At 39.6% G+C, this 72,089-nt stretch overlaps 3 protein-coding genes across 4 annotated transcripts; 1 reads left to right on the forward strand and 2 right to left on the reverse strand.

Annotated features, from left to right (window-relative positions):
* Positions 1–8,104: 8,104 nt before the first annotated feature.
* On the reverse strand, positions 8,105–18,649 carry marchf4b (membrane associated ring-CH-type finger 4b). The gene is made up of 4 exons (XM_030758528.1): positions 17,686–18,649; positions 11,580–11,735; positions 10,415–10,607; positions 8,105–8,638 (listed from the first exon to the last, which is right to left on the reverse strand). The coding sequence occupies exons 1-4, from the start codon at positions 18,115–18,117 to the stop codon at positions 8,217–8,219; spliced, it is 1,203 nt and encodes a 400-aa protein (XP_030614388.1). The 5' UTR covers positions 18,118–18,649; the 3' UTR covers positions 8,105–8,216.
* Positions 18,650–25,526: 6,877 nt separating this feature from the next.
* Positions 25,527–36,675, forward strand: smarcal1 (SWI/SNF related, matrix associated, actin dependent regulator of chromatin, subfamily a-like 1). Of its 2 annotated transcripts, XM_030758338.1 has the most exons (18): positions 25,527–25,860; positions 25,938–26,258; positions 26,340–26,682; positions 27,549–27,599; positions 27,709–27,969; positions 28,061–28,111; positions 28,203–28,386; positions 28,531–28,681; positions 30,149–30,310; positions 30,401–30,466; positions 30,917–31,057; positions 31,976–32,194; positions 33,180–33,250; positions 33,468–33,570; positions 33,892–34,074; positions 35,865–35,965; positions 36,151–36,247; positions 36,350–36,675. In XM_030758338.1, exons 1-18 carry the CDS (start codon positions 25,855–25,857, stop codon positions 36,527–36,529), a joined length of 2,691 nt encoding a protein of 896 aa, XP_030614198.1. In that variant the 5' UTR covers positions 25,527–25,854; the 3' UTR covers positions 36,530–36,675. The 2 variants fall into 2 exon arrangements, with proteins under 2 accessions (XP_030614198.1, XP_030614197.1); XM_030758337.1 differs by having other exon boundaries at positions 25,527–26,258.
* A 1,076-nt stretch (positions 36,676–37,751) lies between these two features.
* Positions 37,752–51,255, reverse strand: LOC115800808 (thioredoxin domain-containing protein 3 homolog). Its single transcript, XM_030758340.1, has 17 exons — positions 50,950–51,255; positions 50,797–50,854; positions 50,462–50,565; positions 50,201–50,272; positions 47,240–47,356; positions 45,531–45,615; positions 45,319–45,401; positions 45,125–45,217; positions 44,438–44,592; positions 43,956–44,152; positions 43,583–43,727; positions 43,392–43,499; positions 41,262–41,413; positions 41,012–41,156; positions 39,755–40,005; positions 39,504–39,584; positions 37,752–38,828 (listed from the first exon to the last, which is right to left on the reverse strand). The coding sequence occupies exons 1-17, from the start codon at positions 50,980–50,982 to the stop codon at positions 38,782–38,784; spliced, it is 1,926 nt and encodes a 641-aa protein (XP_030614200.1). The 5' UTR covers positions 50,983–51,255; the 3' UTR covers positions 37,752–38,781.
* Between the last annotated feature and the right edge of the window lie 20,834 nt (positions 51,256–72,089).

The following is a 72,089-nucleotide window of genomic DNA, read 5'->3' on the forward strand; positions in this document are numbered from 1 at the left end:
TAGCTGAATACTTTGGTTTAGAGAAGAGTTCATGGTTGACTCAGTGACTGCAATGTGCCCAGGTCCTGTGGCTGCAAAACAAACCCAGATCATTAACCAGATATTTGTGCTGATTTGCTTTGTTTAGTTTTCACCACACGTGGCTCTGTGCTTTGGTCTCATCTATTCAAAAGGACAAGTCTTGTGGTTTGTCTTTGCAAACCATATTCTTTTTTAAAGAGAAGACACTTTCTCTTGGCAACCCTTCCAAATGAGCCATACTTGTTCAGTTTTTTTCTAATTGTACTGTCATGAACTTTAAAATTTAACATGCTGACTGAGGACTGTATAGTCTGAAATGTAGCTCTTGGGGTTTTTGCTGTTTCTCTGAGTATTGCATGGTCTGACCTTGCAGTGAATTTGCTGGAATGTCCACTCCTGGGAACATTGTGAAATTGTGTTAACACACCTAAATGCAGGTATATTAACACCTGCACTCAGGCAACATCTTGCCATTGCAATGGCAAGTTCTGGCAGCAAACAGCCTGAACTTCTGTTTTTATAGAGGTGCTCACACTTGTTGATGTTCAAATAATCAAGTACATTTGATTAGCATAAGCCTACTTAATTCATGTGGAAGTAATAAGTAATAATAAGAGGTCTCCAAGCATTCCAGTGAAAACCTTATTTTTGAGTTTTATTTACAAGTTGAATTTTGCATTTTTCTGAACAGCTGGTTAAAATATATTGTAAAAAAATGACAGGACTTAGAGTACCAAAATGAAGATACTTATATATAATTCCTTCATTACATACATGACTTTGGGAATGTATGCTGCTCAAATTGGGAAATCCTTGATAAAATGTCATTCTTTGATCTTCAAGTGGAGGGCATAATATCCTGCATTGGAAAAAAAAAATAAAAGAACAGCCTGACAAAGCATGGAAAAAAAGGGATACTGAATACTTGTGTGTAGGCCCCCCATCTTTCCCTGCACATCCAACACAAAGCAGCCATGTTAAAAAGGGGAGACTGGGAATACGCCACTTTGAGATCAGACATTTAGAGACATGTTGTGCCCTAGTTTTAGAGATGTCTTTTAATCAGGTCACACACTGTAGCCTGAAACTGTGACTATAAGTGGGGATGCTTCAGTGGACGGCTATCGACGTTCAAAGGCAGCAAGCTCAGGAAGTCCCTCATCTGGGACTCAATTAGAGACATGCAGTGATACTAGCATTGACCAGCACACAGAAATGTAGCTGCAGTTTTTGAAGCAGCTGTGTTTGTGTGTATGTGTATGTGTGTGTGTGTGTGTGTGTGTGTACGTGTGAGGGTGGGGGTGGGGGTGCATTTCTAAAGGAATGCTGAGTGAGCAAGTGAGCGATTAAGAGAGAGGCAGGCAATCTGAGAGTCTTTCTCCTGGGCAACACATTTTTTTGAACGGCTGCTGCATTTGTAGTTTATCGTAGAGCAGGTGAGCATCACGAGAAGGGAAACGGTATTAGAGATTATACACATACTAAGGAATTAAACATTACAACCACATTAAACATGTTGTGCACCTGCAAGCATATGCATATTGTATTTCACTGAATGTTTGTTTTACTTAATTAGTGCCAATAAACATTAAGTTATGGAATTCAGCCCAGGGCTTTGCTGTGTTATTTCCAAAAAAACAAAACAATATTTTGGATTATTAGCTCATCTGGCTAAAAGACTGATGAGCTCATTGCCATGGTGAGGTGTCCTCATCTGTCAGTCTGCGCACAATTCACAAGAATGGCAACTCCTCTTACAGTATTCCTCAGATTTTAGTGGAACTCAAACACAATGATTACCCAACTGGTCTTCACCCAAACTTTTCTCAAGGTCAAGGTCACGTTTGTCATTTAATGGGCATTTTTCCATTTTCAAAGTGTAACATTCATGCACATGCTAGACACCAAATTCTTGCTCCTGACCTGATCTGAACAATATTAAGTTCAAACCACTTAGTAAAAAAATTATTAACACAAGAATCTCAATGTCAATAAATTTTGCACAAAAGGGTAAAGAAAGAACAAGAAATACCAAATCATGTGATAGCTTGAAATATTGCATTGCTATACATGCTGTATCCTGTTAGACAGTGATGATCACAATCTTATTTGTCATAACTTTGGAGGGACTGTTCCTACTGGTTGACTCCCACATTAGGAAGGTGTGGTTGGAGCCTTTACCATCACCATTATGCTAACATGAATAATATGATCAGTGTTATGACAAGCTGATATTTTTCACATATTTTCACATGCTTCTTATGGATATTGACTTCTCTGTGGATTTCAGTTCTCATTAGTCTCAGCTAATGCAGTATAGCAGTACTTTACACATTACAATAACCTGTGAATTATGATGGATCGTGAGCTGGATGAGCTACAGTGTCACTGATGTTCTGGTTCCAATTATTAGAGTGTTAAAATCTCAGCATGCTCTATTACAAATGAAAGCACTGTAAGAAGATTTCATTTAGATTTTTTTTTAAGGTTTGTAGAAAAACTCAGCTTTCAGGTTGTAACACAGCACAATCGTTCTTGAAGCTAAAATAGATGGCACCAGAGAAAAAGATCATTCTTGTTACAAAGCACAGCCTACCTGAGTATTGTTGCTGACCATGTCCATCCCTCTATGACCACAGTGTATCCATCTTCTGATGGCTGCTTTTAGATCCCAATCCAATAGAGCACCTTAAAGATCTGGTGGAATGGGAAATCCCCATTATGGATGTGCAGCTGACAAATCTGCAGCAACTGTGTGATGCTATCATGTGAATATGAACCAAAATCTCTGAGGAATGTTTCCAGCACCTTGTTGAATCTATGCCAAGAATAATGAAGGCAGTTCTGAAGGGGAAAGGGGGTCCAAACCAGCACTAGCAGGTGTGCGTGTCTGATGTGTGTATGTGTGGTGGGTAATCTGTAAACTCATTCAGATTTGTATTAATCTATAGGGCAATATTAGGTAAATATCCAGCTTACCTGTGTATCTTAGGCTGGGCTGTTAATAGCTACACATTTCCAAAGACTTCTTTTTAATGTGCTCTGGGTTTAGACAGATATTAGGGAAAATGCTGTTTTTTATTTATCTTTTTTAATAATCTTGTGCATTAAATAATTTGCAGAAAGACTGAAACTTATACGCACTTCAATTGAAGGGCATGATTAAAAATATGATTTGTTTTTGAGAGATGACTGATTTTTGTCACGGATATTGTTTGTGTCATATGCAATACCAGTCAAATGTTTGGACACAGTGTGTCCAAACATTTGACTGGTATTGGTATGTGTTTTTTAACTTAGTTTAAGCTTTAACTCACCCAGCTTCTCATGGTTAAGGGTGAATCTTGAATAATTATGACCTTAATATTTCAATTTGACACTGTAAAAATATTGTAAAATATACTATATTACATCATTTAACTCTTAAAGTCTAGTGTGATTACACAAAAGGAAATAGTTGTTGTTTTGTGCAAATACTCAAGGGATTCAAATTAAAATGATACTTATGGAGAAAGTACTTGAGTAAACATATCGAGTCAGGAGCACTAGAGATTTCAGAAACGGTATACCCTCATCTCAACATGTGCTTCAGCTGGCAGCACTGATCGCAGTCATACACATCAATGTTGAAGGTTTAAATCTCTGCCCATAAATCATGCTTTGCCACTTTTGTAAAGACATCACAGTGGATGTTCTCTGAAAGGCTCTGCAAGTCGTCAAAAGCAGTCTGCGCATTAGCCACCGGGAAGAGAGGGGAACACGTCACTGACAATCGTTTATATTACAAGATAATGATTTTTGAGAAGTGAAATGGCTTTCATCTTTTCAATTGGTTCCACTCTTGTAAAAGTCTATTTAAACATAATGGACGATTGAAGATAAAGCAATGATCTCTCTGATTTTTACACACAATTTAAGTGCATGGTAGTGGCTCAGTGTTTCTGACATTTCAAAGCAACTATCCTGGGTGTGAATCTCTGCTCTTGATTTCCTGCTTAGAGTTTCTTCTTTTGTGTCTGTGCAAGTGTCCTATGAATCCTCCCACAGTGGAACTGTAACCTATGAAGTGCCTATATGTCTGGGTTTTTTTTTTTCTTTCTTTTTCTGAAAATCTGTGTGAATGCCTTATCAGCCTCCACCAGCCTCTAAATCTGAACAGGAATAAGCAGAAGAAGGACAAATGTAAAGTATATCATTGCATTCAAAAACAAGAAGAATGTGACTCGAAATCCAAAACTGCTCTCCTGCAATTTGTTGCTGACCACTGCTGCTTCTGGCTTCTCTATAATACCCATCATTTCGTCTCACCTTACAAAAAAAAAAAGAAAAAAACAGCTTTTCAAAATGGTTCTTTTCATTTTCAGGATCAGAAGAAGTTGCGGTAAATGCAGGGCTTTCTTCCCGAGTGATTCAGACTTCAGACAACTCGCATGAATAGCATATTAGCTGTATGCAATTTGTTCAGTTTCAAAAGGTTCATAGAACACAGAACCTTTGAGAGTGCACCAGAATATGTTTTTAAACACCCACAGTCTGCAAAAACTAGTTTTGGGTCAGTGCTCTGGAAATTAACACTATCACCAACCAGAAGAACAACAACCCTGCTGATATTTCTTACCTTCAAGGCTCTTCAAACAGCAGAAGTATTATAAATCCCGGGGGCTTTTAAATTAGATTGAAAATGTGATAGATGCAGCATAATTTTGATTTCCATGATTTCAGCAGTTCAGCCTTAGTTTCAGTTTGGACTCATTTGTACCATTCAAACAGCAAAATGCAGTTATGTCTGCTGGGAAAGCAGTGTGCAGGGTAAACAGGGACTAAATGGAACCTGAAAACCATAATGGAAAGGGGGCTTAAAGCAACCTCACAGGTATTTTGCATGTTTAAGTAGATGCTCTTAAGAGCAGAGATATTTATACTGAAAACAATCCATTAAAAGTAAGTGAGATGTCATATTCTCTGCCCCAGCAGCAAATGTATGAAGTGAATTTTAATATGCAGCATCTTTTATGTGCATGATACTGAAATGTGTGACATATGAGCACATTTAGGTCATGAAATAAAAAAAAAAAATCCTGTGCATCTGGTTGTTTTTCTTTTCACTTGCATTATATCAAAGCTAGGTATGTGCATCTGTGAATTCAAAGAGACAAGGTGTGAAGAGAACTGAGACAAGCAGAATCATGGTGAACTCTCTGCAACCTCCCAGCGCCTAGCAAGTTGATTCTATACAGCAGCTCCCACCCATTGATATCAGCGCTTCATGACTTAAATAATTCAGCAGAAAATCACGGCACTACCTGATTCTCTGCAGATACTACATTTCTGTATTTGATTATGAGGAGGGGATAGCAGTACTGTGAAACAGCAGACCCAGTACAGTACAGTGGAGGTTATTTAATACAATACTAAAGGCTAAACAGGAAGCAGAAAATAAGTTTTGTGAAGATGGAAATATCAAAACAAACAGGGGTATATTGATAAGATAGGCTTACATTATGGCACTGCTTCCCTGCAAAGACTTGCAAGAACAGAAAACGGCATGTCATTAAGCACCGGCATCATTTAAATATCTTTCCTATCAGATGCATTTTTAAGCTAATGACGTGTTTTAATGTAAGTCATGCTGGAAAATGCTCAAAGGCATCAAAGGCACAGCTCCTGAAAAATGCTTCACACTATGATCAGCTTTTGGGTTTTGCTTTTAATGGATAAAATTAGCATTATTTTTTATTTATTTATTATTTTTTAGAATGGGGGCTGCATCCAAATGTGAAATTGTACAATAATGCATAGCGCCTTCACTGTATAGTTTCTTGGTGTCTGTTTCTTTGTGGGGGAAAAGAAAAACGGTCCCCTCCCAATCTCCATCACCCCCTGCTATGAAGATGTTATTAACAGTGTTCTTCCCTCCCACAACATGCTTTAGCGATGCCCCCTGAGATAAAAACTGATCTTTCATGGACATGAAACAAGACCTGTAAAGAAATATCAAAGAGCACATCAGAATCCGAGAGCCATGAGACGGAGGAAATTACCGGTGAGCCAAATGTGAGCATGAATATGGGCCTAATGGACTATAAATGACACCACTGCTTTGGAGCAGAAATGCATTTCCATGAATACAAATACTGGCTGGAGCAATTAAACAAACTAGCTGATGACTTCCTTGAAAACAGATTTTCTTCATTGTTCAGCTACAAGCCCTCATTTTATGCATCTTGGCAAAATGTACTTCAAAAATACTCTTCCTACAATCAACAAAAATCACATTAAAAGGCAACAAACTGAATGCCCATCAAAGACATTACTAAGAAATAAGCCTTTAAACATTTTTTTTTTTATAAAAGCACATCAAACCTTCTTTCATGTACTGTGGAAAAATCCTTGAAAATAATGTTTACAAATGATTTTAGGCAGCTTGTTTACTGTTCTACATCTTGCCTGTGATTTGCATCAGGCTGCACAGTGATATCCATATCACACCTACTGTAATATTACTGTAATATTCCCTCTGATCACACGGCAGGGATGAAAAAGTCTAAATTCAACTCTAGCAACTCTCTGTAGTCTGATCATCATCAAGGTTCATGACATAAGTAGGTTAGACCTGCACATGAGATTTATAAATTTGATTTGCTCACTTTTATGAATGTTACAGATCATGGAGAATGCCTTTAATATTCTTGCACTGGATAACAACTAAGCTGTTACACAACATGGGAGGAAGTCTCAATCTAATGCGTGTTCTTCATAAACAGAATAAAGGGTCAAAACATTTGTTTTTCTTCATTAGTAAACTGAGTTCAGGGCGATATTTGGAAGAAAGGTACGTCATATGCTATATGAGATATCTATGTGATTATTGATGTACTGATTCCTATTCCATTTATGACTTTCAATACTTTAAGAGCTGGATGCAGAGTTAAACATTTCTTTTGGTTAAATAAAATCTAGAGGATTGTAAGAATTTGAGCTACAGTCACACTAGAGAAACCAGCTGATGAAGACCATGGCACCACAAAAATTGGAAATGGCTGCTTCAAAGATGGGGACTAGGTCTGCGACCAATCATAGGCAGTTCCTGTGCATACTGCTTGTGATAATACAGCAATTAAACGTGATAAATCAGTGAGAATCACAAATCGGAGGGCTGGTTTAGTTTACAGGTTAAGCAGGTGACCATGTGCTGCAAGGCTAAATGTAACAGACCGGCTTTGACTCCAACCAATAGGCCCTTTGTTGCATGTCTTCCCCCACTCTCTCTCCTCACTTTCCTGTCTCCTCTTCACTGCACTATCTAATAAAGAAAGGCAAATAATAATAATAATTAAAAAAAAGAAAATTGCACTTGTGTTGCCATCTGTTGCAAATCTATTGCTGTCTGCATATAAAGAAATTCATATTAACTACTTACAATCAGAGTCCAGTCAGAACCTCACAGATTTGAAACAGAAATAGTCAGATAGTTGCTGCAGGACAGTGATTTAATAACTGCAAAATGACACAGGTGCTCTGCAGCCTTTCTTTTATATAGGAATATAACCAGCTTGGACTGTGATTGCCCACAGGCCACCTGGTGGACAATAGTGCCCAAAGGTTGAGGGTGTTGTACACTCAATGTCTGGTCTCTGCAACTGCAGATTCACTGGGCAACCTGATTTTTCCTAGTCACAAAGAAGTTCCCAACCTAGTTTGACTCTAGCGTGACTGAGCCATTACAGGCATTGTAGAGAGTGTACAGCATGCTCAAAAAACCCACCCATTGTGAATACGCTAACTGTGTTGTTAAAAGCTCTAAATCATGAGGAAATTGTTAACTGGCTTTGTTTTTTCCTTTGGTTGCTGGTGTTTTGGAGATCCTTGACAGGTTGTCTATAAGAAATTATAGCTGCGCTTAAGAAAAAGCATAGTAAAAACTATACAGCATGTGGTTTCCTTAAAGATTAACAATGCAAGCACATATTATTGAATATCCACTCAAAATAACAATAATAATTTTCCAATCGATTCTGCAAATCAAACAACTTTGACTTTTATTCAATCAATGTAAGGACATCAGAGATGCATTTTGAAACAAACAAGATCATGTTGATATTAATCCAGTGCAGTTAAGACAGGATCTTTTCTTCAGCTGTCAGCTGGTTCAAAAATCTCTCCCCTTCATGTGAGATAAGGCCTCAACTGACTCTTCAGACTGTAGTGACTCTCATGACCAGCTCTCTTGTGCTATTGCTGGGTTGGCTGCGGGCCTCCGGCTGCCTCAGGTGGCTGAGCAGGTGGAGGATGTTGTACGGACAGTGTTGGTCTGGCACTGCGCTGCCGCTGTTGGGGTCCACATGTGTTCCCACTCCTCCAGCGGCCGTCACCACAGTTGTAGAGGTGGAGCCGGCGGCTGTGGAGGCCACCACCATCAGCGAGGAGGTGGAGGTGGATACTCCTATCCCAGTCTGGTAGCCCTGGGTGGGCTGAGACAGAGTCCTGTCTACTGTGGCATCTTTCAAGTCATCGCTGTCCATAGATTTATCATAGTTCAGAACCTTCCACTGCTGGTTCACGGCCTGCCAGCGATGGAAGATGCGAAACACAGAAGGTCCCTCGTGGACAATTAGTGCTGTGGAGATCAGAGTACCAGTTAGAGAATGTCACAGTCTGGCTGCAGTCTTGAGATACACTACATCCCAAAACAGTGGTAGATGCACTGTGTTAAAGCATGATTAGCTGAAGCAGCAACAGAGCAAAACAACTCACTGTTAAAGTGCTTTACCACAAACCAGTAATCAGATCTTTATTTCTTAGAAAAAGCAGAGACATGGAACAATGTATGACTCAGTGAGACTCAGTTTTCAGATTTAGGTTTAAAAAAATAATGCGTCCGTTCTCCAGGGTTGTTCAATAGCATCTTATCTCAGTTCAAAATTGCTTATTGATTCATGTTCACTGAACTCAGCATCTGGAAAATTGAAATCCATCTTTAGCAAAGTTGTTTGGATCCTGATATTTTACTGCATGTTTTCCATTTTGAAGACATGTAAAGGGAAATACACCATATATAGCTTAGTTCCCATTTGGAATTTATAAGCATGTTTATAATACTATAATATAGTTTGCAACATGAAATGTATACGGAAAGTATTTTTACGTTTTCAAGGTATTTGCTAACAACTTCTGGCTCCAGAACATGATGAATATATATTGATAATACAGATAGTAAAATAAAATATATCTTAATAGGACGGGCTGTAACCATTAAAAAGACTGTGCACTGAAACACTTAAAATGTTTTTAAATCTCCTTATAACTGCGTTATAATGCATTTTAATTGCATTACTTGTTTTAATGGAGTGAGTGGGGGATTGTAAAGTGTTACCACTACACATAGATCTTCAAGGAGCTTGACAATTGCTCACCAAGTATTTTATTACGGTAGTAATGTTGTTTAGAAAGGCAACAACTACAGTTGCAGCAGTCAGAGTCTATCGATAAAAACCTGCTACTTTTCCTCGACTCTGCTCCTCTCCCTCTCTAACTTTGTGGATAAGTGAAAGTCAGGTCTTTGCTCTTTAACATCCACCAGGTGACAAGTTAATCTCTGTAAAGTGCACCGTTAATGACTCCACAGTCAATCCTCCACAGCACCAAACCGGAGACAATCAATCACCTCTTCCTAACACCCTGCTGTCTGCTGCAGTGGCACTCCAAGTCTCCTTAATGTGAGATGCCATCACACAGTGGTCCAAAACACGTGGGCCCTTGAGCGCCACAGGAGGACAGCAGGTTTAAATGCTATAAGTTTCAATTTGGACACCCACACACAAATCCAGGCAACTGTTAAAAATCCTTCAGCGCACCTTTTCCCCTCTTGTGTTATGACAGCACATAATGGTCTTTAACATTTGCCTGAATTTGGCTCCGTAGCTTTTTATTATAGACTGAAATGCATTTTAATGTATGCAGTGAAAACCACTTTAGCTGAATTTTGAACATTCAGCATTCATGTTTAATTTATGATCAGAGTGTTGGTGCAGCATCTCACCATTGTGAATACAGAAACAGCAATAAAGACAATAACAAATATTCATAGAGACTGACCAAACAATGCAATCAAATATTGATATGACACACCTGACTGTGTGGTATAGATTAATTGCACCGAGACTGCTCATGGCATTCACAATTATTTGAAGCCAGCTGTTAGGTATAATTACCGACTCTCCTGAGTACTTCTGACATTTACTTTTGCCTGTTGAATGCACATGAATTAATGTAACCAGAGTGGAAACACTCAATATAATTTTCAGTAGTAAAATGCATAAACCCATTCAATGAAGGAGTATAAACATTACATTCAATTTAAAAAGGGATAAATCGTAACTGTTTAGCGCCTCACCGATGCAGACGACATCCATGAAGCCGTACATGCCGTAGCAGATCTGGAAAAGCAGATCTTGACGCTGCCAACGGGCTGACGGGCTAAAAGATGACCACACCAGCCAAGAGATACTGGCCATTAGGAAGAGGGAGCCCAAGATAGCTGCTGCTATCTGGACCTTCTCTATCACTGTCAGGGAGATAGCTTGCCACTGCAAGAAAAAGAAGAAGAAGAATTAGTAGTAGAGAAAATTGAGAAGCTAATGATAAACCAATTAATGTAAATATTTAGATTATAAGTTGATCAGGCTGAACTCAACAAAAAGAAGAAGTCACACATCACTCTCACCCTCAAAAACAAAATCTGTGGCCTCTCATAACCCTATCAAATCACAGTGTAAAATAGAAAAAGAAACTGCTTCTGCAATCTTTCTGTTCCAAAGATCAGAGGGGAAAGGCCTGCTTAATTCAGATGCTTTCATTTTTTCCCCTTGAATTCCTCAGTTTATATTCTTTTTCTTTGGGCTGCTCTCTTTAGGGGTCGCTACAGCAGATCATCTGTCTCCATCTCATCCTATCCCTAGCATCCTTTTCTGTCATACCAATCCTCTATATGTTTTACCTCTCTTCCTTCTGCTTGGCAGCTCCATATACAACACCCTTTATCCAGTATATCCACTATCCCTCCTCTGCACATGCCCAAACCATCCTGTGAACATGCCTTCCCCCTTTCTTCCTCCCCCACCTTCATCCAACAATGGCACAGTTTTCACTGGCACCCTGCTGGTCAACAGCACCAGTGGTGGTTGTTAATCTGGACCTGAACCAATCTGATGTGAAAATCTTATTTATGATCTGCATGTTTGATTTGGCACAGGTGGCATTCCTGATGCAACCCTGCCCATTTATCTGGCCTTGGAACTGGCACTAGGAGTACACTGGCTTGTGGCCGCCTGTGGCTGGTGATCAGAGACAAACTAGAGCTGCAATTAATGTTTGATTTCTAAAAAAAAAAGAAAAAAAGAAAATGTTGTAGCGCTAAATAAGAGGCGTCATTCTCTTAATGACATAACAAAGACTCAGTGATTTATGCTTGTCAGTGGACATTTAGACCGCCACAGTCATCAAAAACCAAAGAGCACAGTGATATTTTTGAATTGGTGGCCTTAATACCCACAACTCACCTGTAGGGGGTTCTTGGTGCTGATGGCAATGACCTGATATTTGTAGTAGCAGAGTTCACAGGCCCAGGAGCCTCTCTCACTAATCCATTTGATGAGGCAGGGCTGGTGGGTGCAGCGTACTGACCCACTGCACCGACACGGGCTCAGGAGCTCCCCCTGCAGGAAACATGCAGACCATGTCAGTTCCTGCTAAACCATCATAATTCAGTCAAAGTAAATGCATAAATGTTCTGTTGTGTTCTGACTTTAACTGGATATAATCTGCAGATTAACATGGTTTAAATGATCATTTTGTGGCCTTAAACTACCTTTGGTGAGGATTCTCTAAGAAGTAATTTACAATTCAGAAGAAATGACTGCCTGCAGCAATCACTGACCAGCTGACAGCACCCCCCCCTTCCCCCATCTTATTTACCTCTTGCAGTAACCTCTTTACATACAATAAACTGTATGTGACACTGTGTTTATATTTCTTTGCACTTCTTTGTGCTGGCCTATTGATTTTCTGAGGGCTCTTTGTGCACAGCTAGACACACACACACGCACACACATACGCACACAGCACTTTGCATGCCCGTTACAGCAGAACAACAGATCAGGTGTGAAATGAAAGCTTTGCCTTACACCTAGTTGACAGGCAAAATGCTTGATTACTAGTACCGCTGAAAGTGGAGGATTAGTCACCGAAGCATCTGTGAAAGAGCAAACCCGAGCAAAGCTGCAGAATACAGCACAAAAGGAGCAGACAAACCACAATATTTGACATCAGTGGAGCTGCTATAGACATGATCGGTTTTATACTTATAGAAATGCAAAAGAAACTCAAAATACTGTGTCTGGTAAACCTACATTTCTCTAGAATTCATGTAATAATTGAAAACTAGAACTAGATCTTGTCCAGCTATCAAATGATGGTTTCTTGACATCCTGTCTATCTTAAAGTGACATTTTTGAAGGCACTGTTAGTCACTGAGGTTGTTAAAGGACATTTCAAATCCCTTCTGTCAGCCCGATGACAGCCACATACTGTATGATTAATGTGGCCGGACAGCCGAATAAATGTTTGTGTTGTGGGTTTATTAAACTCTAGGTGGCACTAGACTGTATCTTAAAGAGCTGGTTCAGAGAGTTTAAAAAAATGACCTTCACTTTAACACCTTAAAGGAGTTGAAGTAAAGGTCTGCTTTTGCTCCCTGAAGGGCTGCTCAGTGGTCAGACGTGTGAACTCTTGAACCATGTGAAAACATCACTGCTGTCAGGTGAAGGAGCAGAGATCAAGCAGTCGTATTTTTAGTCTTTCCATCATGTTTTCAGTCCAGCTGGATGTGACAAGATTTCAGAAAACCAAAGCATTTAGTTTTTTTCCTCTCTCTGTCATATAGAAGGCTCATAAATACTTAAAATGCAGCGAAACCATGAAGTTCACTAAATTTGACATCTCGTGTTTTTTTTTTTCTTTTTTCATTTTGCAGCAAGATATGCTTAGCTATATTCTTCACCAGACATTCCTCTTAAGCTGTATTTAGCCTGAGGAACAGATGAGTTTTCTAATCTCTCACCTCAGGCCCTGAGCTCATTAAAATATATTACTAATCTTGTCATATTGGATATTGATGATGACCCATAAGATGTAGGCATGCCACCTTTTTAAGGTCCTGACCTGCACTTAAGAAACCTGGCTCTATAAAATTCAGAGCAGGACCTTCTTGTATAGATATTTTAATCTTAATGGGAATGAACAAAATGCCTGTAGTGAATGAATAAAAAGAAATTAGTCGACCGTCTGCTGAAAGAAATTCCCCTTCCTCTCCGAGCTGAGGCATTGCATTTCTAAGGTATTTTTAATTCAGTGTTTTCTCTCCATGTCTACCCTGAGTGCAGAAATCGTAAGAAGCATTGCTGAACAGAGTAAAAAATGCAGCAAGTTTCCAAATGATTTCTCCACGTTGTTATTTAGCTGACACCTCTGACAGACGGAGCAGCACCCTGGTTGAAGAGAAGAGAGGAAAAAGCAGGGAGTTAGGGGAGAAAAGGCCCATCTACAGATGGCCAGGGTGGGAGTGTATTGGCAGGAGCACCAGAACACTTCTGTCGTGTCCAGAGGGACTCAGGCCGCTCACTGTGACTGGCCTGATGGCAGCCAAGAGCTGAAACCTAGAACACTCCAATACAACTGAGGCTGGAGGGAGCGCAAAAGAGACCAATAACAAACGTGCCACCGCAACCCACGCATGGAGAAAGTGATAACTAAATGTCCTTTTGTTGATCAAACAGCAATAATCACTGAAAAAACACACACACACTCACACACACATAATAGAGCAATGTATTAAAAAGATATGGCTGTCTTATTCCACATCGCTGTGCTGCATTATCCCAAAACAACTCCATGCAAGTAATTTTCTCAGAAAATTGGGTTCCCTCCCAATGTATATAATGGCATGAAAATAAATTAGAGGTGGCTATTCACATTTCTTAAGGGTCTTGAATCAATGCAAGTGAACTCCATTAACTCTAAGCAAGGGGAAGCTGCGCTATGATAATCTAGCTCACACAGAAGCTGAATTAAGGAGGATTTTTACAATAATGCCCAATAATAATCAGTCCACAGGCTTTTGTTCTAAAAAGACCTGCAAAACTGCTGGGAAAAATCTTCATATATAAATGTAAGCAACATTAAACCAATTAGAGGGAAAATAAGATCAGTAAGTGAAAAATGAAACAGAAGGCCAATAAGTTTATTTAGTTATGATGACTGATTGTAAAATATATGCAGGGGGATGTTCCACTGAGTGCCGATTTTATGGGAACCATCAGGCCTACAGTGATGGTTAATGGCTTTTTAAAAGGTAATTGAATAAAAGAGAAACCAGGGTTTCTAATTTATGTTCATGAATTTACAGCTTCTGACAACAGAATTTAGCAAAGCCCAAAAAAAAATCAAATGTTTTGGCACGTTGTTTATATCCCATTTTCAACAAATGGGAGAGCACCATACGATGGAACAGGCACTGTAGAGCCACACAGAAAGAATGATGCTAACGTGACCCCTGAAGGTTTCTCATTGTACCTCAGACAAATACATTCTGCAAGTGCATTATCTGTGCTACGATTTAGGAGGGAACGCACACTCATTTCTATCCAAGCAACAGGCACTCACACAGATTCAGGATGCAGCTAAAGGGAAGACATTACAGTAGAAGGACCGCCTCAAAGGGTACTTCGGTAACCCTCACACATGTAAAATATTCCAAAACTTTTCCTTTGTATTACTTAAAAAAGAAAACTCCTTTTTATAAGTTTGTGCAAAAATCTAGGATCTGAAACTGCATATTCTTTGAGCGACAAGGTCGAGATTAAGTCTGAAAGCACAAGTCTGAATAAAGCAAGCTACAGAAAGCGCGCTGTAAAGCTTCTCACTGACCTTTAGCTAAAGGGAAGCAATAGTGGGTTGAAATATGCATGTCTCAAGTTAGCTGTTTAGAAAACAAAATAGATGAATAAACTGAGGTACAGAGGTGGACGACATGAATTTATGGAATTTTAATCTGATACTGACTTGGCTCTTTATAATACAGTATGCATTTTGTGTCTCAAACAGAAGATTTTATTTTTATGTCTGCTGAAATAAAATAAGTCAGATGCTGCCATATATATGCACTTAATGAGTTATTGGTCAATGTGGTGATTCTTCCTGTCCATACTGGTCATGATGGTTAGTATGATTCCAATGTAAGAGAGGGGGGAAAAAAAACCCCACATCTTGTAAAAATTGTGCCAGCAAAACTATGTGTCCAATGTTTCCTTACTGACCTGCAGAGGTGATACGGTAATATCAGAGAAAGGGATGTTCATTGCTTTGAGATTTTTTTTAAAGGGATTGTGTTATAGCATACATGAAAAGTAACCATTACAGTGACCAATATCTCTTAAAATCCATATTTTTTGCGATTCTGTACATTACTGGGATAAATTTAAAAAGGAACAGTACAGCAGTACTTTTGGTTGTGAATCTCACCTCAAAGAAAATGACACTTATAACATTGACAGGGATCCGATTACATGGACTTATTACATTGTTTGGTGTCATATTAAATCACAATACAATCATTTTTCAATGGCTGCCTCTCCCAGGCACTCAAGGCCCTTTTCTAGTGGGATGGGATGCTTGAGGAAAGCTATGTCTTTCACTCCCTTCTTTACTCTGTCTCGACTATCTCAGCCTTGGGGATGGAAGTGTTTTGGAGGTGGGTTGTCAGATCAGATACTGGCTGCTTTGGTCTATGTGACATCCTGGAGGCTAAGGAAGAAAAGAGGATAACTAATGTCCCCGCTGCCTGTATCACAGAGCGATACACAGAGTGTCCACTCATCCCTCTTTTCAAACGGAGCCTCATTCTCCTTCTACCCATTTACACCTCAGCAGATCCATATCTGGACTTCACCCAAGCCAACAACTCAGACGACAGGAAAAAGAAAGCTGGCAAAAGATAAAAACTTGCATAATGATAAGACAGCATGAAATCAAGTGCTATTGACTTGCTGCAATGTCTAAAGGAAGCATTAATGAGATGTGTTGGAGGAGGCCATGGGAAATACTGCACATTTTCAAGGCAGCGCTTTGTATGCAGTGCAGCATCCATAGAGTTTTGGGGGGAAAAAAAAACAAAAAAAACAAGGATGAAGCCTTGTCTTCCTATCTCATAACTAGACCCCATGTCAGTAATAATTACAAAGTCTGAGCTCAGAGGTGGAATGATGCACAAAATTGCTGTTGGAGTAATTAGTTGATGAAATATAGAAAGATCATAGGCTACACACTGTGCAATGACCATGAAATGATGCAGTAAATCTTCTGCTTAGAGGAAAAAGCAACTGTGAGTGCAGACTGTCGGATAAAATGTTATGTTCTTGTTTCTTGATTTTTTTTTTATAACCTCTCTACCTCCACTATAGGCGAGGTGTGACATATTTGTCAATGTGCTCTCAAAAGCGCTGTCAAACAGTGTAACTAATGTGCCTGCAAATTGCTAAGTGTCTGCCTCTCTGATATAATTTAATGTTATTTCTTCGTAGCCATCTTTTCACATTTTCCTCTTCTGATTGATGTAGTGTGACATTATCATCAATATGGCCCCAAGGGTGGAGGCAAGTGGTGTGATTAACCCAAAGGCTGCCTTCCGTCTGTTTTGTGCACGTTATTATTATGTTGCCGTTTCCAGGTGGTGTGCGTGAGAGGCAGACTGAGAGTTTTTTTTTTTTCCATGCATATAATGCTTCGATGTGAATTCAGTGTTTGGCTATAATGAGTTGTTACGGCATCTCTGTGTATCCTCCACACTTGTCAGCCACTGGGACAAGGTCTTTCATTATCTTCCCACTGCTAGCTTTAGCTGTCTTTTCAAGCCATGCAATGGGATGAGTGCAAGATGCAGTGGGGTCCCCTGCTCAGAGAGCTCTCCAGCTCTGTGGCTGCCAGTATTGGGGTTGTTCCTCAAAAAAATGTGATGCAAAACGCATTACTTGTTAGACAGTAACATTGCATTACTTTTGTTTTTCCTCTACAAAAAGCACCTAATTGTCATGCAGTTATAGTTAACAGCATTAAATCTGATCAGCACTATTAAGGCGGACATGCACAAGATTTTGTTAATACTCTTTACCACAAAACCAGCCCAAAGAGCACCTTTCAGAAAAATCTTGTGGCGAGAACAAGGCTTAGTTGTGCTGCACTAGCCAAACTGCAACTGATGAGTTACTGTAATGTGACTCATGCTGAGTTGTAGACCACCAACACTGGTGATTGTCCTAACAAGAAACTGGGTGTTTTTTCCCCCTTCACTGTATAATTAAAACCTGAGCAGTGTACCCTCATGTAATCAAAAGTCTCTAAAAATGTGCAACACTTCCACAAGCTGGTCTGGTCACTGGATTAAAGGACTTGTTGCTACATCTAACCTATGCTCATGGAGATCAGCAGCACCAGATTTCACTGTGTTATACCGTCAGAGATGGGGGAGAGTTATTATTAAGTCATAGATTAGATTGATATTGCATGGCACTAATCTTATTTAACCATGCAGGTGGACATTTTTCCTCGACTTACATGTTCTGGTCCCTGGAAGCAGATCCTGCACACGGGCGTCCTAAAGCCACTTTCCGTGTAGCTCGTGAGAGAGAACCTCTCCTCCAGTTTGCCCTTTGAGCAGTCATCGGAGGAGCTGCTGCAGCCTCGCAGGGCCGCCGACAGCTCTGCAGCATCAACCCAACCCGCCACCTGCCGCTCTGCACCCGGTGGCCCGGTGGCTCCCGTAGCAGGCTGGGCAGTTCGATCCCCTGGATGCTGGTGGCTCCGCGTTAACGTGTTGTTGTTCTCAGGGACGGTAACGCCTGTCTCATGGCTTTCCGAAGCTTGGCCGCTCATGGGGGTCAGCGGAGGAAGCGGTGTCGGCGGCGCCGGTGGCCCGAGCAGGAGCACCCTCAGGTCACCAAGCAGGACGCAACAGCGGCTCTTCAGCATGCCCTGGCTGCGCAGCATCGGGCTGTCTCCGGCCAGAAACTCACAGCACCATCCAAAGGTGCTGGAAGAAATCAGTATGTACTCTATGCGTCCCCGTCATAAGCAAACACTTCTTCATATGTGGTGGGATGGTACAGTGGGGGCAGAAGTGCGTCTTCCAGTGTTTGTTTGGTTTCAAAGCAGCCTTTTAGTTTTTTATTCCAATTTATTTAGACTGTGTGCTTTTTATTGTCTTCCCACGAGGATGTAAATATAAAATGCAAAGAAATCCCTCCTATGCAAACAAGTGTCTGAAGCCATTAGCCTAAGTTCAATGAATGAAACGGCTATAAGAGGAAAGTCAAATATTAGACTGATAGGAATATGCATTCAAGTAATAAGGCTATGGCCCGCTCACTCAGTGTCCACTGTCATTTCATGGCCTTAATAGTCTGCCTGCTCTCTACAACATAAACTATCTCGACAGGCTTCTCCCTCCGGATTCGCGACGTGTGCAGAGACCAAGATTTAAATCTGCCTTTGGTACAATGAACTGAGATAGAGAACAAAATGTCAGCGCTCAATCTTAAAATTAAAAAAATTCCAAAAACAACAACGAAAGCCGCGCTTTAAAACCAGCAGAGATGTCGACGTCCAGTTAGGTTTTCACACCACCTTAAGTCAATCGATGGCGTGCCATGTTAGGAAGCAAAAATCTGTCTTACCTGGCGAGCTACACCGATTTCTACACGATTCACAGTTTCGGGATTTTTTTTTTGTTTTTTTCCTATAGATTTTCAGCCAGACTGCAGGTCGCTGGCAAGTCTCAGTGAGGCTTCCATCCCCAATTATCAATTTTCCATGTCCGAGGAACAAGCTAGAGGGTTTAAATCCGTCCGTTTAAATCCAACGCGATGGTCGGACTGTCCTACTCCGGGTGAAAGCATCCGTAGCCCCGAATTCTCCTGTGATCATTGGCTGCTGAACTGGTGCTGCAGCTTCAGCACCATGATTCCTGGGACAGCTCCCAGACGCCACACGTCACCACCGCACAGTGATGCAAGCAGCCAACTCATTACTACAACTGTGGACGGAGACAAATATGCTTCATTATTTGTTTCAGGGCTACAAAGAGACGTTAAGTTAAAGGTGACATTGGGGGAGGTGTTTTCTGCCTTTGCGCCTGGCAAAAAGTGACGAAAGTAAAGTTGTGGATTGACTTTAATTATTAAGTAATCTAATTATCAAGGGGCGCAAGGAAAACAGAAATTATTAGCAATAGCTCAGGTAAATGGTGTCATTTAGCTCAGCATAAATATTAAATATGTTGAAAGTAGATTAAATATCGCAAATCATCAAGTCTAAAGGAGTAAAAAGAGAAACTGCAGGGTTAGATAGCCATCTAAATCCATCAGATTTCGAGCAGGATAATAAAAAAAAAAGATACATAAAACAACGTTAAACCCAAGTTGTGGAAGAAAAGGGAAAAAGTAGCAGAGCTGCAATTTACTTTCATTACAGATTAACATGTTCTGTCTTAATCTGCTTAAAAAAAAAGTATGATAATCAATTATTCATTTGGTCTCCAAGTGGAAAGAAAAAAAACAGTCAATTCATCACCCACTTCCATCACAATTTCCCAGAGCACATTATGGTTTAATATTTATAAAAATTAAACTAAATAATATACAGACATTATTAAGAATGAACTTAAGACTTTTCTGGTAGTTCCATATTATAGATAACACATTTGCCCCCCCCCAGACTTTAGTACATTAGTCATTTAATCATTAAAAACAACAATGCCAGCATTAAAAATCTGTCTGTAGTTAAGTTGGAAAAAGTTTAACTAAATGCACATAAATCTTGTGAAAATTGTGCATAAAACTGTACTTGAAGTGTCAGAAGTATATTCATAAAGCACATCTGCAGAATGCCTGATATTTGTATTTAATGTTTTAACATAAGCAGCTAAAGTATTGTAGCTGGTTATTATCAAGTTAATTCTACTACTCCATACTACTGGGTAATTTCTTCTTCTTCTTTAGGATGCTCCCTGTGCCTAGCATCCATGTCACACCAACCCTTTGCATGTCCTCCTTCACTACAGGCACAAATCTTCTCTGTAATCTTCCTCTTTTTCTCATGCCTGGCAGCTCCATATTTAATATCCTCTGTCTAATATATCCACTACTCCTCCTCTGCACATGTTCACACAATCTCAGCCTTGTCTCTCTAACTTTGTCTCCAAACCACTCAACCTGAGCTGTCTCTCTAATATACTCCTTTAAAATACTGTCCATTCTGGTCACTCCCAATGAAAATTTAGCATCTTCAACTCCGCCACCTCCAGCTCGGTCTCCTTTCTTTATGTCAGTGTTACCATCACCAAACCAAACATCATAGCAAGTCTCACTACCATCTTGTAAACCTTCTTTTTCACTCTTGCTGTCATCTTTCTGTCACAAATCATTCCTGACATTCATCTGCTCCACCCTGCCTCCACTCTCTCCTTCACCTCTGTTGTACACTGCTTGTCACTTTAGATGGTTGACCCCAGATATTAAAACTCATCTATCTTCACTACCTCTGCTCCTCTCATTCACACACACGTATTCTGTCTTGTTTCTACTAACTTGCATTCCTCTACTCTCCAGTACATACCTCCACCTCTCCAGGTTCTCTTTCACCTGCTCACTACTCTTACTACAGATCACAATGCCATCTACAAACATCGTAGTCCGTGGAGACTCCTGCCTAACCTCATCTGTCAACCTGTCCATTACCGTAGCAAACTAGATGGGGCTCAAAGCCGATCCTGATGTAATACACCCACACCCTGAACCCATCTCTCACTCCTACCACACACCTCACCACTTTCTCGCTGTCCTCATACATGTCCTGCACCACCTCTACATTGTTCTCCACCACTCCTGATTTCCTCATACAGTACCACAGTTCCTCTCTTGGTACCCTATCATATGCTTTCTCTAGATCCACAAAGAGACGATGCAGCTGCTTCTGACCCTCTGTGTACTTCTCTAGCAACAGTCTCAAAGCAAATAGAATATTAATCAAATCCATACCACACAAATGCAGATGCTTCCTGTGAATCCCTAAATTGGAGATGGTATTGTATCACATTTCCTAAACATGTCATCATTTGCTCTCTAGATCCACACAGTGCAAGTCCTTCTGATGTTCTCTATACTTCATACTACTGGGCAGTTCAATAATTTAAATCTAAGGAAAGGCAGTCAGTAACTGCCAACAAATACAGAATAAAAAGTATAATATGTTCATCTGAAATGTAGTGAAGCAGAAATAGTTATACAAGTGCAAACTGCTTTAGTAAATCGACTTGGTTAATTTTTTGACAAAAATGAACAGCTCAGGCAAAGCTGGGTAGAAAAGACAAAGGAGGAGAGCAATTATCCGGCTTGTCAGGGCAGCTGTGTAGCTTGATTGAACAATTGAAATGAACACACCTGTGGTTGGACCCTGTCAGCCAAGAGAAATGTGTTTTTCTTTTTTTCTGTCAGAATATGTATGACTGTGGTCAGGCTGGTGCCCATGGGGTGAGCATTTAATGGATTGCCAACAGTAAACTAACACATTAAACTGGCAGCTCTCACTCCTGCTGGTTTTCTATTCTGGCAGATAATTGCCAGTGATTGCTGTTACATCGCATCTCAGGTGCAAAGTAGTGCCTGATTAAAGCACTGTTGAAAATAAACCAACCCAGACCGCTATCAGTTTTGAGAAAAACATCAGACACAAACTAAGATTATATAACAGCAGAGGTGGAAGAAGTGCTCAGGCCCTTAACTTAAAGTCCCACTTTACTTGGAAAAACATGTTTGGATGTTTGATCCCTATTGGGAACAATTCAGTTTCACACCTCTGCACACTTCTGCTGAAAAGTTTCCCTGAGCTTGACTTGCTTTAAATCCTCCAGGCAGGATTTATGGCATCACATCTGGTTTGAGGGTAAATTCTTGTCCTACAGACTTACACAAGTGAGATGTGGAAACTTGAGGACTCCATTATACATCCTGTGCTTCTGAGACCTGTGAATGATGGAGGAGATATCCCTTAGCTAATGGTGAAACTTTTTTAGACAAACTTTTAAGAGCTGATAAAAACCCAGCTAAGCAAGGAAAAGCTAACCTTATCTCCAAAAGGCATGAAGTTAAAAATGACAAATTTCTCCACTATTTTACCAAACACTCATTTTTATTCCTATTTTTTACAGTTTCAAAAATAAACATAAATAAAAAGAGCCAGAAGCAAAACTTTGGGCACGGTCAGTACTTTGTGACTCCCCCTCTGACAAGTACCATAAGCTTGCAAATAGTAGTCAGCTAAGAGGCTTTTTGTTCATGTGTGGGTTTTTTTTAACCCATTCCTCCTGCATAAACTTCCAGCTCTGTAGATTTTAGGGCTGTCTTGCATGCATTACTCTTCTGAGGTGAATTTTTTGATGGCGTTTCAGCTGAAGGACTGTGAGGGCCATGGCTTGGGCCTTTTGAAGTACTCCATTGTAGATTTTCAAATGTGTTTGGGGTTATTATCCTGTTGTAGGAGTTATTCTCTTTTCATCTTCAGTTTTTTTACACTGTGATGCTGGCTTCCAGATTTTGCTGCTATTTACTTGAATCCATTCTACCTTTTACTAGGAAATGTTACAGCTCCTGGCAGCAAAACAGCTCTAAAGAATGATCTATCCTCCTCTGTGTTTAACCATTGGAGATGTGCTCTTTTCATCTCACTCTCCACTTTTTTCCTCTCCTAACTTTGGTTATTGTGGCCAAAAAGTTTTTTGTTTTTTAAACTTCATTAGACCAGGACGCTTGTTTCCAGAATACCTTAGACATGTAGATGTTTAAATGCAAATGTCGGATGCTGAATTTTGTTGGGAGAACTCTGGAAAAGGTCATATTTGTGCACATATAACTGCACAGTATAACAGTGAGTGGGCACTTCAGAGTCTGATGAAGCTTCTTGAATGTCAGATTGTGGTTTTGATTCGCCTTTCTAGTGATTCCACAAGAAATTCTCAGTTAAAGTTTTCTTGCGTTTTTGGTTCTCAACTTGATCTACACTGTTCCTGTTAGCCAACATTTCTGAATTAGATGATGAGCTGCATAAAAAGCCACTTAATAAATGCTTTACTTAGTATTGGCCTCTCATAGTTTTAAATATCTAGACCGCTCCAGCCAGTGACTGTCGATTCTTGGGACAAAGTTTGGCTGTGAGTGTTTATAAACCTTTGAAATTTGCATCAGTTGATCTTTTCAACTTTTCTAACAGGGATATGGAGCAAGCCATTGTCCTAGTTCAACGTTTACTAAAAAAAAAAAAAAAATAGGCCTTTGATTCAAAGTCATATTTAAAGTGTACTAATCTTACTTTTACAAATATTGTGCCATGCACATGCTGTAACAGTGCTGGGTGCTCATATTAAACAAGGTCATAGTTTCAAATAATGAGGTCAGTATGTATACAAATAATCTCTGTGAGCCAAAAGCTCAGATTTCAGACATTTTTTCCAAGTCCTGGGACAGTATGATGTCAGCTAGAGACAGACAGACAGCTCTGGCTGTGACCACAGAAGCCCCACCCACATGCTGGTCAAACCTCTGGTGTGCCAGAGACAGCCAATTAGAAGAAAATGTCCTTAAAGGGAGATTGGCTTGTTTCCAACAGTGGATGTACTGAAGGGGACCAGTGCATGGTATAAAATAAATGGATCATTCCATTGTAAATGACTGAGAGCCTCCTGCTTGACCATCTCAGATTTGCCTTAAAAATCTAATGGCTTAAAGTGTGGATATATATAATGATTGGTGTGAAATTTTAGCTTCATATATCAAAGACTTTTCAAGATGTATTTTTTTCCATTGACCCACTTCCAGCATTTCTTTTTTTTCACTTTAAAATCTGAGGCGATGTTTGGACATGAATGTCTAAAAAAAAAAACAGTTAAAAATAAAAGCTCAAATTTTCAATGGTCATTCACACCATAAAATTGAACCTGGATCTCTAATTTGGGACCGATACATCAAAAATGAGTATTAGCTAGTTTAAACACCTGCTTTGTAAGCATACACATTGCCCTGAAGGAGTCCTATTATTCAGGTTAAGTTTAAAATATGCTAAAGGATATTTAAAAACTCACAACATCGTAACATTTTTCGCACATAAATAAAGTAAACAGTTAAGAGTGATGAAAAAGGGAATAGTAGTTCATTTCACGTGAGCAGTCTTGCAAGGCCAAGTTGTAGTTTGAATTATAACAACTTTAAGACTCCTCCAGGGCAGCAGGTCTCAAAATGGTAGGTACGCCTTGAAAATGAAGAATTTGTATATATTTAACAAAAACTATTTTCTCAGTTATAATTATAGTCATAAAAACTCCAGAATTTTATTTTATTTGGATTTGACTACCTACTGACATTTTTGTTTTTGTGGTTCAACTTGTCATATTTGCTCAATCCAGCATGAAAGTTGAATGAAAATACTTTCTTCATTTTTGTGATTAAGAAGTTCATGTTGAAAAAAATTCTACATCTACATTTTAATTTGCATAATTTGAAATACAATTCTAGACTTTTCAAAAGGTGTCACTACTTGTCTTTTATTCTTATCAATAAATTCTTATTAATAATATTATTTTATTATCAGGTATACTTGATTTTTTTCTTTTTTCATATTATAGCCAATTCTCTTTTTTTCCCAAATTACAGCTCCCGATATAATTTGATGGTAAGAAAGACCAGTGAAAATTTGAGCCTTTTATTTTTAACAGTTTTTGTGATATTCATGTTCAAACAAGGCAAAGGGTTAAAAAAAATGGGGGGGGGGGGGGGGGGGGGGGGGGTGAAACTGGGTGGATGGACTTTTTTTTTTAAATGTATATCTAGAAAAGTATTTCATATATGAAGATAAATTTTCGCAGCAATTATTATATATGGCAAAACTCTGGTCCCTAAAACTTAGACAAATTGGAGATCGTCGAGCAGAAAATAAATAATTTGATGATTTGTGATGAGATGATCCAAACAGGGATTATTGAACCTTAAATTACGTAAAGGTACTCTTACAGTCAAAACAGTAAAAATATGGAACTGAAAATTTGCATACCAGGCCCACTTTAAGTATTAATAATACATTATAAAACTCTCCATTACCTCTGATAGTAGGCAACTTAATTACATGTTTTATATAACCTTTGGTAGCAATAATGTGTCACACACACTTCACCTACAAATTGGAACATATGCACAAGTTACAATTTTTTTTTTTTTAAGCTAACATAGTTGAGGCTTTTCTCGGTACAAAACGAATTTAAAGCTGTTGTTTATGGTAACATTAAAGTCCCTTTTACTGCTCTGATACCGTCGAGGCTGTTTTGCCTTCACCTTCTGCACGTGCCTGCTTGTTTTCCTACGTCACTTCCGGCGCGCCAGATCCTGAACCACCTATGAAGTTGTCAACTGGCGTCAGAAGTTTCTCCCTGTGTTGTTCTTACTAACTTCGCAGTGTTTAGATCGTATTTTGGGGTCATCTGCTTCCGATGGATAAAAGTTCACTTATGTGTAATGCCTTTGTGGCAGTTCCGATAATATTATGTTGCTAAGTTTAACTGTTAGCAGCCAGACTAGCACCGCTAGCTGCTACTATTAGCAACTGAGGCAGCAGTACAGGTAACTTTAAATAAAACGCCCTTAATTGTTCCAAAAAAAGCCACATGGATCTACATGGATCATCTGTATGCAGGTAACTAGACGTACGGGCTGTCTTAGATTGTAGCCAGTGTGTGCTAGTTAGCTTTATCTGTCAACATGTCTAATCAGCTGACTGCAGAGCAGCAGCGAATGATTGAGGAGAACAGGCGGAAGGCTTTAGAAAGAAGAGCCCAAAGACTTGGACAGGCTAACAGCACCAGTGTGAAGACCTCAGCAGGCCCCCGCAGTACGTCAGTGCAAATACAGCTCCCCAAACAGAGTCCGGATCCTGCTGCCTCAACTCAGTACAGAGAAACCGCAACTTCTGCTGCAAAACGCTTCGTCCTACCCTTTCAAAAGGAAACACAGAGCCAAAATCATCGTCAGCTGCCTGGCACTGGCAGTCAGTTCAACCAAAGTACTGTGTGTAACTCTGCATCTTCAAAACAGGTGAGATTCGAGCAGAAATATGCAGTCATTTACTGTTGGTGGCGAACGAATTGTAATGCTTTGTCTTATATTTATCTGCAGATTACCAACTCATTTCCTCAGAAAAGTCAACATTTGAGTAGCCCCATCTTGTCTCCTGTAGGAAGCACCCCTGTGAAGCCAGTTCAGGCCAAACATCAGCTCACTTCCAGCAGCTCTGGAGGTGCAGTTAGCTCATTTTACAAGCAAACCAGTAAACCTGCTCAGAATCAAGTGGCACAGCTTTCCTCTAACTCCACAACTACAAATGTTGTACCTGCAAAAAAGCCTGCGATCTCTGTGAGGGGAAGATGTGTACCCCACACAGAGAACCGTTTCAGGGTAGAAGTGGGCTATCATGCAGGGCTTATTGCTGTTTTCAAGTCCATCCCCTCAAAGAACTATGGTAAGTGTTTTGAGACTCCTACTGTGCTGTTTTGCAGTTGATGCGGGTTACTCAGTCCATTGGTCAAAGCCCCTTTGTCCTTGTGACTCTTGAGGAAGACCACTAAAAACCACTGGTATGCAGTCATATTAACCATGATTGTAGACCTTGACAATGACATACCTATCTCATTGAGAGTGTTAGATGTTGTGAAGTTGTTTTTCTTAACCGTAGAAATAATTATGTCATCATATACTTTAGTTGGCTTCTGTGGTCTTTCAGGCCTTTTATTGTCACTGAGCTAGTCAGTGCATTCCTTCTTTTTATGCAGGGGTGGGCAATTAATTTTCCCAAGGGACTGAGAGACTAGGACTGTTATGGAGGGATGCACCAATAAGCTGAACTCAATTCAGCTCAGTGTTAATTTTACCTTTTTATATGCTTATTGGGAAAATTAATTGCCCAACTCTGTTTTTACAGATCTACCACATTGTTGATTTGGCCACTCCTAAAGCTTTTGCTGTCTCTCTCATAGTTTATCATCTGCCATGAAACTGCTAGCCAGTTAATTAATCTCAAGTCTGTGAAAATGGGGGACTGTGTATAAAAATATCTGTAATTCCTAAACAATTAATGCACATTTTTTATAAACCCCCTTGAATTAAAGCTGAAAGCCGGCATTTCAATCACATATTGATTCTTTGATTTAAAATCCACTTTAGTGGTGTACAGAGGCAAAACTGAAAAAATTGTCTTTGTCCAACAAATTACTATAAACTGGGATGAACATAAACATTTAAACATTTAAAAAGTTATTTTGCATTATATGTTAATCTCAGTGTCTGTGTCTCTTTTGGAATAATAAAATGTGTCTGTTAATACCTTAGACCCTGCCACGAAAATGTGGAACTTCAGTCTGGAGGATTACCGACAGCTAAGTATGGAAGTATTCACAGGAGCTGTCAGTCAGCAACTCAACTCATGCACGTTCTCTTTTAACAAACTTAATCTCTGATCACGACTTGTCTTCTTGAACCCATATTGCAGTGGAGGAAGCAGCTGCCATTCCCTCAGTGTCTTTAAGACCTCTGGAGGGAATGGAAGCGGTGGATATTGCGGAGGTCGCCAGCCGAGCTCGTGATGGCGCGGCCCTGGCAGCACTGCTAAAGTTGTGTAATGGCTGGCAGAAGCCTGGAGCCATTTTGCAGGGCCAGTGCGTTCTGGTGTCCCGGACAAAGTTTGAGGTCGATATCGGTTACCATGTTGATGTCATTGCGGCGTTCAAGCAAATGCCATCAAAAAACTACGGTAACAGTGACTTTATTTGTTTGTGTCTGTTTTGCTGACAGTCTTTTTGCTTTTATGGCTTCTGACATAAAATGTTGTTTTTCTGTGCCAGACACAAAAACAAGGAAGTGGAGTTTTTCACTTGAGGACTACAAGAGACTCAGTGAGTAACGACACTGGCTTTATTTAGCAGGTCTAGCAATGTCCCTGTTACATTTGCCATCTTGTCTAACCGCGCTGTGTTCCATACTCAGTGGATCTCCTCAGTGGGATAGCAGCAGTGGAGGTGGAGCCTCTTCCCAGGGCAGTGATCCAGGGTTTCTCTGCCAGGTTTGATGGGACTGAAGCCAGGTCTTTAGACGTCCCTGAGGCAGACCTCTCCAGCATCGACCCCTCTCTCACCCACAGCCTCATGCCCTTCCAGAGGGATGGAGTCAAGTAGGTTTATTTGGTTCATTGTTAGTGCTTTAGTGCTACTTATAACAAGAAACTATTTATTTGTAATTTATTTTATGTGTGCACATTAAAAGACAATATTTGTAAGACACACCCGTAATCTTAAATATTTTTGTGTCCCTTTAGTTATGCAGTGTCTAAACAGGGCCGCCTCCTCCTGGCTGATGACATGGGCTTGGGAAAGACTGTTCAGGCCATCTGTATAGCAGCTTATTACAGAAATGAGTGGCCTTTATTGGTGGTGACTCCCTCCTCTGTACGATTCACCTGGGCTGAGGTAAAAACTGTGCCTGGAAGAAAGATAAGCTCATTACTCAGGAGGTGCTAGAGTTCATTGCTTTGTTTCCATATAATAGAGTCACGGTTGGTCTGCAGTAAGTCAGCAGGCACCATCTTAAGGATATCCTTCTACTGTCCTTTGACTCACACTCTGTTCTCCACATTATAATCCTGGTTTCTGCTTAAAAAGCTCTGCATTTGTAGAATGTTAATGTTGTTCCCTATGGACTTCTTGCACTCTGTTAGGTACTTTATCTTCAGTAGCAAAGATGGTAGCCTTGAATTTAATGCTTCCATTTCTTTGTCTCGTGGGTACGTTTGATAATTAGAATTGTGGAGCACTGATTTATGTTGGAGGTAGTAATACATGGTGTATTCATTTGGCTCATTGGCTAAATTCTGTCTTTGACTATCTGGGTTATCCTGAAATTAAATATTCAAATATATTGTTAATTAGTTCTGCAACTGATAACTATTCTGTAATTATCCATGATTCCAGTTATAACTTTTACAGTTAAACAATGACTTTTGTCTTTAATTTGTCACAGCAGAGAAAAACATCAGCTATTGGCTATCAGATCCACAGAGAGCATGTTTTTGTCATATCAAATATTGACTTTGAAACTTTTTAGAATTGTACAAACTCTGCTTTTGCCTTATATACTGTTATTTCCATGTATGTTTGCGCGTTTCAAGAAATCACTGCACATATTTTCCATTTTCCTGCCAAAAGAAATGAGGGATAGTAGTGCTCTCTTTATTTGATGGCATGAAGAAAAGGAGACTGCCTGAAATATTAGCATATTCATCTCTGTGTTTCTTTTACAGTTTCAGTACTTTCTGGTTTCAGTGTTCATCTCAGGTGTCCATTCGCATCTCATTCTGTATCATCTATCCTTTATTTAACTTGCAGCCGCAGTGCCTTTTCAAATGGAACTTCATTTGGCCTTTGGTTCTGTCTATTGACAAGACAGTCTTTTCTCCAAATAGGATCAAACACAGTCCCCATATCAGAAGTTGAAATCACAGTCACCGGATGTTGTCCCATTAAAGGACACTTCCTTTGTCTGGCTTGGCCCTTATCTGTACTGTTAGTCTTGTGCTTTTGCCCAAATGTACAGCACAGCATAGGGGCCATAATTTAATGAGTTTAAACCAGGCTGACAAGCCAATGGCAGGCAAGTGAATTGTCAGGAACATTTGGGCCACAGTGGACAGTTTTTCTAAACTACATGATTGATTGTTTTTTTTTCAGTGGCAGCACTCTTGCTGTGGTTACCATGAATTATTAGTGGTGGAAAAACATAAATTAGCTGTTAGTCAGAAAGTCATGTTAACCATAAATTAAAGAAAGTGGTGTGATCCCAGTGCAAGGATTAAATTAAACCAATACCAATGCTTTGAGAGTTTTTTTTTCCTTTTTTCAGTCCATGTCTTTTACACAAACCTTTATCTGTGCATGCAGGCCTTCAGACGCTGGCTCCCCTCCTTGACTCCTGACAGCATCAACGTAGTGGTGAAGGCCAAAGACAGTCTGCGGTCTGGTTTGATCAACATCATCAGCTATGACCTGCTGAGCAGGATGGACAAGCAGCAGCCAGGAAATCCCTTCAATGTTCTCATCATGGTGAGCTTATTATTTTAAACATGGCTGTTTTCAGGTCACATTTATGTTCAGGTTCTGGATCCTAAATCCTCATCCTGTCGTTCTGTGCAGGATGAGTCTCACTTCCTGAAAAACATGAAGACTGCTCGTTGTAAAGCAGCCTTGCCTTTGCTGAAGGTATTTATTTTTCTCTCTTTCATTTAATGTTTTACTGCGATTAATAATTCTGTTCGATACACTATAGGGAGTGTTTTTTTTTCTTGAATATTGCTCAGGTCACAAATTAGATTTGTGGGGTTTCTGAGTTTTGCAGGAAAGATTTTCCACATAATTCATTAAAACTCAGGTAAGACCCAGATTTAAAGAAGTCTTTGTGTCAGATAGACCTTAAGCCAGCTGAAAAATTGATTTAATTTTCAAAGCAAACAGATCTGGGATTTCTCCAATCAGACAGTTTTCTGCTTCTCTGTAATTTAAGCAAAATCCTCAGCAACCATTATTATCATGGTTATTTTACTACCAACATTAAAAACCTGTAATCAGATCAAAATATATCCTTTGCTTCCATGGACTAGACGTGAGTGAACAGTGCCTTGTGATTAGAGTTGTCGATCTTTCCATCCTCAGGCAGCGAAGAGAGTGATTCTTCTGTCAGGGACCCCCGCCATGTCCAGACCCGCTGAGCTGTACACCCAGATTCTGGCCGTCAGACCGACTCTCTTTCCACGCTTCCATGAGTTTGGGATCCGCTATTGTGATGCCAAACAGGTAGCTTAAGTCTAAAGAATTTTTGCCTGTACTGATTGATATTTAGTGCTGTTTACTTGTAAGTGGCTGTGACTTGAGGACACACGAAACTATTCGAAGACTTTAAAGGTGGAATCAGCGAGCAAGTATATATGTGCCTCACTTATTTTGTAAAGTGCACGGTTCTTGATAAGGGACAGCCAGCATGTGCAAAATGGTTGAAATAATTTACAGGACTGCTAACAAGTACAAAACAGGATTATGAGGGTACAATTAGTGCACTATAAAGCCAGTGTATGCTTGTGAATAGTGTGTACATTAAAACTCATTTGAGGTGACAACTGGATTCATTTATTTCATTTTTTTTAGCTCCGCTGTGGTCCGTTACATTTCATTAAATTAGCCATGTGGAGTTTTCTAATGCCCAAGTACGAAGTTGAGCAATGGTATACTGTCACACCATTGGTGAAGTGTATTGCATCACCCACTTGCTCATGCGTTGTATAAAATCATTAAGACTGGGATTGACTCTAAGAAAAGTTGCTCCCTAGTTCTGGAGATGTAAATCTCTGCAGGGAAGTTTTAATTCATTTTAGTAGGAGCAAGTAGAGGACGCACTACTTGAGAAAAGTTGCTTAATTAATTTAAACTGCCTGATTAACTTTGAAAGTTGTGGTGATTGCGCTGTATAATTTTAGTTCCATAAATGTTTAATTTCTGTCACTAGAACCTTTTCAGTCCTGTTCTTAGACACAAATTTGACTTTTATTACAGCAAATCTTAGTAAATGAAAAGAAATAACTTCATCAACGATTTCTAAATAGAACATTTCCAACTATTACATGTCATCTTTTATCTTCCATCACTTCTTCCCACTATCATCTTTTTTTAATTTATTTATTTTTTTTATTCACCCTTCTCTGCACCCCCCACCCACAGATGACTTGGGGCTGGGACTACTCGGGCTCTTCTAATCTAGGGGAATTGAAGCTGTTGTTGGAAGAGAGTCTGATGCTGCGTCGTCTGAAGTCTGACGTCCTTTCCCAACTTCCTGCTAAACAGCGCAAGGTGGTCACAGTGACCATCGATGGGATCAACACCCGCACAAAAGCTGCTCTGTCAGCTGCAGCCAAACAGTTGGCCAAAGGACATCGCAGCGTAAGTCAGAAGTGTTACTAATGACCATGAAAGGTCATAGAATTTGAATACCGTTTTCACAGTTTTTGCTATTTCCACCCCCAAGAAACTGGAAGAAATAAAACAACACAAAAATAATTGGTAATCGCAAGTGTTGAAGCGGACGTTTTAAAACTGTGTTGCTGGAAGGCATAAATGACAAATACAGATGTACTACTCCATAAAAGTATATGATCATTGTATCTGTTCGTTGCAGCATAGTGCAACATATCACTAATCATCTCAAACTGGTTTCTGGAACATGACAGTTCACTGTACTCAAATGGCCTCTACAGTCACCAGATCTCAATCCAATGGAGCACCTTTGGGATGTGGTGGAAATTGACATCATGGATGCGCAGCTGACAAATCTGTGTGATGCTGTCATGTCAAGGTGGACCAAAATCTTTGAAGAATGTTTCAAGCAGCTTGTTGAATCTATGCCATGAAGAATTAAAACAGGCAAAAGGGAGTTCAACCCAGTACTAGCGTGGTGTACCTAATAAAGTGTTTGATCAGTGTAATATTTCAGTAGTTATAAAATATCACAATATTGATATACATTATCTGTAAAAGTATGATTTGTTTTGCCATCACTTTTGTGTGTGTGTGTGTGTGTGTGTGTGTGTGTGTGTATACATACCCCTAAAATACAAAAATCAAAATAAAGACTGTGACTAAAAAGGCTAAACTATTAAGAAGAGGCTGAGGAAGCTTTTAGTTAGCCCAAGGTAATCAGATGTATCGGCTCTGTCCTCGAGCCTCAAACACATGCAAATGCTTTTAAACAACCCAGAATTTTCCAGTCCAGCCTCATTGGAGTGTTTATACGCCCCGATGGGAGTGAGTCGCTGAGCTTGATTGTGCATAATCACAGTGCTCCTCCGAGTAATGGCAGTCTTATCAAATCATCAAACAGAATCTCCTGTCAGTTCTTATCTTGTGATGCTCTTTATCTCTTTTTCAGAAAATGGAAGAGAAGGAAGCCCTGCTCGTCTTTTATAACCACACAGCCGAAGCCAAACTACAAGCCATTATGTAAGTACAGACCCTCTAATGGTGGGGATCAGTGAGTCGAATCAGCTTATATTTGATGAGTGGTGAGATTAAAATGTAAAATGAAAGAGAATCTTTTGTCAGAGCATTGTGATTGCACTGCACTGGAGATAACCATAAGACTTCAGATAAAGACTGAATTTTTCAATGTTTCTTTGAAATGGTTCAGCTCTGCAGTATGTTGTTCTGTCCCTCTCAGGGAGTACATCACAGACATGCTGGAGTGTGGGAGGGAGAAGTTTCTCGTGTTTGCCCATCATAAATTAGTCCTGGATCATATCGTCACCGAACTGGGCAAAAAAGTAAGACAAACTGATCTTGGGCTGCACAAAGGACTGCATATTGAAAGCAATGCAACTGTGACATAAAAGAGTGGAGTTTAACTGTTTTTTTTTTTTTTTTTTAAACCAGTTACTTAAATGAGATTTTTTGTGGGAGTTGAAATCAAACAGGTCAAGTCCTTTAGTAGAGAACAAGCGTGGATGGGTCTGAGCGCATTTGAGCTGTAGTACTACTACTATGACTTATTGTTCTTTCAAGTTTAATAAGGATGGGATTATTCAATTAATTTGGTGCTTTAGCTTGGCCTGTTACCTCAAGTCATTATTTCTTTTTCTCCACAGAATATCAGTTTTATCCGTATTGATGGGGCCACTCCGTCAGCAGAGCGACAGCAACTGTGCGAAAGGTTTCAGTACTCAGCCAAGACCTATGTGGCCGTACTGTCCATCACTGCAGCTAATATGGGTCTCACGCTGCACTCTGCAGACCTAGTGATCTTTGCTGAGCTTTTCTGGAACCCTGGGGTGAGACATGGAAAGCCGTCTCTGCAAAACACTGCGCTGTCATTGGAATTACTTTATCAGTAACACAGTTTCTTAATATTTTTGCAGTCCCACTTTTTAAAATGCTTTTAGCTCAAATCTGATTTTGGGCCCCATATATTAAGGATATATACAGACCAAAAAGTTCTAATGCTACCAAGCTGAATCAGAAAATAGAGGGCTACTTTATCAATGCTGTTTGGCAGCAAGAGCTTCAAATTCAATTTTAAATGGGGAAACTAAAAATAAATAAATAAATAAAATAAGAGCTTGGAGAAAATAAAGCCAAAATGAAGTGAAATTTGTTAGTGTTACTTAATTGTAGCCATCAGTTGTAATTTGGAAGATGGTAGCTCTCTTGCTGGCCATTAAGGGTGAAAATTTGTGGGTTGTAAGATTGTCTAAAAACACTTGACTAACAACTAATGAGGCACAACTTTGCTTTGTGCTTTGTCTGAACATGTTGTAATTAAATACTGGCATTTCACTCATTAAAACCGCTGCACAGATTCCTTGGGCATATTATCTGTTAGATAATTGCGTTAAAATGCTCCAACACCCCAAACGTGGAGGCCTAGTTCAGTGACTATACTTGACTGTCAGACAGCTATTGATGAATATGATGAATTCCCCTGAAACCACAGGCTACAGCTGTCTGTCTTGGTGCACTTGTTAAATGAACCACCCACACCCCTAAAGACCCCAGTCACTCAGGCCTAAACAACAGTTAGTGACTGCCTGGCAACAACCAGTGAATATTCCCCAAGCAGTTGTGTGTGGTTGCTTACAGTCGTTACGTGAAACTGGTTGCAAAGAGGTATGCAGTCCCTAGCAGATTGCTGCAGTTGCCTGGAGTTTGCATGGAAGGTGCCAACATGTCTGCAAATACTCACAAAGAGATGATGAAACTGTGAAGAGTTTGATGCAAACCCGACCTGGTGACCATTTGCCTTCAAACTAAAAGTTACATTTTGAAACCTGTTGTATTCAGCGGTAAGGCACTTTAGTCTGTTGGGACTGACCCACTCTTGAAGCCATCCTCAAGAGGCCACTAGAGGAACTGCAGTTTTTGGCAATTTTTTTTTTTTAACCCAGCCAGGGGTTGCTGCCTTAATGAATATCAGTGTTTTTTAGGAACAGAGAACACAAAAACTATAATATCTACTAAATACTCATTTTGATTTATTTATTTTTATTTTATTTTTCTCCTGGTGACTACATAAATTCATAGATGTAGCATTAAAAATCAGACTTCTGCCCTTTGTGACAGTATTTGGCAGTAAATTGTAGGAAACAGTGAATTTCTTGTGACAAAGCAATTCACAGGAAGGAACAAAGGAAGATTCCTGCGTTATACACACTTCAAAAACTGGGACATTGCCATTCTGTTTCTTATCCACATGAAATGATGAATTCCCCTGCAACCCGAAGGGAGACATTTCCCAGAAACACCCATCTTATGTGAATTAGAGTTTTTATAAGGAGGAAAATCCAGAAAAAAATGTGATTCATTATAAGTATGTATTCAGCCACAGCTTCAGTTCCAGGTGGAAACTAGTGCTTTAATTTCAGCTGTCAGCAGATAAATTAAAAGTCTGAATAATGACTTTTCATTGATTTTTCTTCTCGAGCAGTCTTTGGCCTTTTGGGGTCACTGCAGCTGAATGAAAGCAAGAATCATTTTCTAAAGCAGTGAAACACCTATGCTCTTTTTTGCCTTAAAGGAAAGCGTTTTTTTTTTTTTCTTCTTCTTCTTCTTCTCTCCGCTGCAGGTTCTCATTCAAGCAGAGGATAGAGTTCATCGTATTGGACAAACCAGCAGTGTGAACATTCACTACCTGGTTGCCAAGGGAACTGCTGATGATCACCTATGGTATGTGTCAATCAGGTGGAAGTACTGTATGACCCATTTATGTGGCTATTCAGACTGTTTCCTGCAGTATTCATTAGTTTTAGTCTTTTGACTACCCCTGAACAAATACTGAAACAGCAGGGGGGCAGGTTAATGTGGGCAGTGCATTGAGGACTGGACTGAAATTTATTTATGTATCAATCCAGGCCCATGATCCAGGAAAAAATGAATGTCCTGGAGCAAGTGGGTCTGTCTGAGTCAAACCTCTCGGAAAAGGCAGAGAACGCTAGCTTCCACTCTAAGGTAAACTTTGTATGTGTACATGAATTAGTAATGTATAGTGCTGTAAACAGTTTTTACATACATATATACATAAAAACACACTGATTAATTGTGTTTGTTCAGGATCCTAACCAGAGAAGCATCATGGAGATGTTCCAGAGATCTTTCTCTGCGGATGATGACATGGATGAAGCCATCTTAATGGAGGCTGCGAACGACTGGGAGGACACTCCGCCCGAAAACACATCTGCTCAACCCCACGGCACCACTACGGGCAAGCAGTGGAGCTTCAAAGACGGATGACTGAGAAATTTTATTACCATCATTTTTGGTTTGCCCATGCAGCGAGACCTTGTCCTACATTTAAGCTTATCATGACTACACTGAGTTAAAAGTGCTTCCTTTATTTTAATAGATGAAAACTACAATAAACCTTTTTGTTTTGCTAATGAGGGAAAATGTGAATAATTTTTTTTTTTTTTTTTTTTACTTAAAAATCCTTTTGAAATATACTAGTTGGATAGTGAGTGGATTACATTTTTAACCTTGAAGTCGCAACTGCACTTTAACATGGGTTAAAAAAAAATTTATGGGTTAAATTCATAGACTATGTGAAAGAAATGATATTGTAATTAGTTTGTGTAGTCCTGTCTTGAAGCCTGGATTGTAGTGTTTTGCCCATTGCCATGGCATTGGGCAAAACACAACACAAGCATTTTGTTTTTTTTCTTCACCATAGTTACATGAGTGTGGAGTGCTAAGTTATCAGCCAGTTAAGTCTTCTTTAGCAGTGTACCATGCATAGGCTGGTACATAGCAGACAGATATGTGCTAATACACATTTAGAAAATAACCGAATTTAAACCAAAATTTAACTTTGAAGCTCAAAATTGTTTAAAAGGCAAAGACAAACATGGGCAAGAAGTCCAGTTCAGTGACTCACGTTAGAGGACACATTTAGCAGCTTAGTTTGTGGATGTATTCACCCTTCTTATGAAGGGGAGAATTAGCTATGAACAAATCAACTCTTCACTGTCAATGTTTATTTGTGCTCTCATGTTACACATTTTAGATTTAGTCCATGGTAAAATACCCAACATTAGACTATAACAGACAGGTGTTGCCACTGTGATGCTACCCATTGATTTCTGGGATTAACATTTGGAAGTCTTAGCACTAGTGTTTTGTCTACAGCCTTGTTTTTTTTTTTTCCAGAGCTCAAAGTGACCACATGAGAGTGGAGCACTACATTATCAGACAAAACTAGCAAGCTTGGTTAGCAAGCTGCATCTGTAAACTAATCAGTGCTGAGTAGCAGACTGATAAAATATTAGTTTCACTCACCAGAACTGGAGCACAAACTTTGTGGGTCTTTTAATTAACCACACACCAAACCATGTTGTTAGTCACACAATTCCAGTAGAAATGCTCCATTAGGCACCTCCACCACAAACTGGAAGCAGCATATGTTGGCATATCTAATATAAGTAGCCATGCTCCTATTTTTAAGTTTTAACAGTCTCCAAATGCATGAACTTAACCTTAGTTCCCCACTGCCCTTGCGTACTTGCTATGAAAAGGGACATTAGCTCTCCATCCATCCATTTTCTTAACAGATCATCCAATTCAAACTGTCATACGGTGAGAAGTGGGGTACACTCAGGACAGGTTGCCAGTCTGTGGCAGAGCTAGAGGGGGACAAAACCACTTTTCATACCAGGCTGCAAGCATGTTATTTAATTGGCTGAAGTTAAGCATTTTAATATGGCAATCTATGGGTATTTATTTGGTTTTGGAGCCACCTTCAAGAGGAAGGCCTAGCCGTAAGAAGAACTGCAGTTTTTGGCATTTCCACATTGCCTAAAATTTTCAGTCCTGGGGGCTGCAAAGTGGTTGAATTCTCAAATCCTTTTTTTCAAATGATATACAAGGAATTCTAAATACTGGCAATTATGTAGCTTTTATAACTTGATATTTTCTTCATTCATGCAGCTCATTTAGGTAGCTTCCGTATGTAATTTATGCCCCATTGTTAAAACAATATCCTGTAACAATTAAGGGAACAGGAAAAGAAAACTCAAGCCTAATCTCTCTGTTACAGTCCTCTGTATTCACCCCCTGGATAAACAGGAGTGACATTCTTTATACTACCTTCATATTATTCGTATTATCACAGTACCTTGGTAGTAAATTACAGGAGACCACCTACAGTACTGACAGTGGCACAGAGTACGTACTAAAGGCTTCTGTGAACACTGAAATTATCAGTTGCTTTTTGGTGATTGTATTATCCCGGTTTTTGTCACATAGCCTGCAGCTGCTGCTGTGAGCTGAGAGAGCCATCAAACTGTCGACAGTGGTATTAAGGGGACATGACTCCCTGTCTACAGTACTTCTTGAATGTGTCGTCTTGAAACACCACCTACAAAAGGTGTAAAAATTCTGATATATTTATCTCGTTTATTTCATGATTCATCGAGTGACGGCCGCTATGCCGTTCCCACGATTTTACACATTAAGCTTATAATAGAAGAGAAAACACAAGGTGTGATGATTCAGTTTGAGTGCTCTGGATCGACACTCCCTCCTGTTTGTAGGTCATCTGCAAAATAAAGAAGGATGCTCATCTAAATGTCACTGCTGATAAGTAATAACAGCTTTGCTGAACAATAGTGCCTTGCAGCCAATAAGACTAGTTATTTTGCAGTGTTCAAATTTATCAAAAATGGGCTGTAGACAGATTCAAGAGTTTGTCCTCTGATCCTAATTATACATAAAAAAAAAAAAAATGGCATCAGAAAAAGATACAGCACACTGGAGCTGCAATTTTCCTGTGCAGCCTTCAGCTGGTCTGACTTCATCGAGACTTACTTCATTCCCTACACACTGAGAGGCTGTAGCGCCAGTTTGCATCGCATTTCCGACAGCTGTTTATGACATTATGGAGATAAGTGGCATTAGTTTTCTCTGAGTCAGGAGAGACGCCTCTTGCTCATATAATCTTGATTGTCATTACAAAGAGATGTATCTACTCAATAGCTACTCAGTGTTCACAGTACACAGTACCTGCTGTGCCCCAAATTCAGTCTCTTAACATTACCAAACAGGCAGAAAAATGGCTGTTAATGAACCAGGTAGACATAGATACTAATGCATGGTCCCTGTCCTTTTGAAGCGATGGCTTCTTGTCAGTGTTGAAGCAGCTTAAATGTCCAAAGATGTAGGTCAAGTCCCTGAATTAGGATAGCAAGGAAACCCTTCTTACTTATGTGCATACCTTCTTTGTTACTGGAAATTTCTTCAGTTGAGGATCCTGTTATTTCAGTGTTTTTGTCTGCAGCACTGTCTTCCTCTTTAGCTGAAGATGGAAAAATATTTATTTAATTTAGGCTCAAGTTTTCAGTACCATGAGAAAAATTTTGTTAACAGTAGGAAAATTGATCTAAACCATCAGTAGAAAACTGTTATTTATAGGAAAGCAGATGGTGTGACAGATGGTAAGGACTGTCACTCTCATTATATGGTCACCTGAAATGAGATCGTCACTGGTGAGCTCCGCATCTGTGCTGAAGTCACCGAAAATAAACTGGATCTTCTCCTGCGCATGCTGCTCGCTGGACGAGCCGTGAACTGAGTTATGGAGGATGTCTGCAGCAAAGCGGGCCCTCAGAGACTCCGGGGATGTTTCCTTGGCTTTGTCCGGGTCTGTGGGGCCCATCATGGCCCTCCACTCCTCCACCGCATTTTCCTTAGTGAGGACAAGCATCATACAAGGCCCCCTGAAACAAACATTGGTGGGATGTTTACACAAATTAGTGTAATGGAAATGTCACAGTGATTCAGAAGACTGTCCTACTGCAAAGACAATCTGGTTTGGTTATGTGATTTCAAACATGCAAAGAAAGGGATGCATCTGTTTGCTGAAAGTTTGGATAACCAAATATTCTGCTAAGCTCTCCAGTGTGGCCTCATTTGTTGCTTTTGATATAAATTTACCAATATAATAACAAACGTGACAAAAGAAGTAATGTGCAGCATAGTTAAATTTTCAAGGATGACAGCAGGACACTTGCTATTGTTAGAAGCACATTTGACTGTAAGCATGAATATGGTGCACTGCAGGTAAAAAAAAAAAAAAAAAAACGATGTGCAGATGTCTTTGTTAAATCTGGGCCAGAACCGGTTCAAATGTTCCAGTTTCATTTTAAATATCTAGGTTAAATGATGTTACTTCATCAGCCTTTAAATAACTATACTTTAAAATGTAGCTCAGACTGCTTTACGCTGAGATGTTTATATGCATCAGTCAAAACTTGTTATTGATGAAGTCTGTTAATGTTTAAAGTTGCTCTCTATAAAGCTGCATAAGCAGGAGCTCCAGATTCACGTGAAAGGTATGGTCTTCTTGTTTCATATTGTCACTACTAACCTACAATTAAGGATAAAACTGAGCTAATATTGAGGTGTAGTGACAGTTTCTAAGGCTGCTGTGCCCAACTGCACTCATCTCTCTCTGCTCATTGTGTCCAAGAAGTTGTGTAACAACAGCCAAGTAAAGGAGCTAATCGGAGCGGAAGATAGATCTAAAATTTCAACGTGCGATGTGGGACAAAGAATGAAACTGAGATGCAGTTCCCAGCCACTCGCCCGAGGCTGCCTTGATTCTAAGCTGCTAAGATTACTGTTAAAAGTGGCATTAGAAATTGGAGTGGCAGCAGGAATTAGGGCGGGTCTGCTGTAGTCACTTTGCGCTGCTCTGGTGGCTGTATTTGAGAGAAGACTAACCGACACATGAACTCCACCAGCTGGTTAAAGAAAGGCTTCTCTCTGTGCTCTTTGTAAAACTCCTCAGCCATCTCCCTTGACAGCACCATCTCTTTTAGTCGCATTATGGAGAAACCTCTGCCATGAATCTCCTCCACAATGGTCTCTGTTAGAATGAGGGGTATAAATAGATGAAAAATAATATAAAGATGATGTCAAAACAAAAGTAAAATTAAAGGTTTATGTGTCGTTTCAAATGAACAGAAAGGACCTCTGTGTTCTTCCATTGCATCTGGCTTGATCACTGCCAGTGTCCGCTGTTTAGGGAAGAAGAAGCTAATCTCTTGTTCTGCCTCTTCATCGCTCCCACTGCCATGTAGCTGGTTGATAGGCTTATTTTCCACAGCAAACTGCACCCTTAGACTGAATATGAGGGAAACAAACAGCTGCATTACAGGTGTGATTGGACTGTCTGGCACCATCCATATCTAAAAGAAAGTATTGATGGTTTCCAGAGATTATTTTCAAAGGAAAGGATGTAGTTTAATGAGTAATTTTTGTGTAATTTAACTGTCATTTTCTTCACTTCTGTTCAGCCTGCCTCGTTTGATTCCAGTCCAGCTATAAACCACAGAAACATATGTTGCACTGCAGATAGAGGCAGACAACACAGACAACATTTAACTATGTAAATGCACTACTGTTTAAAAAGAAATACAGTTTGTTAATGGGTTTGCAGAAGAAAATGCTCTAAACAAGCATTAATTAAGATAGGAATATTACTACAATTATTTGCTTACAAGCCACAGGCAAAGGTCCTGGGGTGTGTCCTTACCACCACGGTGTACCAGAGCAAACACAGCATCCCATATTCTCTCTCTCTTCCCTCCTTATCTTTTCTGTGTTTTCACTAGTTAAGTGCCATTGCCAGAAGGTTTGCTGCATCTCACAGCACAGTCTCAGAGCATGGAGGAGATTCCAGGAGACATACAGTTACTCTAGGATGCCGTAGAAGGTCCTTAAGCCATTAGCAGGACTGGTATCTGCTACTTTGTGCAAGGAGGAACAGGATGAGCACTGCCAGAGGCCTACAAAATGACCTCTAGCAGGCCACTGGTGTGAATGGCCAAACAATGAGAAACAGACTTCATGAGGGTGGCCTGAGGGTCCAACATCATCTAGTGGGCCTTGTGCTCACTGCCTGGCAGTGTGGAGCCTGTGCTTTTCACAGATGAGAGCAGGTTCACCCTGAGTGTGACAGATGTGAAAAGGTTCTGGAGAAGCCATGGAGAACATTTTGCTGCCTGTAACATCATTCAGTATGACCGGTTTGGTGGTGGGTCAGTGATGGTCTGGGGAGGCATTTCCATGGAGGGATGCACAGACCTCTACACGCTAGGCAACACCACCCTGACTGCCATTATTAGGTGTCGGGATGATATGATACCACTGACTGCTCCCCACGCTCACCTGACCTAAATCCAGTAGAACACCTCTGGGACATGATGTTTGCATTTAGACTTGACACCATTTATACTTTTCAGGAAGTTCATGGCTTTGTTCAAAAGCACCTGAAGACACATGATGCATTTTGGTCTCATATATTTCATCTCAAACAGACAGAACTGTCTGGATGTTTTCTCAGTTTAGCTGCTTTGGCAATTTTTGATGGTCCGGACTGATTAAAATACTTCAGCTTACTAGCTGGCTAATAAAGAATGCTGAGCAGCTGGAGGAATGGTTCATTGCATCCTGAGTGAAGTGTGATTACATGGCAAACAATATGCTTCTTTTATTGTGTACATGATCCCTATATAAATATATTTTTTAAATGATATTGTATTTTTATGAATTATAACAAATACTTTTGCTGAACCACAGAAGATTCTGGGTTCAAACATTGGCTGGGGCCTTTTTGTGTGGAGTTTACATGTTCTCCCTGTGCCTGTGTGGGCTTCTTCCAGGTACTCCCACAGTCCAAAGACATACTTGTCACATTCATTGGTAGATGGGGTGCTGTGTATTAAAGGAAGCTCTGTATGAATGAGTGGTTAGATGTGGCTTGTAGTCTGAAGTGTTTTAAGTGGTCAGCAGGACTAGAAAGCACTTTATAAATGCCAGTCAATTTCCATTTTCATCGACTACAATGAAATCAGACAGAATCAGACTCAAAGACGCCCTGTGAGTCCCTGTACCCGACTTTAAGAACGACGTATCTGGTTGATTTCTTGTTGTTTGGCTCTTTTTGTATTTTTTCTTGACAAGGATAAAAAGCGAGGTGAAAAGAGTGCCCAGTTCACTCTAACAAGCTGTTAGAAGCTGTGACAGACAGTAGATAACCTTTTTAAACTTCACTGCTTTTCTACTGGTAGTTTTCCTCACTGTAGTGCACATCACTCACCAGCCTGGACTCTCCTCTTTGGCTTTATTAATGTCAGAGGGACCAAGGATGTTTTTCCAGTGATTGACAGCCCCTTTTCTGGCTAGGGCCAAAGCCAGCACCGGCCCACTGTAAATACACACATGCTAAATAATCATTTGCGGTACAAAAACAAATCTTTGGATTAATTAATAAAGCATGCTGAAAGTTACCTGGTCATGCTTTGGAGCAGTACAGGGAAGTAGTCCTCCTCAACATGTTGGAAGTAAAACTGTCTGACCTGCTCCTCTGACAGCATCACCTCTCTTTGAAGGGCTATTGTGAAGCCTGATTTGTGGATGTAGTCTAAGATCTCTTCTGCAAAATCAGGGACATGAAATTAAAAAAAAAAAAAGTAACCAATTTGAATTACCTCTATATTTCAGGTTTAAATATGTGCATTTTCACTATGTTACATAGTGTCATTCAACACCTTTCAAAAAGGAGTCAAGGAGCAGTCTCACTGTTAATGTGAGTCGTTATTGTAGGTGTATCTGTGCTTGCCCACGTGTGTACTTGTGCTTGTGTATTTGGCATGATCCCCACCTCTGTTCTCCCTGGCAACGTCGGGCCGGATGAGAGCCAGTGTCCTCTCCACATGCTCTTCCTCCCCATCCTGCTCTATTACCGAAGCCGTCCGAAAGTTGGGGAAGAAGAAGGCGAGCTCCCTGCTGGCCTGGTCGCTGTCCTCACTACCGTGCACTGAGTTGAACAGTGTGTCTGTGCCGTATTGTGCCCGCAAGCTGCAGGAAGCCAGGGGGGAGAAAGAAGAGAAGACCAGATGGTTGCTCGGCTGGTGCTCAACCAGAGAGAAGCATAATGTTTGGGTGTGTCTGATGGAGCAGGCGACAATGTGCTGTTCATTCCTTTTTCCAGACTCCAGATTGTTTCACACTGTTGCAATCAGCAGTGCAGAGATAAATGGCGATGCTATAAACAAATGTTATCTTTACAAAGTTCCAGAAATTATAATTTATCTTGAAGTCTTTAATGACACTGGATCATATGTATAATTTCCAGTAACTAACCTTTCTGGCTTTTCTGTCTTGGCTTCCTCTATGTCTGCTGGGCCAATGAACTCACGCCATGCTGGTACAACACCAGCAGATCCCTCTACCTGAGAGAGTACTAGAATATGGGAGGGACCACTGGACATAAACTGCACCAAATCCTCGAAGCACGCCTATAAACCACCATTGCATGCAAATGCAGGCAAGAGCAGACACACACATTAATGCACTGAATACAAAACCTCTTAAAAAAAAAAGCAGATAAATATACAAGTCATGCACATTTTTATTATTTACTCAACAGTACCATTTACCTCGCAACCTTTTCCTACATATTTTTAATTTTTGTATCTCTAACAATTTGATCTCATTAAAAACAGCAACATAAGCAAAAAACAATAGCTGCTTACACAGCAACTCTATTTTGAGCCCTGTGCTGAAATGCAGATGGATATGTCATGTGCAGCAAAGTAACTGAATGATTTTTGCACTGGTCGTGACTGCTTAGCTATCAGTATGTTGACTCAGAATATTAATGGCCCTGACTAACATCACAAACATTCACTGCATCATCATCAGTTTTCCTCAGTTTGACTTGAATGCCAATCTGTGCAATAAGCATCTGTCTGTGAGAAGAATTGTCTTAATATCCATCCTTCTTTTTTGTTATTCTATACCATTCTCCTCTATGCCACTATAGCATACCTCTGCTGCTTTGTGTCGGTAAAAACCTCGAGCTTCAGCCTCTGTCAGTGTACGTTCCTCGTGTGCCAGGATCTCAAACCCAGCATCCTGAATCTAACCAGGAGAATAACATGAGCAAAATGAATTAATATCAGCAGGAAAACTTGAGACAATCTTGTCTTCTCCTAATGTGAGCAGTGATGGTCTTTACGTACCTTCATAATGATCTCATTTGCCTTGCCGTGAGCAACAGCATCTGGTTTAATGATGGCAACTGTGTAGGATTTATTGGCAGGGACTACAAGAGAAGAAAGGAGCTTGAGTGATGATCAGTAATGCTGATAAAATGCAAAATATTCAACAGGAAACAACAATGATAAGGAACTACAGTACTGGCAATAATGTCAATTATATTTTTCCATAGTACCAATTATACTTTCTTCATTTTCTGATTGCTGTGGCAGCTCCTCCTCTTCTATGTTCTCCTCATCTATCAGACCATCATCTTTCACCTGACAGATAAAATAAAGGCAAATAAAAATAATGAATTCTTAAATATGACTGTCTATATGCATATATGAATAAACTACAGCTATGGCTACTGGTGGCTTTATTGTTGTTTAATGTGGCTATATCGGCTTTTTTTTATTAACCAATAGTTCAAAATAGTATAGAAAAACAGTAAAGCAATGCATTCTAACCAAGAAATGTTTATATAATTTAAACAATCTCCTTACTTAGTTGAATAAAATATAATTGATTTCATCATGTCTATTTGCAGAAAATCCATCTGTTTTCTCCAGTTTAGACTGCAGATTTTTAGTTATTGCCAATTTGTCCCAAGACCCACGTTGTTACAGTCTTCAGGATGTGCAGACCAAGTGTTTGTGTAAAGGACTCAAATGCAGACATGCAGAGGCAGGTTGAGGTGAACTGAAAGTGAGTTGTTTTATTGACTGACAGCAAAGTACAAAAAAAAAAAAAACCACAACTCAAAAGGGGAACTGAAGAATATGACTAACTAGAATGTAAAACTTAGGAAACACTGGTAATGGGAACATGTACAGGAACATAAACAGGAGTATAAACAGACATTCTGACAAAAGACAAAGGGAGACTGAGACAATATATACACAGGAGGGTGATTAGGGAAAATGGAGAAAGCTGAGGAGAACAAGACACGGCTGAACAGCATCACAGCAGATGATGAGACAGGAAGCAAAACTAAAAGCAAAGGGAAAAGAACACCACTCTCAAAATAAATCAGAAGGTGCAAAACTAAACAGGGAAAACACAGACACATGAATCAACTTAACACAGGAGACTTGACACAAGACAATGGGGTGCGTAGGGAAGAGCTAAACTCTAAAGCAACAGGGAACTAAGAACAAAACTAAAGGGCAAAAACACATATAACAATATAAACACTAAACACCCCTGGAATAACAGAAAATCTTTAATTAGCTGGAAAGTCCAAAACTCGTATACTCACGTATACTGTACAACCTGTGTTGCTGTCTGTACAGGTTATTTTAATTCATTAAGTTACTAATAAATTTTAATAAAAATAACTTGTAAACTAATAAACTTAATACATTTAAATTGCAGCTTTTTAAAGCACACTTATTGGAAACTGCCATGTAACAGTGCAAAGAGAGCAGGCTGTCCCTGAGATGCATTAAAAACCTAATATAGACACAATGATCAGAGTATCAGGGTGATGGGATTTTGACATGTGCTTGGTGGTCTTTAGGCTGTATTTTTGTATTTGCCCTAAATAAGAAACACTTGAAAAATAATTGGTTAAAAAAGCTGCTGATTTATTTTCTGTTGCTTGACTTAAGTGGCTAACAGGCATTTTCCACAGAAGCAATGTTGAAAAACCACTGTAGGAAAACTAAAAGCATAAATAATAAAATTAACACTGACTTGATTTTAGTTGCATGACTTTCAGCAGTGGTGATGTACATGCTGGCTTCCCGTCAACACTGTTCTAAACTACTTTACTTAGAACAGAAAAATTAATTAACAGTGGTGCTTTTACAGGCCATGACAAGTCAGCATGTCTGCAGAGAAACAGTCTATTCCTCTGGCAGAAAAATGTGTGAATGCATGTGTGTATACTGAACTGCTCACCACTTTGCGTTCGCCACTTTGCTCTAGGACCAGCTTCTCATTGGCCAGCTCCTCCACAATCATCCTCTGAAGAATAGGAGCGTTTGCGCCACGCAGTACAGCCACCAGCTCCCCACCCTGGTCGATCAACACAAGTCTGGTAAATGCTAAATTTAAATTAAATTTAGCATTCATAAAATGCTGAGATGCGTAAATGCTGCAGAGGCCTATGTGATCGATCCAGAAGTGAGCAACAAGCTCAGGAATAAGTGTCATGTCCAACCTTAACTGGCCACCTCACTATTATGAAATCTGTGTGCTGGGCCCATGTAAGAACAGAGTAGATACCATAATTGTTCAATGAATACACAGGAGGTCAGCGAGCATCATGTTTCCTGTCTGCTCTGTCCAGGCAGCACCCTCATTTAAATCAAGCACAGTACTTCCAGTAGTGAGAATGCACTGGAAGGCAGTTACTACTAGGACCCCACTAAACATGATCCAAACGTAACAAGACTAAATGTTGGCAAAGGAATGTCTGCTAATGCTCCTAATTTGGAAAGGTCTCCACTACACTGGCAGTGTGGGTTTGGGCATTGTATGCTGAAACGGCCGCAGGGTGGTGTGCTGCTGCAAGAATCGTACATGTTCAGACTGGAGCACCACATCTCAGTACCACCATCTAGTTAGATCACCACAGTCAGATCAGACATGGTGCTCTCATGGACAAGGCTGCAGCAACACAAGCCAGCATCCAGCACGCCAATAGCCTGGCCTTGGTCAACTTCAGTCAGCTGCAGCATGGTGGGACACATGACAATATTGTACATACAAAGGCTTTTTGGGTTCTGAGATCCCTAGGCTTGAGACTTCAATAAATTGAGCCAATTCTCAATCAAACACAAATTAGTTCATTAGCGTTCAATAAACAAATCACTAATCCTGTTTGACTGACTAAAACCAATTAACCAATTGACTAAAATCAAAGTGAAACAAAAACTAGAATGTTTGGGTTTTCTAAGCGAAAAAAAGGATGTACTGGGAAATGGATTTAAAACAAAAATCGATCATTATATCACAACATAAAACATTTCTTTCTTTGACTAGAATACTCACTTATACTTAAATGTAGGTACAGAGTCATACAACAAATTACTGTGCATCACAGGATGTATTTAAAACTGAAATAACATTTATATAACAACACTTATTTATCATTACACTATATTCAGCAAGTTTAATGACATCTGACCTTCGATACCTATATTTTTTAATTATGTTATATATTGCTTTATTGAAATTGAGACATATAACTTTACGATAATCTGCTTTTATTTAATTGTTATATTTCTTAAAAATATAATTTAATATTGTATTTAAATTTGTACTTTTTTTGGGGGGGTGGCTCAGAAGTTGAGCAGGCAACCATATACATATGTAGCGGTGTGGGCAGCGCAGGCTCGAGTCCCAGCCTGTCACCATCTCCCGCGTGTCTTCCCCCGTATCTCTCCTCCCAGTTTCCTATCACTCTCCACTGCTAATAAAGCCGCTGTGGCCAAAAAATTAAAAAACAAAAATTTGTACTTTTTTTAATTTTTGTTTTTGTATTTTGATCTTAAACTAGTTTTTACCTTTATTGAGATACTTGCTTTGTCATATTATATCTGATAAAGTTCAGCTATATACTATTCTACTTATTTAAGATACTATGTTATACAGTACCAGTCAAAAGTTTGGACACACTCTCCCATTCATATGAATAGGCGAGTGTGTCCAAACCATTGACCGGTACTGTAGGTTGTGCTTAATTTCACAAAGGAATTTCCAGATTTTTGGGATAAACAAAATATATTTGTTGTCCAAATATGGACTCACTGACACATCATAAGATAAGACTTACTAGTACTAGGTCTGACCCCTTTTGCCTTCAGATGATAGAAACATTCCTCAAGTTTGGTCCATGTTGACATGATTCATCACACAGTTGCTGCAGATTTGTCAGCTGCACATCCATTATATGAATTTCTAATTCTAGCACATCCCAAAGGTGCTCTATTGGATTGAGATCTGGTGACTGTGCAGGCCGCTTTAGTACTGTGAACTCATTGTCACATTCAAGAAACCAGGTTGAGATGAATTGAGCCTGACATGGCACAGCAGCCTTGAGAAGATGGGCACACTGTGGTCATAAAGGGATGGACACGGTCAGCAACAATACTCAGGTAAGCTGTGGCATTTAAACAATGCTCAGTTGGTACTAAGGGGCCCAAAGTGTTCCAAGAAAATATCCCCCCACACCATTACACCACCACCAGCAGTCTGAACTGTTGGCAGGATGGAGCCATGCTTTCATGTTGTTTATGTCAAATTCAGACCCTATCCGTGCAGCAGAAATTGAGACTAATTAGACCAGGTAACATTTTTCCAGTCTTCTATTGTCCAATTTTGTGAACCCATGCAAACTGTAGCCTAATTTCCCTGTTCTTAGCTGACACACAGGGGGGTTTCTGCTGCTGTATCCCATCTATTTAAAGGTTTGACATGTTGTGTGTTTAGAGATGCTCTTTTGCATACCTCGGTTGTGTAATGACTGGTTCTTTGAGTTATAAGCTCAAAGCAGCCTGGCCATTCTCATATGACCGTATAGAGAACTACCACTCATTAATTATTCTCTTATTTTTGTACCATTCTCTATAAACCCTAGAGATGGTTGTGTGGGACATCCCAGTAGATTAGCAATTTCTGAAATACTCAGACCAGCCCATCTGGCATAGGCATGCTGCATTCAGAGTCACTCAAATCACCTTTCTTCTCCATTCTGATGCTCTGTTTGAACTTCAGCAGGTCGTTTTGACCATGTCTACATGCCTAAAAGCATTGTGTTGCTGCCATGTGATTGGCTGATTACACAGTTGTGTTACTGAGCAGTTGAATATTGTGCACCTAATGAAGTGGAAATTACACACACACACACACACTCACCCCATAGAAGAGGAAGGTAGGTTCACATTTCCCTCGATACCTCTCCAAAGCATCAATGCTGTCTGCCTCAGCCTGCACCAAAACACACACACACACACACACACACACACACACACACACACACACACACACACACACACACACACACACACACACACACACACACACACACACACACACACACACACACCACAAATGAAAAGGTGCTTCTTTGCCAATTTTTAAATTCTTTATATTTTTAATTGACTCCTCAAGGCTTACTGTGGCAAAATGCAGCAAGTCATCACCCAGTTCGTTCTTTACTTTTCGCAGGAGACTAACCACAGCACGACAGGGACCACACCACTGCTGATACACATCTACGACTGCAAGGAGAGCGACAAGTGAGTGGGTGTTCATGTGTACGAGAGAAGACAGAGAGGAGGGGTGGTAGGCTGACAGAATACTGACTGAACACGGGGGGGCAGCAGAACACAGCAAACACGTAACCAATATGCCAGCGGTCCTTCACATCACGCTGTAACATCTTTACAACAGTTGTTGTTAAGTATTCACTTTTATCGGGACAACAGCTCGTTTGCTTATGACGTTTTTACCTGTTAAACCCTTAGTTGCAAGCATCTCCTCCCACTGCTCTTGGTTTGTGACAGAAGCCTGGATAAGACAAGCCAGACTGTTAGCCACAGGGACATAAAAGTAAGTAGGCTTCTGTCAAAATCACAGAAACCATGGTGATGTATTTAACAAACCTGCAATGTTGCCTCCTTTTTCTTGCCTGCCATTTGACTTGTAGGAAAATTTAGACAATATACTTAAAAAAAAAAAAAAAGATACAACTATTGAGATCAGAGCAATATACTAAACATAAAAAACGATGTTTAACTAGCTAAAATGCTAACACGCCAAAATATGCCCTCAGCTGCTGCTCGCGCTTGTTTGGCCCCCTGGTTGCTAAGCAACGCCGCCTTCCGCTTCCCGTAGTCGTCTCAGGATCAGACTGCTGCTTGTACTGTTTTCAATAATTAATGCTAAGGAAGGCCGCATTTTCCTCCTGCCAGGTTAACGTATCCCGGCAGTAAAACGAAATCACATCAGAGTGGAGGCTCACAGGCCTGTTCAGCGTTCTCCTACACGTTTTGGTTCCAGCTTTTTTAAAAAGCCTCTCTTTCAGCTGTCCCTGCGGGTTCATTAGCAACAAAACAAGAGCTAAGCTACCCCTGTTTTACATGTAACTTAAGGATATAGCTTTTTATTATTAATGTGTATTCTACATCAATTATTAATATTCTGTTTTTTTGTTGATTTGTTTGCAAAGGTTCATACAAGATACAAAACGTCCTCTTAGGGGACTTAAGGGGTTCAGTGTAATTACACTGAATACAAAAATAGCAGAAAAGCTAAATCAAAGTGAAAAACACTGTAGGCTTATCGCTGTGTCTAAATGATAAATTGACCATACAGCACACACAGTATGGCCTTTATTGGGTTATCAAGAATGATTAAATTAGTTTGGCAAAATGTAGGCAGTGACTGATAATATGTCTACAGGACAATGCAAAAGTCTTGGGCCACCCTTATTTCTTTATAAATGTATTTTGCTTCAGACTTACCTGTAATTTTTAAAGTGGATCTTGAGCAGTAGTTCTCCGTTCGCTGTTTTTCTTTTTCATTCCAGTCCTTGTACCTGATCATTTCAAAGGAATTTTTTGTTAAGCCGTTTCATACTTACCTATGAATCATTTAAGCATAAAAAAGGCACCAAACTCAAGAGATGAACCAGTGTTGCGTCTACACACAACAGACAACTTGGCAAAGAACCAATTTTAAATTGTATCTTTTGACACTTTGTTTCTAGCAGCTTACTGTAAAAACACATTTGTTCACATTTCTTGGAATCTGTGAGAAATGCCAAAGATAGCAGTTTGACAAGCATAAAATAGTATTTTTGCACTAACAAGATGATTCCCTCAGCCAAAAACCTGGGCTATCTCTGCATGGTATGTAGTGTGTCCTTAAAAGTATTGAGGAGACTGGACAAGTAGAGGAAAAAGAAGGAAGTGGCAGGCCTAGAAAATTACCTACAGCAGATGAAGAGTATCTGAAGGTCATGTCTATAAGAAGTAGGAAAATCCAATAAAGACTGGGCTGCATTTCAGCCAGTGGTGTTGGGGATCTTGTCAAAATTGATGGAATTATGAACATAGAGGTCTTATCAGATTTGACCCACCATGCAATAGCATCTGGAAAGCTTCTGATTGGCAACAGCTTCATTTTCCAGCCTGAAAATGATCCCAAACACACTGCCAGTGCAACAAAGTCATACCTGGATCAAAAAACACGCAAGGAAACACCATTAGTCATGGATCAGCCTCCTCAGAGCCCAGACCTCAAGATTACTGAAGTAGTGTGGGGTCATCTTGACAGAGAACAGAACAAAAGGCACCCAACATTCAAAGAAGAGCTTTGAGTGTCCTTCAAGAAGCCCAGAGACTATTCCTGAAGACTACTTAAAGAGATCACAACAAAGCCTGTCTAAGAGAGTTCAGGATGTGTTCAAGAGTAAAGATGGTCATACCAAATATTGATTTTCAAACTTGTTAGAATTGTATAAGCTCTGTTTTTGCCTTATATACTGCCTCTCCATGTATGTTTGCACGTTTCAGTAAATTGGTGAAATGAGCAGTTGTTCAAGAGTGATTACTGTATGTATGTATGTATGTATGTATGTATGTATGTATGTACATACATACATACGTAAATATATATGTAAGTGTGTGTGCATATATATATATATATATATATATATATATATATATATATATATATATATATATATATATATATATATATATATATATATATATATATATATATATATATAAAAACAGTGAGTCCAGTAGACAAAGGCTACACCATATAATAGAGGTTACAAAGACTCTACATATATGTGTGTATGTATATATATATATATATATATATATATATATATATAAAAACAGTGAGTGCAGCAGACGAAGGCTACACCATATAATAGAGGTTACAAAGACTCTACAGTCTGATATCAGATATGTTGTTTTCTAAGGTGAATTAAATTTATCCAGTATACAAGAGTGGGCTCAGCAAGTAAGTTATCAAATCACCAGTGTGTTCATGTCCACATTAGGAAAAGTTATTTGCAAACTCCAAATCTGGCACTTTGTATTTTCTAGATAAACATGTATTTGACAGATTAAGATGCACAAGGAAAGTGACTGCAGCTACATTTTAATGAATTTGTTTAATGGATTTAATTTATTTTTAGGTGTAGAGTTAGCCTATGTCTTCACTATCTGTATTTACCAGAAAATAACATTTTGTCAAGATTTAATTTTCTTTTTTTTTTTTTCCTTTCTTTTTTTTTCTGGGTAATCGTTATCTGCTATGCAAACAAACCATTAGTCAAACCAAAGTTGTGCTTGCTGTTATTGTAAGGAGCTATAAGCATATATCAAGAGTTTAACAGTGAAAACCTGTGTGGGTTGAGTTTGATCACAGTTGATTGACAGTGGCAGGGGAACATAAGCAGATGGCAAAAACAGAAATTATTTACAACTTTAATACCACAAAAATGCACAGAAAAGCTTTTGGTATCAGTTTAGACCACTGATGTATAATGGATGATTTTGCACTACATTTCACATGTAAATAAATGCTCTTTCCACTTCATGTGGGTGTGGAACAGATGTGGCTTCTGTGGGATTACATTTGAAAACTAGGTATTCATGCACTGTGTATTTTGTTTATTATTATTTGCTACTCTGCAAATAAAAACAAACAAAAATCCCTTTGTGGACATTTAGAAATAGTGAACAGATATTATCACTTACCAGTCATTACCAGTTATTGAGTGGGCAGAACAAACAATAACAATACTTGGACATTTTATTTAATCCTTTTTATTCATATTCAAATGATGTTAAATCGTCCTTTGCATTGCATAATGTGGTGCCACCTCTTTTTTTTTTAACGAATCCCTCTAAACACCACTACAACTCTCTCGTGAAATATAACCAAAATCATTCAGACTGTGCTTTGTGGTGGTGTGGCTGATTAACATGACCTTGACCCTGCAAACAATGGCTTATAAATATCTCTTGTGATGTAGTGATGATCATGGCCCTGGAGATGGAATAAGTCTGTAACCTCACTTCATCCCACTCTGTGTAAAGTCTGTTTGTTCCTTGAGTGTGAAAAGCATATCAAGGGACAATGTCTGCTGGCTGTAGCTAGAGGTGTAGTCCCTGGTTTTGGTCCCACCGTTTACCATTGGGTTTTGTTTTGTGCTGGGCTTATAATGACTAACCATTAGCTTATATATGCTCACATTTTGTTCTTTTATGAACTTCTGTGTCTGCGTTTGGATCCACTTTTGAACGGACTCTTAACAAGAAGACATACATACTGTCTTAGCCCCACGTTTTGGACTTTGGCTTCTGGTTTCTGAATTTCTAGATTTCATGTTCTAATTTCTTATTCTAGTAGAATGTCATTATTATCATTTTTGTTGTTGATATTAGCAATAGTTTCCCTAGTATTTATAGGTGCCTCCCTTTGTCTCATTTCCATGTTTGTTCCTTGGTCCCACTGTGTTTCTTTGTTCATTGTTAGGATTTGTGTCTGTGTTTTTTCTTTGTGTTTTTTCATGTTTTACATTGAGGGTTAGTTTTCATTCATGTATCTTTTGCTTTCTGTCTCTTGTCCCTGATTTCCTAACGGTTCTCACTCGTCATTGATGTATGTGTGTCATTCCATTTCTGTGTCTAAGTACCAGGTCGGACCTCCTTTTGCTTTCAGAACTGCTTTAATTCTTCATGGCACAGATTCAACACGGTGCTGGAAACATTCCTCAGAGATTTTGGTACATTCTGGCAAGATAGCATCACACAGTTGCTGCAGATTTGTTGGCTGCACATCCATGATGAGAATCACCACATCCCTGAGATGCTCTATTGGATTGAGATCTGGTAACAGTGGAGGCCATTTGAGTTCAGTGAAGTCATTGTCATGTTCAAGAAACCAGGTTGAGCTGATCTGAGCTCTGTGACATGGTTCATTATCCTGCTGGAAGCAGCCATCAGAAGATGGGTACACTGTGGTCATAAAGGGATGGACATGGTGAGATTCATCAGAACAGGCAACATTTTTCTAAATTTCTATTGTCCAATTTTGGTGAGCCTGTATGAACTGTAGCATCACTTTCCTGTCCTTAGTTGACAGGAGTGGCACCCGGTATGATCTTCTGCTGGTCCAGCAGTTAAACGTGTTGTGTGATCAGAGATGCTCTTCCAAATACCTTGGGGTAACTTGTTATAATTTGAGTTACTGTTAACTTGCTATTAGCTCAATGCAATCTGGCCATTCTCCTATGACATCAACAAGGTAGTAGGAAAATCAGTGTTTACTGAAACACTCAGACAATCCCATTTGGCAACAACCACGCCACATTCAACATTGCTTAAATCAATTCTCTTCCCCATTCTTATACTCGGTTTGAACTTCATGTCTGCATACATGTCTAAATGCACTGAGTTGCTGCCATCTCAGTAAAACAGATGTACCTAATAAAATGTCCTGTGAATGTACACAGCTAAGTTTCCCCTGTCCTTTGTCAAGATGTCAGTTAAGTTCCCCACTTCTTCAGGCCAGTTTGCTCCTGTGATGTTCTTTGGCTTTATTCTCTGCCTCACCTGTGTCTTGGATATCTGTTTACTTTATGGACTTCTTTGTAACATAACATTTACATGTATTATCCCTTTTACATGAATGAAAAAAAAATTAAATAAATTCTGTACAATGCAGATTACAGATGACAGCTTACAGAACGGGTTTGGACTGAACCCAAACCACCAACTAGTTTAGTGCATTTTAGTGCACTGTTTTTTTTTTTTTTAAACTGTTTTTTTTTTTTTTTTTTTTTTTTTTAACCTGAAAGAGTTATTAAATTGTTATTTATTTGTGTTTTAATGTACAGCACTTTGTGTCAGCTGTGGTTGTTTTAAAGTGCTTTATAAATAAAGATGGTATGGTATGGTATGGTATTTGCTTGAGTTTTGGAGTATTGGTTGGACAAAATGAGGCATCTAAAGAATCACCTTGGACTTGATGACTTGCATTTTTGCAAGTGTGTATTTTTGGAGCAATATACACTGAACCTGTCTGTATTATTGCAGCAATTCTCACTTTATGGAAGAGCAATACTGATTAACTTGGGTACCATTTTTGAGTGCAGAGTTATCTGTTCATGTTTCCCTTGGAGGCCCTTTGCACTAATGAAATTAAAATTATTAGCTGTTGAAACATCATCCATTGGCCCTCGTTTTTGGTATTTCATTCATTCCTTGCATACTGCAAAATTCCCTGCCATCCCACTTTTGACACTTTAAGCTCAGACTGGCACTCAAATCTGTGTTTAGTCTTGATTTAGGATGAAACTGCTTCTTCCCATGCGTTTTTAAGGAAAAGACCAAAGGGGCATTGGTGTTGGAGCGCTCCATACTTTCTTACTCTGCACTATCCTGACACCTTTGAGCAGTTGCCCTTCAACTGTAACATTTTATTTGAAAGTGAAATAGGTCCTCTAAAGAGATCAGACCACTTTTGCATGCTCTTCCCACATGAATTTCAATGAACTGCTGCACTTAAGCGGTTCAGCTCCACAGCCTCCTCCCTCACAAGCTAAGTGAGCCCAGGGAAAACAAGCCCTACAATTGGAGTAATTTTGTAAAAGGACAAATCACATCACACTGTGACAGTAAGTGAGAAAGAGAATTATAAAATGAGACCCTCAAAAATGAAATGCCAGTGTCCTTTATTTTATCGACAACAGCTGTACAGTTTGTTGTTTTGCTCCCACTGTGCTGTTTGTGGCGTATGACATGTTTCTATTAGTAACCCCGTGTCTCGCTCTGAGCTCATTATGTGGCCAGATGGGAACAACAATCACCTCCCTCCATCACGGCAGCTGTGACAAGGTCCTGACACAGACTTCGTCCATAGAAATAAGAGTCGTACAGTGGGTAGCATGCAGTCCTGTGTTCTTGTGCTGCGTTTCGTCATGCAGGAGGGTGATTGCTTTTATTCTATCAAATTGCTCAGAATCATCGATGTGATGTTTTAGTCTCGTGTGTCCAATTTAAATTTTGACCTTTGTGACATCAAATGCCATCAGTAATATCTGCTGCTGCCTGAATGACTAACAGATATGCTTCTGCCCTACCTCGTTCAACGCGGTAAAGATGTACTGATCCCTAAGTCAATATGTCATGGTTGTAAGTGTAGGGTAGATGCACACGCTGTTTATATCTAGATAGGTGGGGTCCTGGGATTTTCACACTTATAGAATAGAATGCCTTTATTTGTCATTTTACAGAATGTACAATGAGACTGGAAATATGTTATGTGTATTCCTCCAGATCTGGTTTAAAATATTGTCTGACTCATTTAAGTTTCTCAAGCAGTCTCTGACACACTCCTGAGTATTTGTCCACATAAATTTCATTTTAAAGTAAAAGCTTTTTATATCTCGGACTGAAAACTTCACAGACCCTTGACTGAATTCAGAGAACTTCTTTCTGCAGGGTATAAGAGTCTCTGCCACAAACCATTTCTTTGAGAAACTTTGAAGGTCCTTGCTTGAAGCTGGTTACCATACTAATGCTAAGGGCTTCTCTGGTACAATACAGGTCATTTCAGCCTCTCAGAAGACCCTCAGTCCCCGTGTGAGCTTGAAAAAAAAAAAAGAAACACTTATCATCCTCCCTGGTGGATTTCTGTTAATCTGTCCTCTTCCATGAGACACACAGTGGATTTGAAGCCACTGCACGCTGTAGATTAATCTCCATTAGGACATCTTAAGCACAGAAGTCATATTTAAGCCTCATTAAAGAAGAATTCCATTTATTTTGTTTATTTTTGAAAAAGGCTTACCATCCTCAAAGCTGAGGCCTGAAGGACTTTGGTCTAATTAATGAGCAACAAATGTATGAAATCCCAGTTTGTCTGTATCTTTGTGCCTTTAAGACATTTTTTTCAGAACATGACAAATATCTTAATTCGTTTGTTGTTTAATGCATGGCTGCATCTAATTATTGATAGATCTATGAAAAATTGTTTGATCAACAAACAGCAGAACTGAAGACAACATCTTAAAATGTCTGGGTTTTTATTTTTATTTAAAAAAAAGATGCCAATTGTTCCATGCAATGCTTGAAAAATGAATTAAACCTATTAATTTTCAGGAAAAAAAAGAAATGTCAGATGTGCCATAGATTTGCTGTGTCAAATTGGCACTCTGATGTCATATTGAATGTTTCTTAAGACATTTTATTGAGAAATATTTGATAAAGTGGATATTTTCATACACAACCTGAAGATTGCATGTGTAATATCCAGCATTAATATCCAGCACCCAACAGCAGAGGCTGATGCTCTGAATTTTTTCAATAGCAGGAAAGCCCTGTGCCTTCAGTATGCAGGTTGAATGCTTATCAGCTCTCCCAGGCCTAAAATCTTCCTGTAAGCAATACAGCAATTGAATACAGAATAGGACCATTTTTGTTGGCATATTTGTTATAGCCTATAATATCAAGTGCTGTTATGAGCTAGAATTAGAAAAACAATTTCATCTCACTCTTTCAGCAGGCTGTGTTTATGGGTGGCAGCTTCACTTTTGAGTGAAACTCAGATATGGTTTCAACCAACCTTCTCCATTTTTTTTTTTTTTTGCTTTATGACAATCATAACTATGTGTCTTCATACTGTATACTGTATGTGCTGCAGTCTTGCTGAGAGATAGTTGGTTCTCTACAGAGATTTGAACAGAATAAATTGAAAATGGTGTAAACCAATAGAGAGGTTGAGAGAGAGTGTCAACAGTCAGTCAGACTCATATATAGACAGCATCAGTGATTAACTGTCAGTCTGTTAAAAACAAAACAAAACAAAACAAAAAAAAAGCAGGAGGGAGCCGCCTTTTCTTTTTTCACAACAGGCGACTGCAGCAGTGACAGAGGAAGCCAGTATGCAGGAAGTCATCTGCATCTAAATAAAGACCGCCAATGGCTTTGTCAGAGTCCATTAAGCAAATTGCCATATTTGATGAATGCATCTACCATCCCTTTTTGTCCCACCCATTCGTACCAATCAGCCAGAAGCAAAAATGACTTTTGTTTGCTTTCCTAAACAGGGAGGAGACACTCTGAAAAAAGATTTGCCTGAAATATCATTTTGATGCAAATTATGATTGATTTGTAGGTTGTATGATGCATGAGATGAGTTGCCTCATATCAGGTGTGCAATAAAAGTCACTCACTCAAGGCTACTGAGACCCATCCTGATTAAAAATTGGAAATTGATGATTACTTTTGCAGGGATACTAAATGAGACAATTATTGTTTTCCCTTATTTAATTATTTTTTATCCGTTGTGTCAGTTTGCACAAACAGAAAAGTTTCTGCTGATTGCTTAACGTTGCAGCTTAAATGCGGCAATTTTTTTTCCCTTCTCGTTCTCCTCACGATTAAGGTGCTTGATTGTTCCTGTGACTCTGTGGCATCATTAGAGTCAGCTCTCTGTTATCAGTCAAAGCTGAAACAGCTTCGGGTTAATAGCTGCACTCACTCAGTCTACTTATTCATCTCTGCTGCTTCCAGAAAGCCTCATTTCCTCGATCTGCAGCTCACTTTCTTTCTGTCTCTCTCCAGCACTGAAACACAGTAATGAGAGTCCTTTACATGTATCAGGGGTTTCTAATGGTCTTTTTTCCCTCTTTAAGTAACATTATTTTTACAAAAAAAAGGAAAAGAAAAATGTTAATTACTCCATACCTTATAATCTCTAATATTGTGAAATAAATGCTAATAAATGATAATATTTATTGCATTGCTAATTAGATCTACCTAAAACAGCAATAGTAGAGCTGACTGGCAGAGCTCTGATCTTACCTTTGGGGTAAACTAGAATGGAAATTGTGAGCTCTGGTCCAACATTAATATCTGACCTTGCAAATGCTCTTCTGGACGAAGGGGCAAAAATTCCCGCAGACACACTCCAAAATCTTGTAGAAAGCCTTCCTAGAAGAGTGGAAGCTGCTATAGCGCCAAATGGGGACCAACTCCATATTAATGTCCATGGATTTAGAATGAGATGTCATAAAAGTTCCAGTAAGTATAATGTGTGGATGGCCAAATACTTTTATCCATATGGTGTATATACTGTATAAGAAAAACACACATAAAGAGGCTAAGTATTATTCCTGCAAACAAGGTCAAGCTTAACGCTGTATACAACATCACCCAATAGAAACACAAGAAGCAGAGTTGTGAAATTTAAATCCAAGTGTTACAACCTGAAGCTACAGATTCATCTTTGCTCATCTCATCTCCAAAGGTGTCATCAACACCCCAATACACACACACACACACACACACACACACACACACACACACACACACACACACACACACACACACACACACACACACACACACACACACACACACACACAAAACCCTATCAGGATCTCCTGGAGACTGGCTGACCTGCTATCTCACATGTAACTTCAATACCGATAATTCAATGTGATACCTTGTCCTGGTTGGAGAACAAAAAGCCCTACGGCAACAGCAAAGGAAGGGAATAAGAAAAAACGAAGAAGTCAAATCAGACCAATTAAATGGATTACGAGTTATCTGCAGCACAGCGTGTAATTGGTTTTGTGTTATCGTTGTAATGTCAGATAGGTGCTAATTGAAAAGCCAGTTTATTAGTGGGTAGACAGTCTGCAGAGGGTTGGGTTGTGGTTTAAAGGTCTTGTTTCAGATAGCCTCCCAAATGATTATAGATAATAGGCTGCTTCTACTGAAGCTTGTGGTTCTCTGGGATGCAATTCCCCTTCCCATTTTCAGCTGATTTCATTCTGCTTTTGCTCCAAGTCTTGTGAGAATAGAAATTAATGTAGCGGTAATAACATGTTTTATTCTGAAGTTAAGATTTTATTTGTAGTATCATGGACTTCAGGGGTTTTATTGGTGCGCAGGACTCTTACAATACTGTACTGTCTGACGCCACTGTGAGTCATGAAGCAAACCACCAGAGTCTCTGCAATCTATTTTGTGGGATTTCTGTAAAAGCCAGAGGGTAGTAACAGAGTTTTGTCGCAGAAATGCTATTTTTTTGTTTTCTATCTGTTGTTTGACAGGTGTCTTGATGCAGCTGCAGTGTCTGAAAAATAACTGTGATCTTTCATACAGACAGTGCAGACTTCAAACACTATAATGTGGCTGCCAAAGCTTCAGATTTTTTGGCGTACGAGTCTAACATGGCAGCAGTTGATTTACGACTGCCAGACCTATTTGGCAATGACCAGGGCACAAGAATAAAAGATGAAAAATGCCTCTGTCTAAACTCAAATAACATAATCCTAAAATCTCAGACGAGGCTACAACAATTGTGAGCTGAGAATAAAAAAAAAAACTCTGCGGAGGCTGGAAGATGCTTAGTACCTCCATGCCACTTTGTCAAATCACAGAAACTGAAGCTTATTCTTATAAAGACTGACTGCATGTGGCTGGATATATTTAGAGGGATTTCTCAGAAGTTGTGCAGCCAAATAGTCAAGTTTCTCCATCAAGTTCTGCACTCCTGCACAAAATGAGCTGTGAAAATGCAGCATGAAGCTATTATCTTTGGCATTCAAATGCAGAGAGCTGAGGTGCTCAAACACCAGCTCTGCTCAGTCTTTCATGTCTCATATCTGCACACCTCTGAGTGCTGTAACAGGAAGTGAGTAGTGTATACTGACCAAAGAAAATGATACATCCTGACAATCATCCATCGTCAACACAGTCTGACAAAAATGGGACTGTTTTTGGAGGGTAGTGCCCACTTCAAGCAAGCAGTGTAGCACTCCTGCTGCTGGCTGTGTTTTCACTGTTGATGGGTGCAGATGGGCTGCTTGCAATTCCGCTGTAAGGACAAGAAATGCCATGGAGGCTGCTGATGCATGCGGCTAGCAAGCATGCATTATTCAAAGACTGAATGCAGTAAAAATGTGATGTTTCTGACTCACAGTTAGAGGACAGACTGCCACAGCGAGCTCTTGTAGTCAGCCATTTCTTCAACAGTGCTCAATCAGCAAAAAGAAAGCTTTCGTTGAAATGGTATCTTTAAAAAACAAACACCAGGTTGGTGCTGGGATAGTGTTGCAGCTGGTTTCGGTTCACCTCAGAGCAGAGAGCATGTATTCACAACATCAGCAGTAAGGTGTCAACTATCATTTAGGGTGTGTATGTGGAAAAGGAAGGTTATTGAATTAGCCTTGTCTGTAAAGTGAATTGGAACTGATTGTCACATTCACTGGGATTCTGCTGGGCATGCTTTTATCACCAAACAGTGCTCTCAGCAAACCGAGCATCTGTAGGCTGTACTAATCTTCTTTGCTTCAGTGCTGAAAGCTACCCTCCACTCCATAGTACTACACTCACAATAAGGCTGGTTTCAATAATGATATCCCAAGATGGAGGAATATGGCTGATTGCATTTAAGAGCCCATGGGGGCCTCATGATTTCCACTTCTTCTGCTAATAGATTCTGTTTTAGTCTCGATTGATTCAAGATGCTAAAGAAGCTTTCTGACAGGTGATGCTAATCCAGAGCATAAAATCATATCATGCACGAGCCAGTTTGCCTCTCTGTGTTTTTTCATGTAAGGAGGCACAGTGAATAGCCTTACTTGATATGTGTAGATTTGCACGATAAAATGTATCCAAGCATGCAGTATAATACTTTTTTTTTTTTTTTTTTATAAGAGTGGCACACATGTTTAATATTTAAGAAGATTTCACTTTTCTGGCAAATCCAAATGATCTGCACTTCACAGATTTAATGCATACTAGCTGGTATTTAGTGCTAATAACCACATAGCAAACGGGTTACTGTTGAGAGTCAGGGGACTGAAATGTTGTCAAAACCACGGGGAGATAATAAGAGGACCGTTGAGCTCCTCTGATGCTAAATGTCTTCACCAGCTTTTTGTAATTCCATCTGTCTGCCATTTACTGCTGGGCAGGTAGCGCACATCAGGTTTAATTGAGCTTTTTTCTGTGACACAGCTGTCTGCTGTGGGAAATGAGGTGGTGCTGTGACAATGAACCACAACAGTAAGGTTGCAGGCTGTAAAACTCTGTAGAGCTGCGGGGAACTGCAGAGTCAGACGATGATTCTCGGCGGAATCATCATTTCCACTGAAATCTTTCACATTACATACCACAGAGTCATTTCACCCACGGTTAATATAGAATATCTATTAGAGGATCTTTAAAGCTGTGTTAGATTATATAAGGTGCTAGCAACATAATGACTCTGCTAAACACTGCGTAACACTACATCAAGGTTGCACATTTACAAAGAATCTGGACTTTTATCAGGCAGTATACAGTCTAATAGACAGTTTTAGGGCACCACAGGTTAATATAGAGCTCATTTGTTCTGGAATAGACTGTTAAACAAGAACTAGCTCACAGAGCAATGAGCTTTTATCCTGGAAATGGAGCATAATGTTAAAGGTTTAGTGAGGCATCTGAGCACCAGATGCTGAAATAAAAATGCTATGTAGCTTTATGATATAACAGATATAAGAATACAGTTGTTATTTCTCGATGTACCAAAATTGTTGCTTTCATATATGATTGTGACACCCCGCCCCCCATAAATAAAGAAATTAAAGAGAAATCTGAAGGCAATCAGTGAAATCCTAAGCATCATATATATGCAAGATATACCTGCTGTGGTCAAAAGGATAATAACAGTATTTAGGTGATTTTTTTTAACAAATATTATCTGACCCAACATATTGATTGTATTCTGAAAATGAGCATGGATGTCATTTCATAATATATAAAATATTATGACACTTTAAAATGTGATCCAGTACAATTATTTTATCTTTATGAACTTGTCAACACAAACTGAGAATATAGATGCTTCTTAGGAAAAATTATGGCAGAGCTGTTGCTTTAGATTTCACATGTGAACCTAATAACTATTATTTTCTCTGGCAGTGATTTTTTTCAAATGTAGCAAGTGTGACATTTATATATCCTATAGTTTTTCATTACATTTATAGCATCACTGCTTTTTCAAATTGTTTATTTCACCTGCTTGTTTAAACACTCCAGCACATATGTGAGATTTATGCTGGGTCTGAAAAATGAAGCCAGTGTGGAAGTTGTCACCAGATGGCAATACCTGTGGTTGCAAAAAGTCCTATAGAAGTCTGTGAGAAAACAGCCCTCTGCTGGGACCTCTGTAAAAACTTTGCTGCTGAGTTTATGGTCTCTAAGACACTCATTTAGGGCTGTACTGTGTAAAACTTTAAATCCATTTTGTCATTCTAAGTGTCAGAAAGGAGGATTATGTGCGGTTTCACAGTCAAATCTGCCCCAGTCTTCAAATCCGATCTTAAAGGCCAAGATGGTGATGGCAAAAATGGGACTTTCACAATGAGTGACGTCACAGTAGCTACATCCATCTTTTACACTGTCTCTGGTCGTAACTTACGTTGACATGGGGTGGCTGTAGCTCAGGAGGTAGAGCAGGTCACCTATTAATCCGAAGGTTGGTGGCTCCAATCTGCATGCCAAAGTATCCTTGGGAAAGACAATTAACCCCAAGTTGCAATGTGTTCAGTGAAGTATGAGAACATCAGATAGAAAGCAATCAGGTGTAGAAAAAAGTGTTTGTATGAATGGGTGTGAATGGGTGAATGAGGCATGTTGTATAAAGTGCTTTGAGTGCTTGAGTAAAGTAGAAAAGTGCTATATAAGAACCAGTCCATTTACCATTTACGTGCACTCCCCTAAAAATATAACTACATGTCACGCTGATGGAGTGCGCAACAGCTGTGATTTGTGTCTGTGGAGGTTCTCAGTCATCCAAGTCAACTGTGATTTGCCTGGTCAGTAACATTGCTCCCCCCTGTAATTCCAACTAATTTTTCTTCTACTACTTTTTTCAAATCAAATGGAAGACAGTGGATCAACTCAAACAGAGAAACTCCACCACAGCTAGTGTTTTGGCAACAAAACTGCAGAGCAACACAGGCACACCAGCACAAGTATAAATGCTGGCAATGGTGTCGGTCTCATAGATTTGACATAGAAGTATAACTCACACTTTATGGAGCAAGATTATAATTCACCTAGAGTTCCTTGACTGAATTAAAAGTTCAATTTCTGTCTTTTTAGCTCTGTTTAGGATTCTTCTTGTCATTAACTGTGTCTGCCTGGCTTTTGCTGCTCTAGCAGTGTTGTACATTGTCGGTTTTCAGAGCTTTTTGTCTGCAAACGACTTCCTGCTGCACCCAAATGATGTTGTCAAAGCAGTGAACCAGACAGGAAAGTTGTGACAGCCAATTAAGCTGAAACTCTTTATCAAGCTTGGTCAGGTAATAATTGTCTATACAAGTGACCCTATTCACACTTTAACAGGACTGATTAGTCGCTGTTAAGTAGACATACCCTCTCCTGTGTCTCTGTTTCTCAGTACGAAACCAAAACCACAGACTTTCTATAACACTTTCTCTGAGACTTCGAGCATAACATCGAAAAAGTTATATTGTTCATCAGTTTAGTGGCTCCATAATGCAGTGGTTCACTCATTTGCCTAATAAGCGAAACATCCCAGGAGGAGACACAAATCCCTTGGGGGTCGTGTCACGAAGGGCATCCGGTGTAAGAATCTGCCAAATCAACTATGCTGCGCTACCCGCTGTGGTGACCCCTTGTGAATAAGAGTGTAGCTGAAAGTACCTCTATATTGTTCATTAGTTTCTATGAGTGGACATAAACAAAATAAATACATCGTGTCAGTGTACATTTTATGAATCCAGTGTCAGCTTTTTGTTTATTACCATAACAACCTGCCCATCAGCAGTGTAGCATGAAACCAAGAGTAAGAATCTGTGTGTTGAGTTAGGTGCTCTCCTTGAATAACTTCCCCACATTTGGTGCTGGTGATGGTAAATGTAAACATATTTGTGTCTAACAATTATTAGTTTAATGATTAGACAGACACAGTAGATATCTAACTTGTGTTAAGGATGTCTCTGAGTTTGTCATTTCACATCCTGCTTCAACAAAACACACTCTATGTCATATTACATATTACCACTGTGAATTTAATGCTAATGTGTATTTTGTGCTCTTTGAGAGATAGCTAAAAGCCCTGTTTGGAAGATTACTGAATGACTATTTATTATCATACAGATTGACAATCAAGTCTTTTCAAAAGAATGTCTCTGGCTGATTGTCTGAATATCGCTGAATATGGTCTGTCTAAAGAGCTTGTCCCCCTTGAGCCCAGCATGCTTCCTGCCTGCCCTTCTTCCTCTCCTCCTCCCCTCCAACCATCACATCCGCCTCCAGCGCTCTGAACTCTACATCCCTGAAAGTTCAAGGGAAAATCAGCCGCCATCAATCACTAATGCAAATGAGGAAAGCAAGCTCTCTGGAGCAGCTTAGCCTGTTGAACATCACACGGCAACAATTAAAACCCCTGAAAGCAAATCATCTTCAGTAGACCACTAAATGAAAAGAGCCTTCCTTTCAAGAGTGCTCAATAGTGGCAGGATTTTCAAAGGCTCTTGCCCATGTGTGCAGTTTAATGATGAAAGTCAGGAAGGGGGCTGTGTCAGAGGGAGACTGCACCCTGTTCGGCAAGGTTGTTACCATGACATCTGGTGCAACATCAGACTCAAGAGGATGCTGTAACATGCTATTACAGTAAATTTGTGGTGCTGTGGAGGATTACAAAGGGTCAGTCTTATTTAGATATTCACATGTACTCCTGCTCTGCATCCTCCCGAACTGTTCCAGCATGTCACACATAAGGTAAAAGCTCGCTAATTAAGAGAAGTACCCGTAAGGACAAATTGATTTTAGTGTTTTAAGCCTGATAATTTTTTTTAAGTGTTTGACCTTTCTGCCTTTGCAGGGAAGTTTGAGAGCAAGGTAAAACACTTCTCGCAGGACTCTGGCCATAACTAAGTAATTAAAAAGTGCTTCACTGGGTTCTAACCTTATTATTGCAGCCTTTGAGAAATACCTTCAGATGTTCTTAAGCACTTCTCAATGGATCTGGGTAAGAAAGCCTATTTTAAGGAGGGGTCTGAATAATTTTACCTTGTACTCTGTGACATTTTAAAATCTAAAAGTCATTCTTATTAAGAGCAGCTTTGCGTTGCGTCCTGAATAGCAGCTTTGTTCTCTCTAGCTCCAGGGAGCAGCATGTTTTCATGCTGATTTCCACTCAGTGAACCACGCTTGATGCACACGATATAATTACCATAAAAACCATGTTGACTGTGTTGTCCAGGCAGAAAGCTGCACCAAGGGCAAGTACTCCAAGACTAACGTTATAGGCACACATTTTCAGATTCGGCTCAGAATCTTGTTCTGTTTCAAAAAGCCAAGATGGTGACAGTTTCAAGACAGTAATTCACTAACGAGTGGTTATGCAATCTGTGGGCTGGAATCAGAAGCAAGTTAGTTTAGCTTACCATAAGGGAAAAAGGTTAAACAGCACATCTATTATGGTCCCTGGTTTTGGCCCGAGGGTTTTGAGTTGCTTTGGAGTTTTTAGATTTGCGTTTATAAAGTCTTTTCTGGTTGGTTTCAAAATGCTCTACATCCAGACAAAGAGCGATTTAGCTTGTCGAGCAACTCTTTGAAGCTGGCATTTGGTTGGTAATGGATAGTCCATGCTCTGGTTGCCTAGGTAACCCTACAGTGTATTTACTACCATGCCATATATCAGTCAGCGATATCATGCTCTCTTATAGGTAGTTGTGTGAACCACTTGCCTAGAAGCTGAGGATAGTTTGCACTGCCAGTGAGTTTTTTTCCACCCAAGTTGTTTAAACTCGCTAAATGTAATTGATTTTCAATGAAAACAGAGAAAAGCAATAATAATGCACACACTGGGACCACAATACAGTTAATAAATGCCTCAGAATCAGTGTATTGTCATATTTCTTATTATCATGGCCATCGTAGAGTAATCATATCATATCGTAATTACGTTGTGATTTCCAGAATAGCATTTTCCCACAAAGCACTCATTCAGTCACTGTGCTGGCAAGTTATAACCCAGGCTCCAGATTGGTAAGTCCACTCAGCATATAGCTTGTCCAGCTCAAGGGCCAACCTCTGGAGCAAATAAAACGAAGCCAGTGTGGAAGTGGCAAAAACTATAGTTCCTCTAGGTGCCGCTTGAATCTGGCCCCAAAAGGGAGCTGGTTCTCATAGACTGCCATGTTGAAATGTCCAAATTTACAACATTGCAAAGCATAGTTACAACCTGGTCCAAAAAAAAAAAAAAAAGTTTTTAGCTTCTATAAATAGTTTCTCCCTTAAAATAAAACCAAAGTGTGATGTCACAGTGTCCATTGTCCTGCTTGGTGTTTGTAATACTGGCAGACAGTGGGACAGTAGAAATGTTGTATCTCAAACATTTCCCTGTTGCCTTGACATAAATGACATAAATGCAACTGAACCAAACATGCCAGAAATAATTTAAGTTATTGCACAGTTTTGTTAATGCTAAATCTTCATTTTGAACTATTCTACTCCTTCAGCGCGCAGCACATATGGTGACATTTTTTTTGACTGTTGATACAGTAGTGTTTATGTTTTTGAAGGACTTGTTCTTCGCTTTACTAATCAAACTTATCAATCACATCCATTTTTCTAGACTTCATTTAGAAAAAAAAAAAAAAGATCGCTGTGGACCTCAAATCACCATATTGCGCACTGAAATATGAAAGACAAAGTAAATACCAGCAGACTCTGTGAGAAGCCAAGTAATGAAGCCGCCCAGTGAAATCAGGGTTTTAATGAGGGTAAAGTAAAAAGTCTCCTTCACATCTTAGGACAGCTGGAAACAGATCACCCATGGATTTAGCCACTCCTGTAGAGAGACCCACAGTGGGTTCTGGTATATTTATTCATCAGAACAGCGTGACTAAACTGTGTGCATTTCCATGGGAGTGTGGGAATGAACATGCCAGACATTAATTAATAATAAGATGAAAATGTCAATGTCTTTAAATTACTCTGTTCTGTGTGAGAATCACTTAAAATGTCATAAATATGCATATTATCCTGGTCCTGCTTTTTGTTGCTGCTGTCTACCACCGAGCCCCACATGCCTCAGCTTGATCTGCAACACCTGTAATCAATACGTCTACTACCTGAGAGCCAGTTTTTGATTGGCAGAGATAGGCCACAGATGAGAAGCCAGCAGTAAATCTAAAGGCACCGATCCAACTCACCATCTGCTTGTGGAGAGGGAAAGCTGCATGGTGAATCATCAGAAGCTTTCATCACCTTCACAATGTCCTTATCCTTTTCCAGCCTGGGGGTGAAGAGGTTTGAACTTGTGGCCTGACAACTGTGACAATCAGTGCTGAGGCAGAGGTGATTATCTTTGACTTTCATCCATTCTGGTCAGTTATTGTGAAACTGAAAGTGTTGGTAGACACAGGAGTGCACTGTGGCTCGGGGCAACGAGCTGTAAAAGCAATTATCACCCTAAAATGTTGATATTGCAAACAGAGGTGTCATAGTTTAGGGTTTCTGTCATTTCACCATTTTATTCTTGTTACTTCCAGCCTTTGATTTGTTTGTGAAGATTTATCCCTGTTCCCTATTGTTTTTTAATAATCTTTTATTCTTTTGTGCATGGATTTTGTTCTTGCACACGTTTTGTCTCTTTTGAAGTTTTGATTGTCTTCATGTACTTGACCAAACTTGAAATACATCTTGGACTCAACTTTGCCTCGGGTGTCCTTCATTTGGATCCTTTTCTTTGTAACTCTATAGCAAAGATATATTTTGTTACTGATCCAGAATACATTGTATTCTGTTTTAGGTAATATTGGATACTTTTTTTAGGCACATTTGCACTTTGAGAAAAACAGTGGAAGTATAAACTTGCAAACTCTTTAATATTCATTAGTTATTTATTGAATGATTTGTGGGTGCAATTCTGTCTTCAACATGCTCTACTAGCACCTACTACATTGATGGTATGGTATGAATGTAAGTGATTACCATGTGGTTAAAGCGTGGGTTAATGTATTTGTGCAATTTATTGTGGATAGTGTAAAGTGAGGTGCAACCCCAATCCAAAAAAGTTGGAACACTGTGTAAAATGTAAATATAAACAGAATCCAATTATTCACATATTAAAAACATTTAAATGAGAAAATGCACAATTTTCAGAAAAAATAAGGCCATTTTGAATTTGATGGCCACAGCATGTCACAAAAATGTTTTGACATGGCCATGTCTACCACTGTATGGCATCTTTTAACTACAGTCTATAAACATCTGGGAACTGAGGAGACGAGCTGCTGGACTTCTGGGAGAGGAATGTTGTCCCATTCTTGCCTGTTACAGGATTCTAGCTGCTCACCAGTCCTGGATCTTTCATGATGTGCCAGATGTTTTCAGTTGAACTGCTGGCAGGCCAGTTCAGCACTCTGAATCTTCTACTGAAAAGCCATGCCTTTGTCATAGATGCCATGTGTAGTTTAGTATTGTTGTTTTCATAACTTTTTGAGATGTGTTGCTGCCTGATTTTTGTCTTAAAATGGCACATTTTCCATTTATATAGTTTTTCTTTTTTATTGTAAACCAAATAATTTATGAGATTTGCAAATTATTTGGGTCGTACGGTCAGCTATTCCCTATTTTCCATAGGGTCACCAGAGCATATTAATCTGCATATTTAATTAGCACAGTTTTTATGCCAGATGCCCTCCCTGATGCAACCCTCCCATTTATGCAGGCTTGGGACCGGCACTAGGATAACACTAGCCTGTAACTCCCCAAAGCTGGGTTTGTGGCACCACCTGGTCTTTAACCGAGGATCTTTCAAGTGTAAAGCAAATGTGTTGACCACTACACGGAGTGCTAATTTTAGTGTGAAGTGGATTCATTCTAGGAGATGAAAGGATGAAATTGTGTGGGGTTTTTAGGGTTAATGTCCTGTAGATGCATTAGTTTTGTGAGGTGTTGGTGATAGTTTTTATTTTAGTTAATAATCTGCGAAATGCTCACATGACTTTTATGAAATATGGAAAACACCCCTGGCATGATATGAGCAAAGTGGCTCAGCAGCAGCAGAAAATAAAGGGCTGCCTGTTGTCCAATTAGTGGCTGCTGCTGGTGAAGGCCACAAGTGCTCCTGAGCCCTGCCATGTTTGAACGCTGTCTAATACTCTGTAAATTAAAATAACAAAACTTGGTCTGCTGCATACTCTCCTTTCAATGATTGTAGCCTGGCTGCTTTTAAATCCAAAACAACTATCAGAATAAAGCTTGATTGCTTTATTATCTTTTAACATACTGAATATCAAATTCACGCCTTCCTACATGCACCACCAGAACCATTTAATCCCATCCTCGACTTGAGATACTTTATTGACACATTTCAGTGCAGCTTACATCTTGTTTCTATATCTAAAGACATATTTTCTCAGCTCTGTTGGCAGTCTGTGTTTTTTTTTGGATTGTCCCTGAAGCTTTCCTTCTGCTTTCATGCGGCCAGTTAGTCCCACCTGAGGCAGAAGCGACACTGGGCTTTGTGAGAGATGTTGATAAATGAGACAGCTGCTCAAACTGTCAAGGGAAGCAGCGTGATTCAAGCAAGTACAATAATGTGGCTGTTCACCTTTTTATTACTTCTGGGCACAGGGACAAGCTCATGTGGAAGACTGCTGCAATGATATTACATTGATGACACTGGATTATTATTATAACATTTCTGCTTCTCAGACACACAGGAGAGA

This window comes from Archocentrus centrarchus, chromosome 21 (assembly GCF_007364275.1).
Source record: "Archocentrus centrarchus isolate MPI-CPG fArcCen1 chromosome 21, fArcCen1, whole genome shotgun sequence".
Taxonomy (NCBI): Eukaryota; Metazoa; Chordata; class Actinopteri; order Cichliformes; family Cichlidae; genus Archocentrus; species Archocentrus centrarchus.

Excerpts from the sequence above, each read along its gene's own strand:
- smarcal1 (XM_030758337.1), top strand. The coding sequence starts at position 25,926 with ATGTCTAATCAGCTGACTGCAGAGCAGCAGCGAATGATTGAGGAGAAC. Across the intron at positions 30,311-30,400 it reads CCTTCAATGTTCTCATCATG|GATGAGTCTCACTTCCTGAA; the intron begins GTGAGCTTATTA and ends CGTTCTGTGCAG. Across the intron at positions 35,966-36,150 it reads ACTGCTGATGATCACCTATG|GCCCATGATCCAGGAAAAAA; the intron begins GTATGTGTCAAT and ends GTATCAATCCAG.
- LOC115800808 (XM_030758340.1), bottom strand. The coding sequence starts at position 50,982 with ATGGCAGGCAAGAAAAAGGAGGCAACATTGCAG. Across the intron at positions 45,616-47,239 it reads AAAGTGGCGAACGCAAAGTG|GTGAAAGATGATGGTCTGAT; the intron begins GTGAGCAGTTCA and ends TTTATCTGTCAG. Across the intron at positions 44,153-44,437 it reads AAGACAGAAAAGCCAGAAAG|CTTGCGGGCACAATACGGCA; the intron begins GTTAGTTACTGG and ends GGCTTCCTGCAG.
- marchf4b (XM_030758528.1), bottom strand. The coding sequence starts at position 18,117 with ATGCTGCGCAGCCAGGGCATGCTGAAGAGCCGCTGTTGCGTCCTGCTT. Across the intron at positions 11,736-17,685 it reads GCTTCCAGGGACCAGAACAT|GGGGAGCTCCTGAGCCCGTG; the intron begins GTAAGTCGAGGA and ends TGTTTCCTGCAG. Across the intron at positions 10,608-11,579 it reads GCACCAAGAACCCCCTACAG|TGGCAAGCTATCTCCCTGAC; the intron begins GTGAGTTGTGGG and ends TTTTTCTTGCAG.